This window comes from Dendrobates tinctorius, unplaced genomic scaffold (assembly GCF_039654945.1).
Source record: "Dendrobates tinctorius isolate UK_male_01 unplaced genomic scaffold, ASM3965494v1 ptg000177l, whole genome shotgun sequence".
Taxonomy (NCBI): domain Eukaryota; kingdom Metazoa; phylum Chordata; class Amphibia; order Anura; family Dendrobatidae; genus Dendrobates; species Dendrobates tinctorius.
The window spans coordinates 731,901-803,989 of NW_027361844.1; the positions used below are offsets into that span (position 1 = coordinate 731,901).

Genomic DNA, 72,089 nt, shown 5'->3' on the forward strand with positions numbered 1-72,089 from the left:
GGAAAGCTGAGAGACGGTGGATCATTACGCTCCTAGATGGGATTCACCCATGCTAACGCCTCCCCCTCTAATTTGGAAACAATAAAGGCTATTTTAGTGCGCTCGGTGGGATAATGCTGCAGCAAAAGATCAAAATGTAACCGGCATTGGTTCAAAAATCCTCGAGAAAACTTAGGGTCACCACTATACTGGGGTGGCTTGCATAAGCGCAGCAGCGGGTGCGGGGCTGAGGCTTGGGCAGAAACGGATTGTATGGAAAGGAGCCCATTATCTACCGACACCATATAGTTGAGGATATGGGCCTGGGTGTCACGTTGCTGCATGAGTTCTTGCTGGAGGCTGGCCAACTGGGGAGCATTCCCAGGGTCAGAGGACTGTAAGGCAGATAAACGGGACTCCATGGACTTTAGAAAAGACATAATCCTAGTCTGGTTTTCCCGGAGGAACACCAGCTCCTTTTGGATGAGAGCCGCGGTATCAGCGGGGTCCAAGGCCTGATTATACTGTGACGACTCCTGGAGTGGACCCTCTGGGTCATGGCACCAACCTTCCCAGGGTGAGCTGACCTAGTGAGGACCATCCCCTATACAGGGAGTGTCATGGGCAAGTTCAAGAGGGTAAGGTACCACGACTGCTGGCACCAGGTGGCCGGCTTGCAGGAGACACGAGTGAGTGTCTGCAGGAACGTGCAAAACGTGGACACAGGGACACGCCGGGTACAGGACGGTACAGGGCGAGTGTACGGAGGCACGGAGAATACTGGAGAACTCAAGGAGTGTACACGGGAGTGCGCTAGATACAGGATAGTGCAAGGCGGGTACACGAGAGCACGTATGAGGTGCACCGACTAGCACGCCCGGGTGCGAGCAAAGCAGGATGTGTGCATAGGAGCACGTCAGAGTACAGAGTTAGGCAACAGGTGTGCCAGGAGGCGCAAGAGTACAGGAGCAAAGTACAGGATCAGAGCGTGTGCCAGGAGGCACATCTGAGCACAAGGCAGAGGACAGGATCAGAGCGTGTGCCAGGAGGCACAGCTGAGCACAAGGACCCGAATACAGCACACAGCCAGGCAAGGACAACAATAATCAGGCACCTCCCATAGGAAGAGGTGATATAACACATGATCACTAGGACTTCCGGGTCAAGTCCTCCAATACCATAGAGAAGACAGGCCCGGAGACAGAGCTGAGAAGAGCGCGGGTTCGCACAAAGAACATGGTGCAAACTTGAACCTAAGTAGGAGAGGTGCGCGTGCACTCCCGACGGGACCCCCGGAGCGGCCGCGGCTCCGGAAGAGTTGATGTCGGGACCGAGGTCCCGCCCCCAGGTGAGAGCGGCGTGACAATCGCTGACTATTCCAATTTTTGTGGAGGCAGAATGAACAAAAACTAGCAATTCAGGAATAGTTTTTTTTTTTCATCGTTCCGCGTGTGTTAAAATTAGTATGGCAGCTTTATTCTTCGGGTCACTACGATTACAGCGATCTCATTTATATCTTTTTTTTATGTTTTGGGGTTTTTTACACAATACAAACTTTTATAGAAAAAATAATTATTTTTGCATCACTTTATTCTGCGAGCTATAACATTATTTTTCTGCTGATGGAGCTGTATGGTGGCTCGTTTTTTGCGGGACAAGATGACGTTTTCAGCGGTACCATGTTTATCTATATCTGTCTTTTTGATCGCGTGTTATTGCACTTTTTCCAAGCGGTATGATGATACCGCTTGGAAAAAGTATAATTTGCTACGGACGACGACCTGAGGCAGAGGGAGCTCCCTACCCTCTGCCTCCCCCCCGAATGCTGCGATTGCGCTCAATCGCAGCACTCAGGGTGTTGACAGCCAGGGGCAGCGGGGGTGCAGCTCCTAGCTGTCAGTGCAGAAGCTCAGCCACTGCAGCGCTGAGCTCCTGCACTGAGATCGGGCAGGAGACGCTGAAATTTCAGCCTCTCCTGCCCGATCGCTGCTGTGTTTGGTCAGTCAGATTGACTGACCAGTCACAGCGCTTGGGGTGCAGGGACCAACTGTAAGGGTCCCTGAACCCCTTGCTGTGCCTCTCAGCTGTCACAGACAGCTGTCGGCACTCAACTGTCACTGCGTGTTTACATGCAGTGACAGTTCAAAGCCATGATGCGCACAGACCGTCCTGGTGCGGTAAGTTACAACCGCCCATGACGGACTGTGCACGTCCTTGGACATTAAGGGGTTAATACAAAAAAAGGAAAAATAAAGAAGTTCAAATATGAAGGAGCAAAGTTCTATGCCCCTATCGTGAGTTAAACAATGGGATACCCTCACTGAAAACAGTGTCTGGTATTGTTGTCGATTGGGATGCTAGTGGAAAGAGCTCCATTCTTAAACCTAGTAGGAGAATTCCAAGTGACCGCACACATATCAGGAGCTCTTTACATGGGATCCCATGTGGGACCGTAGCCACTCAGATGCCTCTGCCGAATCTGTAAAAAATACGGAAGAACCTTCATGGACAATTCGGAGTCAGGCTGGATAAATCATGGAGTATAGAACATTCTTTTCTCTGAGCTGCCTCTTGATCTCTGTGAACTGTGCCCTTTGCTTCTGGAGTACCATAGAAAAAATCAGGGAGTATCGAAATCGTGGCGTTGTTAAGTTTGATGGGACATTTTTGCCGTGCCAAGCGCAGTATAGCATTGCTGTCCTTGCAATTAAGGAGCCTTGCCAGAAAGGGTCTAGGGGGACCGCCCAGAGTGGTTTTGTAGGTGCCCTATGAGCCTTCTCCACAGAAAATGTAGTGGAAAATTCATCTCCTAGACTAAAGTGTCTTTAAGCCAGCTTTCAAGGAATTGCTCAGAGTGCTTGCCTTCTGAGCGCTCCGGCAACCCAATGATTCGGATGTTGTTTCGGCGCAGTCTATTTTCTAGATCATCCGCCTTCTTTTTCCACATTTATAGAGCCAGACACTTTTGCTAGCTTGGCCTCCATAGGTGTAAGGTTATCCTCCAGGTGGGATATCATTGTTTCCACCTCTGTAATGCGCCCCCTCATGGCCTGCATGTCCTGCCAGAGACGCCCCACCTCAGAGTGTACATTTTTGATTTTCCCAGTCAGAGATGTTCTAGTCAGGGAAATGGCCTGCATTAATTGCTCGGATGCCTGTCTAAGAGTTAAATATCTGTTCTCACCGCCCTCCTCACTATCAGAGGTACGGTTTTTACGTTGATCCCCAGTCTTAGGCTGGTTTCACATTCGCGCTTTTTAAGCGCACGCACGGCCGGGGGTAGCTCCGCCCCCGAGCCGGCTCTCTGCCCGGCGTGCCCGCCCCTTCCTTGTAGCGCCGCCTTCTAGCGCACAGCGGCGCCTGCGATCGGCGCACCCTATCTTTAGCATAGGGTGCGCAGATCGTGCGCAGGCCGTGCGCTAGTTGCGCTTTGACCTGCGCTGCGCACTTTTGACGGTGCGCCGTGCGCGCCAAAATCAAACTCTTCGGATTTTGGCACGCACGGCGCACCGTCAAAAGTGCGCAGCGCAGGTCAAAGCGCAACTAGCGCACGGCCTGCGCACGATCTGCGCACCCTATGCTAAAGATAGGGTGCGCCGATCGCAGGCGCCGCTGTGCGCTAGGAGGCGGCGCTACAAGGATGGGGCGGGCACGCCGGGCAGAGAGCCGGCTCGGGGGCGGAGCTACCCCCGGCCGTGCGTGCGCTTAAAAAGCGCGAATGTGAAACCAGCCTTAGAATTATTCCTAAGAGGTTGTGCGCTATCAGATGGATCAATCCTTGCAAATTCTTTTAGCTTGTCTGCCACTCCTGACCCCCTGGAGCGATTCATAGTTAACAATGATGAAGTATGGCAAGTTTAATGACCATATAATGATAGAGTCCCCTCTTCCAGGAGCAGCAGCACTGTTGCAAAAGGGTGTATATATGTATACATATATATATATATATATATATTTGCTCGACTCCGTAGTTTGCCGGAATATAGATGGCTACAGATAACTTAATGAAATGAAGTATTAGATGCTGCAGCAGGTAAAAAGTATCATATAAGTCCTGTGAGTCAGGCCAGGTTGTTGTGACACAGTGCCTGCAGGGGCAGTGGTAAAAGATCATAGATCCTTGAGAAGGCAGGGGGGGCACAAGCACTGCGGGCAGCTAAAATGTCAGTGAGGGAGCGCGGGGCTCATTTTTCAGAGCTCACACCGCGTCTCCCCTTCCTGTACCTCCAGTGAATTAGTCGCGCTGCTCCAGCGGCTCCACCAAGACCGAGTTCCTCAGCCCTTTGCTTCCTTCCCATCGGAGCACACAGCAAATGATGGCCGGCGCCTTCCTCAAGCCCCCTAGTTCCCGCTGGTGTCTCGTCAGCGTTCCACTCACAGGAGCCGCAGATCATGTCTCCCGGGCACCGGACGACTCCTGGGGTCCTGCAGAGTATGTTATGTGTGGGTAAATGCCGGTTAAGGTGGAAGGGAGTCAGGATAAATGTCAGGATGAGAGGAGCTCTCTCTCTCAGCGCGTCTCTCCGGTTCCACTACATCGCCATGCCCCCCATCTTTATTACATTCTTAGTAGCTAGTCTACTACATTGTGTACTAAACATTCAGTATTCTATCATCTTAGGGTGAACAATCAAAAAACACCAACTCAGCTCCGTTGACAATCTTAACAACAGTTACATTATCTATTTTTATTTTTGCTCTCTGTGTAAGGTATACAATTTTGGGATTTCTTAGCATATTGACATTTTTCTATGTTTTTTCAGATATGCCTCGTTCTTGCATTAACAAAGTGGATAAATTTTGCTACATCTGTGAAGCCACTCTTGCGTTACAAAGGCAAAAAATTACTACAATGATAAGGAAAGCCTACAGTCTGTATTTTGGCTGCAGAATAGGAGATCAGAACAAGAGTTGGGCTCTACGAATATGCTGCAATAGATGTATATCACATCTTACCCAGTGGTTGCATGGGAAGAGGCAATCTATACATTTTGTAGTACCAATGATCTAGAGATTGCCAGCCGATCGCACTATCAATTGTGATGTCTGCATGGCACCCCTCTATAAGGAAAGGAGTTTCAAGGAAGAAGTGGTCTTTACAATATTGAAGCATTCCATCTGCAAAATGCCCAGTAATACATACACAAGACTTGCCGGTTCCAAAAGCACCAGCAACATTTTCAGTCAAGTGAGGAAGAAGATGGAGCTTTGTGTCGTGAAACATCTTCCTCTCGCAATCAATTCAAGTGAGGAAGAAGATGGCGCTTGGTGTCATGAAACATCTTCCTCTCACAAACCAGACTGTCTGTCAGTTTGAGCAACCTCAACTGAACCACAAAGTGAACTGATTTTGTTAGAGATTTGGGATCTGCCCAAGAGCAAGGCTAAGCTCTTAGGTTCCAGGCTACAGCAGTGGAATCTCCTAGTGGGCGATGTTCGGAATTCTTTGTTCCACAACCGTGATAAAATATCTTGTCCCAATACTTCTTCATAGTGGGTAAACTTGTGGCATGCAACAACATCAACAGTTTAATGAAAGCTCAGAAGATAAGTCATAATCCAGAGCATTCTTCCAAAATAAGCATAAAAGTCGTCTTGCTGCATAATAGCAATGCACTACCTTTGATTCCAGTTGGTTATGCAGTCCTTAAAAAGTGGTTGCCCTCTCACTTGGTCTCCAGGGTGGATACACAAGTACTGCAGCTTTCTGTGCCTGTGGGATAGTCGTGCAATAGAATAGCACTACAATAAAATAAACTGGCCCCTCCGACATTCACTTCAGCCAGGGATTAAGAAAAGTCCTGCATCTAGCATTTATTGACCCACATAAGATTTTGTTACCACCATTGCATGTGATGTTGGGCCTAATAAAGAACTTTAAGGTAATTGATAAAAATGCAAAAACATTCAAGTATTTCATTGATAAATGTCCAAGGTTGAGTGAAGCAAAGATAACGGAAGGAGTCTTTAATGGACCTCAGATTCATAAGCTTCTTCAAGATGAAGAGTTACTCAGTGTGTAGCAGTGTGAGGGCTCATACTCACTTGCGAGAGACTCGCACGATTCTCGTGCGAGTTTCCCGCATGAAAACGGAACGGAGCGTGTGGCTACATGTATTTCTATGCAGCTGCACGCTCCGGTCTGAGTGCCGTAGGCAGTGCCGGGTATTCATGTGAGAAACTCGCACGAGAGTCAAGAAAGTCTCTCGCAAGTGAGTATGAGCCCTAAAGGAAGAGGCTGCATGGGTAGCATTCGTATTAGTGGGAACTAGGAAGAGGCTGCATAGGTAGCATTCGTATTAGTGGGAACTACAGTAACTCTTGGGGAAACTCAAGAGGGAAGCAGTGAGCAAATGGCACGTTAAGAAATTTCACCAATACTGCACTTAGGGAGAAAAGATATTAAGGAAAGTGGAACTTATCAATGCTTGTCGATTACAGTTGGAAAATTGTAAGAGATGATACAATGCAGGAATATAAGCGATACAATGCAGGAATATAAGCGACAAGAAAAAAAAAAGTTGTCACTGAATTAGGACTGACAGAGAGGAGACGACCCAGTGCACAGTCCGGCCCCTGTGCACCAAAATTTAGTTAGCACTAAACTTCAAATTCTGATTAAAGAAGAACCATAAAGCGGATTTTTTCACTAAAGGTATCAATGCAATCAGTATTACATCACCATTATAGCCATGTCTTTACTTTACAAAACTGTGTTGACAGGTTCTTTCAATAAAACAGAGGAGGTCCACGCCCCCCATAAAAGACCATAGCATTTTAGGAGGGACAGTCCATTACTAAAGCAGCATTCACACGTCCGTTATACACATCCATTTGCGGTCGCATTTTTTTCCACAGACAGCACACTGACCCACAGAGTTTCATTGATCAATTTTAAAAATGTGTCTGTGTCTCCGGTCTGTAAAGCCCCCTTCACACATAGCGAGATTGCTAGCGATATCGCAAAAGCGTCACCGATTTTGTGACACAACAGCGATATCGCTAGCGATCTCGCTACATGTGAAACTTGCCTCCGACCCGGCTCCCCGCTGGATATCGCTGATCGCACGAGAACGGGATGGTCCATTTCTCGTCGTCGGCTTCCTGCTGGCGCCGACGAGCGACTCCATGGACACGGGCGGAAGACGTCTCCCTCGCTCCGTGTGACAGGTAAGTACCGACCGCCGACCGCTCCTGCATCGCTGATGAGATCTGCCTGTTTGGCAGCTCACCAGCGACCATTTAGCAATGCACCAGCGATCCTGACCGGGTCGTATCGTTGTCGGATCGCTGGTACATCGCTAAATGTAACGGGACCTTAATACTCTGAACGGCTCCTATTCTCACTCATTCTCCAAATCAGTCAGCTATTAAAGTCTACTGGGATCGGATGACCTACCGCACTTTGTACTTCAGAGTTTTTTCAGAGTCTCAGTTTTAATTGATTCATTGCCACAAGACTATAGATTAAACAAAGTTCAAACACGCGCGCGGCGTCGCTGTGCTAATCGCTGGGGAAGCTGTCTGTTTGACAGCTCACCAGCGATCACATAGCGACTTACCAGCGATCCTGACACGTTGATATCGTTGACGGGATCGCTGGTAAATCGCTATGTGTGACTCCAGCTTTAGGCTATGTGCACACGTTGCGGAATTCTATTCTGCTGGAAAATCACATTTTAAATTCCTGCGATTTTCACGTGGAAAAACTAGTGATTTGCAAGCGTAATTAGCTTGCAGAATGCTAGCGTTTTCCAAGCGATATGTAGCATCGCTTGGAGAACTGATTGACAGGTGGGTCACACTCGTCAAACATAGTGTTTCACGAGTGTGACCAACTTTTTACTATTGAGGTTGCCTATGCGCCATCAGTAGTAAAAGATATAAAGTTAAAAATAATTAAAAAAATAAAAAATCGTGTTATATTCACCTTCCGGCGTCCCTCGCAGCCTTCCCGGGCCTCAGCGATGCTCCCGTTCCCAGTAATGCCTTGTAGTGATCTTGCGAGGAATAGGGACCGCTACAGTATCGCGAGACCGCAACGTCATCAAAGGTCTCGCAAGGCATTACTGGGAACGGGAGCATCGCTGAGGCCCGGGAAGGCTGCGCGGGATGCCGGAAGGTGAATATAACCCGATTTTTAATTTTTTTTATTATTTTTAACTTTAGATCTTTTTACTACTGATGCTGCATAGGCAGCCTCAATAGTAAAAAGTTGGTCAAACTCGTCAAACACTATGTTTGACGAATGTGACCAACATGTCAATCAGTTTTCTGTAGCATCGCTTGGAAAACGCTAGCATTCTGCAAGCTAATTACGCTTGCAAATCACTAGTTTTTCCATGGGAAAATCGTGGGAATTTAAAATGCGATTTTCCCGCGGAATCGAATTCCGGAATTCCCGCGGGAATTCCGCAACGTGTGCACATAGCCTAGCACATGTATGTACGTACCTAAGAAGGGTACTCCTTAGGTACACAGAACAGAACAGTTCAGTTTACTCAGCTCCAGGCTGATTCGAATTAAAATGCCGTGGTTTTTTTTTAGTCTCTTTGAAGCGACGGATACACTTTAAATACACGTTTTTGGCACAACAGATGATTTCTCTCAGTATTACAGGATGCAGAATTTAATTTGATATTACCAGAGTAAACGCAAAATTAGTTGAGATTCTCTTCTCTGGGAGATAGTATTTGGATAAGGGGTGGATAAGGGGCAGATAGCGTAGAGTTTAATCTATCCAGCATCTTAATGGTTAATGAAGCCTTGCACTTAGATCTGGAGAGGACTCGCCCCCCCCCCGCCCCCACAGTCACTGCTCCTTAAAATATAATGAGAGAATCGATCCTGCTGTTTTACTCCTAAATCTTCAAACGTTAACTACAAATGTGGTGATCACATGTAGAACAGCAGTGAATCAGCAACACACACAAATCAGGCAAACTTTTCCTCAGTCAGCTCGACAGGCGCCAAAACGTAAATAACAATATTCTGTACGAAGTTATCAGCCAATTAATAAGAATACCCTGTGTATTATACAGCCCACGTAAAGAAGGTAGAGAGAGCTGCTTATAAAGGTGTTATCTGCAAGAGGAGGGCAAGGCTGCTTCTAAAGGGTTATTCTGCTACAAGAGGAAATAGCTGAAGGACTAATGTGGAAACATAGCAGTTTCTAAAGGGTAAATCAGAATCTCTTTAGAGTCCATCGTTGACACATGAAAATCTGTGACCGAATTCCCCTCCGCAGCGTAACACAGAGGAGTCCATCTTATATTTCTTCATATATCACTACATCCAGGAAAGAAGAAATCTACACAGAATTCCAGTATGTTAGACACAACACACCATCTCTTCTCACACAGTGGTATCCTCCTAGCTCAAAAGCAGGAAGTCTCACTTGTCTGTCAAGATAGCGAGACAATGGAGAATCTTCTTGCCTTCCTCTCTCAAAATGGACAGAGCTTTTATACTAAATTGGTGAGAACTAGAGTTGAGCGAAATGGGTCCAAAAAATTCAAAAGTCGCCGACTTTCGCCAAAGTCGGGTTTCATGAAGCGAAACCCGACCTTAGCATGAGGTCGGCCACGAGGTCGGCGACCATAGCGCCAAAGTCGCGTTTCAAAAGATGCATTTGCACCCTTTTTCAGCCAATCAGGAAGAACGGACACTGTGCGCAACGTGATGACATAGGCAGCGGTTACCACCATGTTTGTGAAGGGCATACAAGTGATTGGCTTGCTTTGTGTGGCGTCACAGGGGGTATAAAAGGGTGTGCACGCCGACCGCCATGTTACTTATGCTGATCTCAGAACAGGGAGAGCTGCTGCTGCTTCTGTAGGGAGAGCGTTAGGCAGGGAAGAAGATACCAAAAACTACTTCTGCTGCTAGCGATTTTGCCTGTACAACACACCAGTTACTGTGCAGTGCAAGGGGAGGCTATATTTCGGTGCATCAGCTCTGTTAGTTATTAGGCTGCCTTTTAAGGCTCCCTGATAGCTGCATTGCTGTTTTCACACTGCTGAGCAAACTGCTTTTTTCAAAGCAATCCAAATTTTATTGTTTTGTCCTGGTGAGTTACCGAGCGTTCATTTTTTCACACACTGTACAGCGGTGTATGCTCCTCACACAGTACCTTATACCGGCTGTTATCACGGCCAAATTGAAGCTATCTACGTGTGACTCTGTAAGGAAAAGTCGAGGAGTTTGTCCGTTCTTACAGACCTACACCTTATAGTTTTGTCCGTTTTTCAAACAGTTTAGTATATTTGCTGTTTGGTTACATTCAAAACTAGAGAGAGACAGTGTGTCAGTCCGTATACAAAAACACGGAGCTTGACAATTTTACATACACCGTACAGCGGTGTACGTGCACGCTCCTCTCTCAGTACCGTGTGACGGCTGTTATCACGGCCAAATTGAAGCTATCTACGTGTGTGACTCTGTAAGGAACAGTCGAGGAGTTTGTCCGTTCTTACAGACCTACACTCTACGGAGATTCCAATTCTGCCCAATTCTATATGCACCTTGTAGTTAGTCATACACTAGGCAATTTCTGCCTGTCACATTGCGGTGTAATCTGTCCTGGGCCAGAGACAATAGTTCAGCGTCCTCCAATCTACATTGAGATTCAAATTCTCACCAATACTATATACAGCTTTTGCCTTCTCATACACCAGCCAATTTCTGCCTGTCACATTGCGGTGTAATCTATACTGGGCCTGAGACAATAGTTCAGCATCCTCCAATCTACATTGAGATTCAAATTCTCACCAATACTGTATACAGCTTTTGCCTTCTCATACACCAGCCAATTTCTGCCTGTCACATTGCGGTGTAATCTATACTGGGCCTGAGACAATAGTTCAGCATCCTCCAATCTACATTGCGATTCAAATTCTCACCAATACTCTATACAGCTTTTGCCTTCTCATATGCCAGCCAATTTCTGCCTGTCACATTGCGGTGTAATCTATACTGGGCCTGAGACAATAGTTCAGCGTCCTCCAATCTACAGTGAGATTAAAATTCTCACCCATACTCTATACAGCTTCTGCCTTCTCATACACCAGCCAATTTCTGCCTGTCACATTGCAGTGTAATCTATACTGGGCCTGAGACAATAGTTCAGCGTCCTCCAATCTACCGTGAGATTCAAATTCTCACCAATACTCTATAGACCCTTTACCTTGTTTTACAGTACCATATAGCTGTGGTTATTTTGGGTACCTTTTTCAAAAAAATGAAGAAGTATGGTGGAAGAGGCCGTGGAAGTGGGCGGGGGTTGCCAGCTGGTCCTGATGGTGGTGCTTCTGCTGGTTGTGGCAAAAGCACAATAGCACCTAAGGCAGGAGGTGGTGAGCCAGCGTCATTGTCTAGCTCCACAAGGCCTCGTAGGCTCCCTTTTCTGGGAGTAGGTAAACCGCTTTTAAAGCCGGAGCTTCAGGAACAAGTTTTGGCTTACATTGCTGACACAGCCTCCAGCTCTATCGCCTCCTCTTCTGAAGTTTCAAAAAATAAAACCACTGCGTCGTCAGTGGAAGCTCCTGGTCAGAAACAACACCTTTCCTTGTGTCCTTCGCCCCTACCAAAAGTGAAGGATGCGACAGGCCACACTACAGATTACTCCATGGAGCTCTTTTCTCATACCATGCCTGGGTTATCAAGTCAAATTGTGAATTCCCCAGTCCAAGATTAATCTGACATGGAGTGCACTGATGCACAGCCACTGCTAGATTTATCTGCTGGTACATTCACTCAGAGCACTACATTGTCCTCGCAGTGTACTGAGCCAGAATCTGACCCTGATGAAACTCAGGTGCCCCTTCCCGCATACTATACCACCATACACGGTGACACAGAGGAAGGTGCACATGACATTGAAGAGGAGGTGATGAATAACCCAGTTGTTGATCCAGATTGGCATCCATTGGGGGAAGAGGGTGCCGCTGCCAATAGCTCAGAAGAGGAGGAGCATTCGCAGCAGGCATCGACATCGCAACAGCTGTTATCTGGCAGGCGCGGAGCAGTCCAAAAACGGGTTACAAAAAGCAAAAGAGTTGCAGGACAGCTTGGCCAGACGGTCAAAATAGCACAGCGTGCAAGGCCTCAAAATGTCTTCCATAGTAGGAAGAGTGCAGTGTGGCACTTTTTTGAACAAAATCCTAATGATCAGGCAAAGGTTATCTGTAAGAAGTGCGCAAAGACCTTTAGCCGAGGGAAAAATCTGAGGAATTTGAATATTGGTTGCATGATTAGACATTTAACCACCATGCACTTGCAAGCGTGGACGGACTACCAAACCTCACGTACCACAAGTGCAACTGCTCCCAAAGAAGGTAGTCAGCAATGCTACATTGTTTCCCCCACTGTAAGCCCACCATTTAGCACACCACCAGCAGCAAATGTTGAGGTGTCGTCGCAAAGCTAAAGCAGTCAGAGAATCACAATGTTATATCAACGAAAGACTGAATCTAGGCCATCAGAAAGAACACCAACTCCATCGCCATCATCAACCCTCTCTCAGTCCGCCATGTCCACCGCTAGTTCTACCATATGCAGCTCTCAAGTCCAGCTCACCTTACCAGAGATTATGAGTGCGAACATATAAATCCACTAAAACAAATTTTTATTTAGTACATTAAAAACACCTATCCCAGTGAAAAAACGGTCAATGCCAAAAATAACCAGACCTAAACTGGGATGCTAGATAGCCCTACAATAGGCTCACTGATACCTTCCTAACCGTGGAGGTTGGCACCCTACAAACGAGAATTGGCGCCCCCACTCAACGAGGACTGTCCCTCACTCCCCTACCAGTCCCTGTTCAGACAGGAGGGAAAACAATAATCCGATAGTGCAGTAATGAAACTTCAGAATGCCCTAAGCTCAAGCAGAACCTAAAACAAATAGTATTAACCTCATAGGACCCCCACACAGGGGTATGTTAACCAATGGATAGCTTGTCAAATATAGGTATGCCCCTCTGATATTGTAGCAGTAGACATTCAAATTGCCTTAGGCTATAATAGGACCCCAGGATAATAATCAAGATAAAAAATCTATTATCTCCACATCATGATCAAATGTGACAGACTAATATGTCAGACAGACAGATAATACAGATTCACCCCTCTCAGGGGTATATTATGAATCATGATATAATAAAATAAAGTCACTTATCATGTGCAGGTCAACCCCGACGCGTTTCCCCGCCTATAGCGGTTCATCAGGAGGATCAATCAATAAAAGTTGAATCTCTATACGATACCCAGATGATGCATGATGGCACCGGTGGTCAGAAAAGGGTGGATTTAAATAACCCCCATGATGCAAAGCCAAAAGTCAGCCCCACCTACTATCAGGTGGGCACATCACATCAGAGACGGTAGTGATAGCCCCAATACATCCACATGATACCGTAATCAATAGCCGCCCTCTGCATCAGCGTTGGCGTCCCACGTCATAACAGCCGCCCTAGATACATGGCGGGCGGATAGAGCCCCGGCGTGCGCTCCAACAGTGGAGCGCATCCAAGATGGCGCTGGGACTTCCGGTTTCAGCAGACCAAGTAAGGCTCCAATACCAGCATTCATTTTGCATAGGAGGAGTAAAGAGTCAATACATCATAGCGGGGCGCACCAAAGATGGCGTCGGACCTTCCGGCCCTAGTACTTAACCCCGCCTCCTTGTTTAGCATGGGGAAGAAAGACGCTGAACTAAAAGCAGGGTGTAAAATATTCAAAAGTATAAAATTTATATCATTATATTATTATCATATGAAGCAGGTATATATAAGAATAAAAATTTCCCTGCTTCATATGATGGAATAAGAATTTCCCTGATATGGCGACTGTTCCCTAATATTTGGATTAATGGGGGTTTTTTATCTGAAGGGCATATCTGAGGATGCCTTTAGGCATAGGCTGCATTGAAAAGACGGCATGTATTTAATATATTGGTTTGCTGATTTCCATCTAGATATAGAATCTTTTGTCCCCAATATTCTCTCCATTAACAGTCAGCTGGTGGAATATTAGTATAAATGAGCAAAATAATTATAAATTTTATACTTTTGAATATTTTACACCCTGCGTTTAGTTCAGCGTCTTTCTTCCCCATGCTAAACAAGGAGGCGGGGTTAAGTACTAGGGCCGGAAGGTCCGACGCCATCTTTGGTGCGCCCCGCTATGATGTATTGACTCTTCTCTCCTCCTATGCAAAATGAATGCTGGTATTGGAGCCTTACTTGGTCTGCTGAAACCGGAAGTCCCAGCGCCATCTTGGATGCGCTCCACTGTTGGAGCGCACGCCGGGGCTCTATCCGCCCGCCATGTATCTGGGGCGGCTGTTATGACGTGGGACACCAACGCTGACACAGAGGGCGGCTATTGATTACGGTATCATGTGGATGTATTGGGGCTATCACTACCGTCTCTGATGTGATGTGCCCACCTGATAGTAGGTGGGGCTGACTTTTGGCTTTGCATCATGGGGGTTATTTAAATCCACCCTTTTCTGACCACCGGTGCCATCATGCATCATCTGGGTATCGTATAGAGATTCAACATTTATTGATTGATCCTCCTGATGAACCGCTATAGGCGGGGAAACGCGTCGGGGTTGACCTGCACATGATAAGTGACTTTATTTTATTATATCATGATTCATAATATACCCCTGAGAGGAGTGAATCTGTATTATCTGTCTGTCTGACATATTAGTCTGTCACATTTGATCATGATGTGGAGATAATAGATTTTTTATCTTGATTATTATCCTGGGGTCCTATTATAGCCAAAGGCAATTTGAATGTCTACTGCTACAATATCAGAGGGGCATACCTATATTTGACAAGCTATCCATTGGTTAACATACCCCTATGTGGGGGTCCTATGAGGTTAATACTATTTGTTTTAGGTTCTGCTTGAGCTTAGGGCATTCTGAAGTTTCATTACTGCACTATCGGATTATTGTTTTCCCTCCTGTCTGAACAGGGACTGGTAGGGGAGTGAGGGACAGTCCTCGTTGAGTGGGGGCGCCAATTCTCGTTTGTAGGGTGCCAACCTCCACGGTTAGGAAGGTATCAGTGAGCCTATTGTAGGGCTATCTAGCATCCCAGTTTAGGTCTGGTTATTTTTGGCATTGACCATTTTTTCACTGGGATAGGTGTTTTTAATGTACTAAATAAAAATTTGTTTTAGGGGATTTATATGTTCGCACTACTTCTGATTCCCATGAGATATACATTTCATACGTTCGACAGAGACTATGAGTAGGACAAGAAAGTACTCATCCTCTCATCCGCGTACACTGGGTTTGAACGCCCACATTGCCAAACTAATCTCGTTAGAGATGATGCCCTACTGGTTGGTTGAAAGCGCAGCTTTCCGCGAACTCATGGCCTACGCAGTACCACGCTATGACCTACCCAGTCGCCACTTCTTTTCTCGCAAAGCCATCCCAGCCCTCCACCTTCATGTGAAAGACCGCATTGCCCATGCACTCAAGCAATCAGTGAGTGGAAAGGTGCACCTCACAACTGATGCATGGTCCAGTAGGCATGGCCAGGGCTGTTACGTGTCCATCACTGCGCACTGGGTTAATGTGGTGGATGCAGGGTCCACAGGGGACAGCGGTGGTGGGACAGTGCTGCCTAGCCCACGGTATAGGAAACAGTTGGCTGTAGGCGTTCGACCTTCCTCCTCCAGAAGCGAAAGCTCATCCACAGAGCGCAGTCGCACGAGCACTCCATCCGCAGCTGCCAGTGTTGCACACGAGGTGTTCCCCTATCGATTAGCTAGTGGACAGCGTCAGCAGGTTGTGTTGCAGATGATGTGTTTGGGCGACAGACACACCGCTGAGGTACTGGCCGACTACTTTCAGCGACAAACGGAGTCATGGCTGGGCAGTCTACATCTTGAGGCAGGCAAGGTAGTTAGTGATAACGGCCGGAATTTTGTGGCAGCCATAGCCCTTTCAAAACTTAGACACATGCCTTGCTTGGCTCACACCTTGAACCTGGTGGTGCAGTGTTTCCTCAATAATTATCCGGAGTTAACAGGCCTGCTCCATAAGGTTCGAAGGCTGTGCTCGCACATCCTCTGGTTGCCGGTACACTCCAGTCGTATGCAGAAGCTGCAGCGATTGCTCCACCTTCCCAAGCACCGCCTAATTATCGACGTTGCAACAAGGTGGAACTCCACCCTGCACATGGTTGAACGGCTGTGCAAACAGAGGCAGGCCGTAATACATTTGTAGGAGGATACACGGGCAGGCACTTTGAGGGCAGACATGGAGTTGACAGGTGTGCAGTGGTCGAAGCTGAAAGACCTCTGTAAAGTCCTTCAGTGTTTTGAGGAATGCACATGGCTGGTAAGTGCAGACGATGCCATCATAAGCATGAGCATCCCACTTATGCATCTGCTCATGCAAACTTTGACGCACATTAAGGAGCAGGCGTCTGCAGCCGAGGTAGATGAGTAGGAAGAGCAGAGGAGGAGGGAAGCCTTGATGACAGTCAGCCATTGTCTGCTCCGGGACCTCTCCTGGACGAGGTGGAGGAAGAGGAGGAGGAGGATGGGGATGATTATTTAGGGGAGGAGGATGCTTCTCGTGGGGCAAGAGAAAATGTTGGCGTGGCAAGGTCTGGTACAGGGTTTGTGCGTGACTGGAGGGATGTGGATTTGCCAGAAAGTGCTCCTCCACCCAGCACTCGCAGTGCATCATTGACACCGGGAACATTGGCCCACATGTAAGAATATGCCTTGCAGATCCTAAAAAGGGACCCCCGCATTGCTAAAATGATGAACGATGATGACTACTGGTTGGCCAGCATCCTGGATCCACGCTATAAAGGCAAATTCCAAAACATAATGCCACAGGAGAACCTTGACCTAATATTGGCTAACAAGCAAGCAACTCTGGTAAACCGGTTGGTTGAGGCATTCCCAGCACACAGCAGCGGTGATGGTTCTCACACAAGCCGTAGGGGCCGGGGGCAGCTTGGAAGACGTGTTCGTGGTGCACACATCAGAAGTGGCATTGGAGACAGGGGTTTCATGACCATGTTGTGGAATGATTTTTCAAGTCCCGCTCACACGACTGGTAATACTGCATCGATTGAAAGTGACAGGAGACAGCAGTTGTCAACTATGGTTACAAACTACTTCTCATCCCATATCGATGTTCTCTCGCACAGTTCATTCCCATTTTACTATTGGGCCGCTTAACTGGACACCTGGCCTGAATTGGCACAATATGCCTTACAGGAGCTCGCTTGCCCAGCTGCAAGTGTGCTATCAGAGTCTTCAGTGCAGCTGGATCAATCCTGACAGAAAAAGGACCCGTCTGTCACCCCAAAATGTGGATGATCTAACCTTCATTAAAATGAACCATGCATGGGTTTCCAAGGATTTTGTCCCACCTTCCCCTGATGACACCTAGGTTGCCAGAAAAATGACTTGCTTTGGTCCTCCTCTTCCTCGCACTTGCCCAATTTCGCCTTTTGCAGCAGCTGAATGTCCAACATCAACATATGCCATTTTGTAAACCTCACTAACTGGGCTGCCCCCCCCCCATGGCCGGGGTCACCACCTAGCGCACCCAACCGTCCGAGTGCTGTTGCCCTGGACAGGTGGGTGGGCCGACTCTTGGGCGCGGGCACTGACACAGGGTCCCTCATAGTGCAATCAAGTGTCTCTGACGGTGGGGGTGCACACCCGCCGTCAGACACACCGCCGTACTATGAGGGGCCCAGTGCCAGTACCGACACCCATGAGTGTGCCCCCTTGCTTGGGCAGGGCCACAGCATTTGCAATGTTTACCTCTCCCTGCTCCTCCGCTGTGTAGTTTGGGCTGTCAAATCCTTCAGTGGGACTGCCACTACAAATTTGTTGAACTGATAGATGATGGTTAAGACGTAGCTATGCCCTGTCCCGCTGGCCGGGCTCTAGCTTCAGATGATCAGTGGCTTCCATTTCTTATGGACCTCGACTCACAATGACATGCAGTGGTGGTTTATCATCAGCTTTCAGTTTTCCTACTCACAGACGCATGACATTCCGGCGCACATTTTTAAATGTGTCCTCTCATGCCAATCCCATAGAATCGCCTACGGCCTGTGGCTTCTGTCTTTTGCACTCCAAAGTTACGTGACAGATCATGATAGGCAGTGAGCAACATGTTTACATCTATCCCTGTGATTAAAGTTTGATGGAGATGAGTAACGCTGATGGGATCAACGGTACTGCGATACAGCAACACTTTCTTCACAAAGTTATGTTTTCGCTGTCTCCACACACAAATTAATTGAGGGTCAGCATCGCCTCAGAGAATTGTGACGGGTTTTTCCCGTGATTGTTAATTCCTAGATTTCTACAATCACTAGATTTTATGTCAGTAATTGTATGCATCTCATTTCCTATGTCGGAGAGGCTGGACTGTCTGAGACAGAAATATATATGAAGATTTAAAAATACCACCAAAAGTGTATACTGGTGTACGCTTCAAAAACATTTCCTTTTTTCTACTTTTTAGATTGCTGTCTAATCCATACTGAGAACACGGAGATTTTAAATGTTTAAACTATGCTATATATACCTGCTATCCAGTGATAATGTACCATTTCTCACCTTTGTCCAATCACGTCTAATCCATACTGGGCCTGAGACCGTCTGAGCCTGCCTCCTGATCTATAGACATAGGTTTTTAATGTGTAAACTATGCTATATATACCGGTTAGACCTAATTCCGTAATTGCGGTTGACCTGCACTTACTGGGAAATCATCGTTCGCGGGGAATCATTGGAATCCCAGATCCGCATAACTAACGGTGTTCAGCAGGTTATCAGCACCTGTAAGCGACAAAAGCTGGTCCTTTCAGTGTAGCGCGCATGCAGCCCCGGACATGTAAGGGCATGATAGACCTGTTATTGCTCGATCTCCCGTGCCAGAGCCTCTCGTATCCCTCTAGTAAGCTTGACGCGTACCGCGGGGGCATGCCGGAGTCTCGGTCGCTAACGGAATAAAGCTGAGAAATCGCTAGCACAACTACAAACGGACATACCACACCACACACAGAAATGACAAAGCTTGCAATCTATCCATCTTTTCTGTAGCTTGTATGGCTGTGGTTTCCCGGGTGTAGTCCAATTAAGTCACAGGCTCCACTCCTGGTGGTGCCCTTTTGGACATTCCTTTAAGGTTCAGCTTTGCAATCATACAGCCCCTGAAAACAAAACACTTTGCCTTCATGGACGCAGTTTGGAGGTTCGTCGGAATAACGCCGCCCCATCGGCAGTTGCCATAATTTATTGGTGGGCAGTCCGACGGTATATGATCATGTTCGATTTCAGAATTTTTTTAGGTTTTTTGGTTTGTATTTTACATTTTTATTCCAGCCTTTCTTGACTTCATAAGGGCATGACAAGCCTATATCTGTCTCCTCCACCTCCTCCTTTTACTCCTCTTTTCTAAATGTAGTTGCCCTTTTCCATATGTTATTTTTGTCTTCTGAGCATTTTGTCTGCTTTGGGACACCTTTAAAGGTGTTTTGTAATTGTTTTCTATGTGTTTGTATGTGTTTGCCTGCCATTGTTTTGAATGGGGTTCGACGGTGTTCTTCGAACGTTCGACAAACTTGTTACATTGGTCCCAGCTCTCTGCAGTTCATTCACTAGGTCCCCCCGCGTGGTTCTGGGATTTTTGCTCACCGTTCTTGTGATCATTCTGACCCCACGGGGTGGGATTTTGCGTGGAGCACCAGATCGAGGAAGATTATCAGTGGTCTTGTATGTCTTCCATTTTCTAATTATTGCTCCCACAGTTGATTTCTTCACTCCAAGCTGGTTGGCTATTGCAGATTCAGTCTTCCCAGCCTGGTGCAGGGCTACAATTTTGTTTCTGGTGTCCTTTGACAGCTCTTTGGTCTTCACCATAGTGGAGTTTGGAGTCAGACTGTTTGAGGGTGTGCACAGGTGATAACAAGTTTAAACAGGTGCCATTACTACAGGTAATGAGTGGAGGAAAGAGGAGACTCTTAAAGAAGAAGTTACAGGTCTGTGAGAGCCAGAAATCTTGATTGCTTGTTTCTGACCAAATACTTATTTTCCACCATAATATGCAAATAAAATGAAAAAAAAACAGACAATGTGATTTTCTGGATTTTTTGTTCTGTTTGTCTCCCATAGTTGAGGTCTACCTATGATGTAAATTACAGACGTCTCTCATCTTTTTAAGTGGTGGAACTTGCACTATTGCTGACTGACTAAATACTTTTTTGCCCCACTGTACATTGTTAATGCTATATATACCTGGTATCTGGTGATACTGTACCCTTTCTGCCAGGAAGTCCTCTTCCAACTAGCACTCTAAGTGTATCATTGACAACTGGAACATTGTCCCACGTGTGATTATTTCTTGCGGATCTTCTTGTTATATTGTGGTGTGATCCATCCTGAGCGTGTGAGTGTCTATGGGTTACTCCTGCAATTTAGATGTATATTTAAAAATTACCCCAACACTGTATACAGCGCTATGCTTGGGATACATTTACTGCTTGTTATATTCTGGTCTAATCCAAACTGACCAAGTGAGAATTATTTTCTGACTGTGGAAATAAATACTGAAATTGACAACAATGACACCTACACTGTGTACAGCTGTACTCTTGAGATCCATTACCGTTTTACGGCTTTTTAGATTGTGTTGTAATCCAATACTGAGCCTGAGTGTCTGTGTGTGCCTCCTCAAATATCTACGGAGATTTAGAATGTTTAAACTATACTATATATACCTGCTATCTGATGATACTGTACACTTTGTCTAATTTTTATATTCTTGTCTAATCCATACTGAGCCTGTGAGCATCTCTGTGTGACTGATGGAATATATAGGGAGATTGACAATTATCCTTTGACTGAATAGAGCTGTACGCTTCTGATACAGTGCCATATATCTGATGTTATTTTGGGTTTATTTTCTGCAATATTTTGAAGTTTGGTGGAAGAGGCCGCGGACGTGGGCATGGGGGGGCCAGCTGGTGCTGATGGTGGTGGTGCATCTGCTGGTAGTGGCAGAAGCACAATAGCAGCTAAGGCAGGAGGTGCTGACCCTGCGTCATGGTCTGGCTCCGGAACGCCTGGAAGGCTACCTTTTCTGGGAGTAGGTTAACCGCTTTTAAAGGCGGAGCATGAGGAACTGGTTTTGGCTTACATTGCCGAAACAGACTCCAGAAAATATGCCCTCCTCTTCTGAAGTTTCAAAAAATGCAAGCACTGAGTCGTCAAGTGCTGGCTCCTGGTCAGGAAGAACCCCTTTCCTTGTGTCCTTCACCCCCACCAAAAGTGAATGATGCAGCAGGCCACACTTCACATTAGTCCATGTAGCTCTTTCTATCATACCATGCCTGGGTTATCAAGTCAAATCATGAATTCCCAAGTCCAAAATGAATCAGACATGGAGTGTGGGTGGCCAGCCAGGGCAGTGGGGTTAATTGGTACCGGGCCGGTGTCTCACAGGGATGTGTCACGGTGGTGGTGACCCGTTCCGTGGCCCTGGGCGTCCATGCAAAGGGGTGAATTACGTTTATAGGTGAATGATACATGACGCCACCTGTCGTTTCTGATTAGATTGACCAGCGCTGCAGTGTCGCTTCTCTTGGACAGATGTTGTGGTGCAGCTAAGATGTAGAAGCCCTGCACAGGTAGGGCTGTAGTCGCAGGGCAGATGAAAGAGTTGGTAGATGGTGTGCAGTGCAGGATGTAGCAGAGCCGTGCGCCAGGTGCAGGAGAAAGATGACACAGTCATGCAGTTCCTTTACCTGTACTTGGTAAGTGCCGTCCAGGACCCAGAGTACAGATGGAGGAGTTGGTCAGCCTGGAAGCCAATTTGAAATTCTCTCTCTGCAGATAGGTAGTGTGGCCTCCGTTCTAGCGCTTATCTGAGGTATTCGCAGTGCTGAGTTCAATGAAGTTCCCCGTTGACTCTCTTTTGGAACTTTCTCATATGGCAGGCAGCCGTAGCCTTTTCCTTCTGGCTCCCACACGTCGATGCTGGGGCCTCCGAGCCTTAGTTGGGTACAGAGCATTTACAACTGCTACTTCCTCCGGTTTCGGCTGCAGGAACGTCAATGTCCCTACAAACTCGGAGACCGGAATCCAGACTATGCGCTCCAGCTAGGAGTGAGCCTTAACTCTGCTCATCCTCCAGCTCCCCTTCTCACGGCCACACACTTCCCCTTCCCTGCACAGAATGGCCTATCTTACCTCCTCCCGACCACTGAGAGCAGCTCCTCAGCAGTCATGTTCAGAGGTCTCCCTGCTAGCCTGGAGTGGGAAATGTGTTGTGTGTTGGTTGAACTGCTAGAGAGATCCTTCGTTGCTCCCAAGCATGACATCACACACCCTAGGAGGAAGGTAATGCCACTGTGGCAACCGTACTCCTGGGGACGCCACAAGTGCACTGATGCCCAGCCACTGCTAGATCGTTCTGCTGGTACATTGACCCAGACCACTACATTCCCCTCACACTCTACACAGCCAGAATCTGACCCTGAGGAAACTCAGGTTCCCCTTCCCGCATTCTATACCACCTTACAAGGTGACAAAGAGGAAGGTGCAGATGAAAGTGCAGGTTCCTTGAGCAGGTGGGGGCATACTCATGGGCGATGGCACTGGCACAGGGCCCCTCATAGTACGCAAAAGTGTCTCTGGCGGTGGGAGGGAGGGCCCGCCCGGGAGGGCCCGCCCCCGCCCACCTGTCAGACACACCGCCGTACTATGAGGGGCCCTGTGCCAGTGCCAACGAGTGGGCCCCCCCTGCTTGCTCCGGATCACAGCACTTGCAACGTTGAAATACTTACCTCTCCCTACTCCACCGCCATGACGTCTTCCGCGTGTCCTGACAGTGATATTCTGATCAGAGAGTGCAATGACATCACGTCTGTACGCCCTCTGCTTAAACAGCCAAGTGCAGTGAGATGGACGATGGGGACGACGAGGAGTCCAGACTAGTACAGGGATTCCCTAGCGAGGAGACTTATTTAATTGTTTTCAATGTTGGGACAGCAATTTTTGGGGAGCACTATACTCTGGAGAATGATATATGGGGCCCACCAAACACTGGAGCATTCCAAAGGTGGACATCAGACACTGGAGCAGCATTTACAGGGCCCATTATACACTGGAGCATTAGAAATGGGGCCCATTATATATGGAGCATTATTTGGGCCCATAAGACAGTGGAGCTTCATCCATGGGGACCAACATATACTGTAGCATTATGTGGAGCTCATCATATACTGTTTCAAACATTATATGGGACCAATGATTCTGTATGGAGAAATATATGGGCCTCATTTCTCTGTATAGCGCACTATGCAGTGCCCATAATACAGTATGGAGTAAGATACTGTCCGTTTTTGGAGCTATTGGAGAATTTAAAATCGATATCAGTCATGAGATGTAAAAAGTGAAGTATTTTTCATTGTACTATACCGCTATTTCTCTACCGTATCGGAGCATCATGAGTTGTGGTATGTGTTAAAACGGCGCTCTTTGGCCCAGAGCACATGAAAACCTGGAGCCAGCCCTACCCCTCCACAACTTTAGCCAAATAACCCCCAGTTTTCAGTGCGTAACTATTATGAAGTAAATTAAGGTTGACAAGCTTCTGTAATAAAAATTGATGTTTTTGCCATTCAAATGGGCACTGTAGGTGTGTTTAATGTCCTCCACTCCCTGCCGACTTTGCTTCCCCATTGACTTGCATTGGGTTTTGTGTTTCAGTCGGCCTTCGACTTTTCACGATAATTGGCAGATTTCTTTCGACCCGACTTTTGAGAAAGTCGGGCTTCATGAAACCCGACTCGACCCGAAAAAAGGCAAAGTCGCTCATCTCTAGTGAGAACAGTTTTTACTTTTGCTAATGTGTGTAGTATATATATATATATATATATATATACACATACACACACACACACACACACATACACTGTATATATATATATAAAGCTCAAAGTGTGTATGTGTGTGTATGTCCGGGATAGGCATCTGCACCGTCGCAGCTACAGCCACAAAATTTGACACAGTCACACGTCTGGACCCCGAGAGCGTCCTAAGCTATGTTGTGAGGCGAAATTTTAACCCCGCACGTTCCAATTCACCACACAATTTTGCCCCTATCTACATAATGGGGAAAAAGTGTGTGCGTATCAAGCCCTGCCACTCATTATGATGTCATAATGGTTGCCATGGCGACGCTGATGTTATCATAGGTTGCAAGCCCCGCCGCTCATTATGATGTCATAATGGTTGACTATGGGATGGAGGATATGTATGACGGGCATATGGGCACGGGACTATGGGATGGCGGATGTGTGATGGGTATATGGGCACTGGACTATGGGATGGAGGATATGTATGACGGGTATATGGGCACGGGACTATGGGATGGCGGATATGTATAATGGGTATATGGGCATGGGACTATGAGATGAAGGATGTGTGATGGGTATATGGGCACTCGACTATGGGATGGCGAATATGTATGATGGGTATATGGGCATGGGACGAAGAATATATATGATGGGTATATGGGCATGGGACAATGGGATGGAGGATATGTATGATGGGTATATGGGCACGGGCCTATGGGATGGTGGATATGTATGATGGGTATATGGGCACGGGACTATGGGAAGGAGGATAATCATAATTTGTTATAACTAACCACAGTTAGTTACTATGCTCGGGCAGCGCCGATGGTGGATATGCATGATGGGCACGGGACTATGGGATGGCGGATATGTATGATGGGTATATGGGCACGGGACTACGGGATGGAGGATATGTATGATGGGTATATGGGCATGGGACTATGGGATGTGTGATGGGTATATAGGCACTCGACTATGGGATGGAGGATATGCATGACGGGTATATGGGCACAGGACTATGGGATGGAGGATATGTATGATGGGTATATGGGCATGGGACTGAGATGAAGGATGTGTGATGGGTATATGGGCACTCGACTATGGGATGGCGATTATGTATGATGGGTATATGGGCACGGGCCTATGGGATGGTGGATATGTATGATGCGTATATGGGCACGGGACTAAGGGATTGGAGGATATGTATTATGGGTATATGGCCAAAGTTAGTTACTATGCCCGGGCAGCGCCAGGCTCTTCAGCTAATTATATATATATATATATATATATATATATATATATATATATATATATATATATATATATATACACACACCATACATACACACACACTAGCTGAAGAGCCCGGCGCTGCCCGGGCATAGTAACTAACTGTGGTTAGTTATAACAAATTATAATTATCCTCCATCCCATAGTCCCGTGCCCATACACCCATCATACATATCCTCCATCCCAAAGTCGGGTGCCCATATACCCATCCTCCATCCCATAGTCCAGTGCCCATATACCCATCATACATATTCTCCATCCCATAGTCCCATGCCCATCATACATATTCGCCATCCCATAGTCGAGTGCCCATATACCCATCACACATCCTTCATCTCATAGTCCCATGCCCATATACCCATCATACATATCGTCCATCCCATAGTCCCATGCCCATATACCCATCATACATATCTGCCTCCCATAGTGCCGTGCCCATATACCCATCATACATATCCTCCATCCCATAGTCGGGTGCCCATATACCCATCACACATCCTCCATCCCATAGTCCCATGCCCATATACCCATCATACATATCCTCCATCCCATAGTCCAGTGCCCATATACCCATCACACATCCTCCATCCCATAGTCCAGTGCCCATATACCCATCACACATGCTCCATCCCATAGTCCCGTGCCCATATACCAGTCATACATATCCACCATCCCATAGGCCCCTGCCCATATACCCGTCATACATATCCTCCATACCATAGTTCAGTGCCCATATACCCATCACACATCCTCCATTCCATAGTCAACCATTATGACATCATAATGAGTGGCGGCAGGGCTTGCAACCTATGATGACATCAGCGTCGCCATGGCAACCACTGTGACATCATAATGAGGGGCAGGGCTTGACACGCGCACACCTTTTCCCCAGTATGTAGATAGGGGCATTATGACATCGTAATGAGGGGCGGGGCTTGACACGCACACACTTTTTTCCCAGTATGTAGACAGGGGCAAAATTGTTTGGTGAATTGGAACATGCGTGGTAAAAATTTTGCCTCACAACATAGCCTAGGACGCTCTCGGGGTCCAGACGTGTGACTGTGTCAAATTTTGTGGCTGTAGCTGCGACGGTGCAGATGCCTATCCCGGACATACACACACACACATACATACACTTTGAGATATATATATATATATATATATATATATACACACACACACACACAGTGCCTACAAGTAGTATTCAACCCCCTGCAGATTTAGCAGGTTTACACATTCGGAATTAACTTGGCATTGTGACATTTGGACTGTGCCAAATTTTATGGCTGTAGCTGCGACGGTGCGGATGCCAATCCCGGACATACACATACACACACACACACACTTTGAGCTTTATATATACAGTGGGGAAAAAAAGTATTTAGTCAGTCAGCAATAGTGCAAGTTCCACCACTTAAAAAGATGAGAGGCGTCTGTAATTTACATCATAGGTAGACCTCAACTATGGGAGACAAACTGAGAAAAAAAAATCCAGAAAATCACATTGTCTGTTTTTTTTTCATTTTATTTGCATATTATGGTGGAAAATAAGTATTTGGTCAGAAACAAAATTTCATCTCAATACTTTGTGATATATCCTTTGTTGGCAATGACAGTGGTCAAACGTTTTCTGTAAGTCTTCACAAGGTTGCCACACACTGTTGTTGGTATGTTGGCCCATTCCTCCATGCAGATCTCCTCTAGAGCAGTGATGTTTTTGGCTTTTCGCTTGGCAACACGGACTTTCAACTCCCTCCAAAGGTTTTCTACAGGGTTGAGATCTGGAGACTGGCTAGGCCACTCCAGGACCTTGAAATGCTTCTTACGAAGCCACTCCTTCGTTGCCCTGGCGGTGTGCTTTGGATCATTGTCATGTTGAAAGACCCAGCCACGTTTCATCTTCAATGCCCTTGCTGATGGAAGGTTTGCACTCAAAATCTCACGATACATGGCCTCATTCATTCTTTCATGTACCCGGATCAGTCGTCCTGGCCCCTTTGCAGAGAAACAGCCCCAAAGCATGATGTTTCCACCACCATGCTTTACAGTAGGTATGGTGTTTGATGGATGCAACTCAGTATTCTTTTTCCTCCAAACACGACAAGTTGTGTTTCTACCAAACAGTTCCAGTTTGGTTTCATCAGACCATAGGACATTCTCCCAAAACTCCTCTGGATCATCCAAATGCTCTCTAGCAAACTTCAGACGGGCCCGGACATGTACAGGCTTAAGCAGTGGGACACGTCTGGCACTGCAGGATCTGAGTCCATGGTGGCGTAGTGTGTTACTTATGGTAGGCCTTGTTACATTGGTCCCAGCTCTCTGCAGTTCATTCACTAGGTCCCCCCGCGTGGTTCTGGGATTTTTGCTCACCGTTCTTGTGATCATTCTGACCCCACGGGGTGGGATTTTGCGTGGAGCACCAGATCGAGGGAGATTATCAGTGGTCTTGTATGTCTTCCATTTTCTAATTATTGCTCCCACAGTTGATTTCTTCACTCCAAGCTGGTTGGCTATTGCAGATTCAGTCTTCCCAGCCTGGTGCAGGGCTACAATTTTGTTTCTGGTGTCCTTTGCCAGCTCTTTGGTCTTCACCATAGTGGAGTTTGGAGTCAGACTGTTTGAGGGTGTGCACAGGTGTCTTTTTATACTGATAACAAGTTTAAACAGGTGCCATTACTACAGGTAATGAGTGGAGGAAAGAGGAGACTCTTAAAGAAGAAGTTACAGGTCTGTGAGAGCCAGAAATCTTGATTGCTTGTTTCTGACCAAATACTTATTTTCCACCATAATATGCAAATAAAATGAAAAAAAAACAGACAATGTGATTTTCTGGATTTTTTTTTCTCAGTTTGTCTCCCATAGTTGAGGTCTACCTATGATGTAAATTACAGACGCCTCTCATCTTTTTAAGTGGTGGAACTTGCACTATTGCTGACTGACTAAATACTTTTTTTCCCCACTGTGTGTGTGTGTATATATATATATATATATATATATATATATATATATATATATATATATATATATATATATATATATTTTTTTTTTTAAACCTGAAAAATGGTGATCTGTGCACTGGTGGGAACCAAGCCAGAGACTAGGATTGCATCAGAATAGGCTTCTTATTTTGAAAAATGTTCTTTTGTAAAACCGAATAAAGAGATAAAAAAAAATCTGAATAAATATCTTTAACATTATAATTGCAAAATATCATTAAGCTCGTAATTGTAAACAAAGCAAGAGTAGAATGTATCATTTTAATACTCAGAATAGTTACTCAGGTTAAAAGGAAAAAATGGATGACATGAGCAGGGTGATGCCAACTGTCTGTTTACGTCATTCTAACAATTTTGAATGTTCAATGCGTGTGATGATCCAGTCTGGTTTTACACCTTGGGTAAATTCTCTGCGGAACCTGGAATGAGAACAAAAAATTGTCATACAGAACTGATCAGCCAAGTTGGCATTTACACAAGCAGAATAATGCCTAGAGCAACAACCTTCTATTCACTGCAACTTCTGTCTCATGTATACACCAATAAAGAATAGATTGGCCAAGGTGGCAATGGTGTCAGAGACGTCAGAAATAAAACGATCATTTCTGCACTGACAGAACAAAGTCAGAGAGGTGACTTATAAAGGAATGCTAGAACTTAAGATTCTCGACACATGAACACTGAATATAATTTCATTAGGGAGAGAGGAGGAAGATGCCGCTAGACACCACTATTGTTATAGTGGTGTCTAGCGGCATCTTCCTCCTCTCTCCCTCTATTAAAAGCAAATGGATCAGAAGTTGAAATTCCAAATGACTGATCCTTCTTTACCTGGCCTCCTCTTTTAGGGGAGTTGTGAGGCCGCTCAATATTTCCACTGTTTATCAATACCCCAAATGTATGTACAGTATGTTTATTGCTTTTTGAAGTACCATAAGTTGTCTCCTAAAGACCCCATTCTATAAGAATTGAGGAATAGAACAAATCTTGAGGAATCGAACAGTGCATTATAAAATAACCTTAGAAGACTTCTTACTCATAGTTTGCAGTGAGCATACGCTTCGTGTCCTTTACATTTTCTTTCCCCATTACAACTTGAAATACTTTTGTTCCTTCTAGCTCTTCATCAGGAATATTTGCATATGACATATACCAAAACCGCATGAGTATACGGACAAATTTCCTACCTATAAAGAAAGGAAAGAAACAAACTGCTTATTTTCCGTTCCAGTGAACAGTAAACATAGTGACTTGCATGAAAGGGAAATGCATTTTATGTTCACCTGCTGGACCCCAGTATGATCCCTCCCCATCCTAGCCAATTTTATTTTTGTCTCTTCTATTCTTTCAACCCCTTCCTCCAAGAATCATAGTTTTATTATTTTTTTGGCAACATAGCCATATTGGAACTTTATTTTTCAACAGTATGAGAAATCTTCTTGAATCACCATTCATTTCATCCTATAATGTCCTGGAAAACAGGGGAAAAATTCCATCTGCAGTAAAACGGCAAACCCTCCCCCCCCAAAAAAAAAACCAAAAAAAAAACAAAAAAAACACAGCAATTCCACCACTATTTTTTTTTTTGTTCTTACAGTTTTTAGTGTTTGGTATAAATAGCATGCAACATGACTCTTCAGGTTAATAGGATGACTGACACACCAAAAATGCACAGTTTATTTTTAAGTAGTCAAAAATAAAAAGAATTGGAAAAAATTAAATAATTTATATATAGCGATGGGGCTCACAATCTAAATTCCCTATCAGTATGTCTTTGGAGTATGGGCGGAAACCGGAGAACCCAGAGTAAACCCACACAAACACGGGGAGAACATACAAACTCCTTGCAGATGTTGTCCTTGGTGAGATTTGAACCCAAGGCTGCAGTGCTAACCACTGAGCCACCATGCCGCCCTAATAAAAAATGGTTTGTTGTGCCATTTGCCAACATGCACCGTTTTATTTAGTTTTTGTTGCATTTTTGGGGCGAGTTAAGTTTATATTTTAATAGACTGGACTGTTAACCCCTTTGAGACGAAGCCTGTTTTCACTTTAATGATCGGGCCAATTTTTACAATTCTGACCACTGTCATTTTATGAGGTAATAACTCTGGAACGCTTCAATGGATCCCACTGATTCGGAGATTGCTTTCTCGTGACATATTGTACTTTATGATAGTGGTAATATTTTTTCAATATACAGTAACTTGTGTTTATTTGTGAAAAAAACAGAAATTTGGGGAACTTTCGCAATTTTCAAACTTTTAATTTTTATGCCCTTAAATCAGTATTGTCACAAAATACCGTAGTTAATAACATTTCCCACATATCTACTTTACATCAGCACAATTTTGGAACCAAATTATTTTTTTTTGTTAGGATGTTATAAGGGTTAAAAGTTAACCAGCGATTTCTCATTTTTACAACAAAATTTGCAAAACCATTTATTTTTTAGGTACCACTTCACATTTGAAGTGACTTTGGAAGGCCTATATGATAAAAAAAAATACCCAAACGTGACACCATTCTAAAAGCTGCATCCCTCAAGGTACCCAAGAATTTGTTTAAATACTTCAGGTGCTTCATAGGAATTTTTGGAATGTGGAAGGCAAAAATAAACAATTACTATTCTATCCCAAAAATTTTCCTTTAGACCCAATTTTTTTTTTTTTTTTTTTTTTTTTTTAACTTTTGCAAGGGTAAAAAGAGAAAATGGACAATACATTTTGTTGTGCAATTTCTCCTGAGCATGCAGACACCCCATATGTGGGGGAACTCTACCGTTTGGGTACACGGCAGGGGTTGGAAGGGAAGGAGCGCCATTTGATTTTTTTTAAAGTAAAATATGCTGGAAAAATTTGCGGTTGCCATATCGCGTTTGGAGAGCCCCTGATGTGCCTAGACAGTGGAAACTCCCAACAAGTGGCACCATTTCGGAAACTAGACCCCTTAGGGAACTTATTTAGATAAGTATTGAGCACCTTAAACCCACAGGTGCTTTATAGAAGTTTATAACGTAGAGCCGTGAAAATAAAATCACATTTTTCCCAAATAAATCTTTTTAGCTCCAAATTTTGCATTTACATAAAGGTAAAAGGATAAATTGTGCCATAGAATTTGTTGTGCAATTTCTCCTGAGTACGCCGATACGCAATATGTGGAGGAAAACAACTGTTTGGGTGCACGGCAGGGCTTGGAAGGGAAGGAGCCACCATTTCACTTTTGGAATGCAAAATTTGATGGAATAATTGGCGGATGCCATGTCACGTTTGAAGAGCTCCTGATGTGCTTAAACAGTGGAAACCCCCCACAAGTGACACCATTTTGGAAACTAGACCCCTTATGGAACTTATCTAGATGTGTATTGAGCACCTTGAACCCACAGGTGCTTCACAGAAGTTTATAACGTTAAGCCATGGGGAAAAAAAAAAACAAACATTTTTCCCACAAAAAATTTTTTTTAGCTACAAATTTTATATATTCAGAAGGGCAAAGGGAGAGAATTGACACCAAAGTTGGTTGTGCAATTTCTCCTGAGTTCATAAATACTACTACTCGAAAACTACTTTTGAGGCACAGTGCAAAGCAATTTGTCCCACAATTTCTGCTGAATGTAGAAATACCTCATATGTGGCTGTAGAGTACTACTTTGCCATAAGGAGTGACTCAGGAGGGACCGAGCGCTATTTGCCTCCTGAAACGCAGATTTTCCTAGAATAGTTTGCAGATTCCATATAAGGAGCCCCTATGTACTAGAATAGCAGAATCCCCCCTCAAGTGACCTCATTTTGGAAATTATAACCCTTTGGGAACTTATCTACAGATAGTGATGATTTTGACTTCATGGCATGGGTGTTTTCCAGAAACAGGTAGCAGTGAAAGTTGGCGAGGGAAAATTGCAAACTGAAGTAGTGACAGTATGCTTTAGTGACCAGCATGTTGCAGTCACCAGTACATTCTGCCCAGCTCACTTACAGGTGCGTGTCTCCAGAAGAATCAGGCGGGCTCTCATCACTACAGAAATGCCAAACATGTTGGCGCTATATGTGGTTTAGGCACACTGGGGCTCAGAAGGGAGGGGATGGGCATTTGGATTTGGGAGCGGAGAATTTGCTGAATTTCTTTTGGCAGCTGAGGAGCCATTTTACTTTTCCAGAGCCTTTGTGCTACCAGTAACGTGGAAACCCCCTATATTTCCATTAACAGATGACAGACCTGAGTGGAGACTTGCTTTTTTTCTGGATTGAGTGGAAACTTTTATTGGGAACATTTTACATAACGTTTGGTATCACAGTTATACGGTGCTCTACGCTGAGCACTTACTTTTGGGTTGCCATCAATCTTTGAGTGACGTGATTCAGATGAAACCCCTGATGGATTCATTCACTATAATGAGGCAGCAGAGCTACTCTGGACTCCGTCTGGCCTCTGTTCCACAGTGTCCTTCTTTTCAGAAGTGCACAAAACTGTGGCTGACGCCACTTTTATGCAATCCTTAAAAGACGAACGCCGCCGGATCACATGTCCTATGGCATCCACAGTGCCTCCATCTACCTCATTATAGGGAATCTTCAGCCAGAGGTTCTGTCTGAATCACGTATTTCAGAGATTTACATGGACACCCCAATGTAAGCGCTCAGCGAAGAGCGCAGGATAAATGTGCGCAGAGCCTTCTTGCGATCTTTGGGAGGCAGAATGAAAAAAAAAAAAATCAACAGCATGTGAAGAATTGGTTTTATATATTTTTTATGCCGTTCCTCGTGCAGTATAAGTGATTAGGTGACTTTATTCTTCAGGTCGGTGCGATTACAGCGATATGACATTTATATCGGGTTTTTTGTTTTCCTGCTGTCACATCACACACTAAAAGACGCTTTTTATTGTGAAAACTAGTTTATGCATCACTATATTTTGAGAGCTATAATTTTTTTATATTTTGGCCGACAGTCATGTGAGGTCTTGTTTTTTGCAGGACGAGCTGACGTTTTTACTGGTATCATTTTTGGGCACATGACATTTTTTGATCGCTTTCTATTCCAATTTTTGGGAGACATAATGAACAAAAATCAACAATTCAGGAATTGCTTTTTTTTTTTTTTTTAACTGTTCCGTGTGTGGTAAAATTGGTAAGGCAGCTTTATTGTTCGGGTCAGTACGGTTACAGTTTTGACGCTTTTTACACAGCAAAATCTATTTTATAGAAAACTAATTATTTTTGCATCACTTAAGTCTGAGAGTTACTGTATAACTTTTTATTTTTCTTCTGATGGAGCTGTATGACGGCTTGTTTTTACGGGACAAGATGACGTTTTCAGCTGTACCATTTTTATTTACATCTGTCTTTTTGACCGCGTTTTATTGCACTTTTTGTTTGCCGGTATGATAAAGCATTGTTTTTTTGCCTTGATTTTTTTTTCTACGATGTTCACTGAAGGGGTTAACTAGCGGGACAGTTTTATAGAGCGGGTCGTTACGGACGCGGTGATTCCAAATATGTGTATTTTATGTTTTTTTTATTTAGATAAATAAATTTATTGGTTATTTTTTTCTTTAATTTTTTTTTTTTACTACACATAGTATTTATTTTTGTTTACTTTTTTCCATTGTCCCAGTATGGATCATTACTATATTACATCAGATCAGGATCTCACAGGCAGGTAAGAAGGCACGTCGGCGCCTACTCTCAGCAGGCGCACACAAGCCAGCTTACCTGCAGGACCCTGAAGGACCCCGCAGCTATCTTGGTGCCGGGGTCTCCATGGACACCTTCAGCACATCGCGATGCCAATGTGATGTGCTGATGGAAGAGTGCAGGGAGCCCGCTCCCTGCACAATGCTTCTCTATGCTGCTATCACTACTGCCAGTGGCATCAGAGGGGTTAAATGCACACGATCAGTGCTAGCTCCGATCGTGGGCGTTGCTGCAGGGGTGTCAGCTGTCACATACAGCTGACACCCGCAGGCGATTGCCGCAGAGCTCAGCGTAAGGCCGCGCGATTGTGCCACTGTACTAGTACTGCTCTGGGCACAAACGCACCTCCTGCAGAGCAGAACTAGTATGGCGAAGGTCGCAAAGGGGTTAGTCCATTCTAAAGCCTCAAGTCTTGTGACTGTAAACTTGTGAATCCTCGCAGTACACACACTGCACGCAGCAAGGATTCTCCGGTGTCAGCGGCAGAAACCGCGGTCATGTGATCACAAGTATGCAATATTCATACTCCATGAAGTGACTGCAGACTTGTCGTTTTAGACCTCAATCTCTTTAAAAGAAGAGGCAATACTGAATATGTTTATGTCTTTTTTTGTTAATTTTCAAACTTTTAAAGAGGGAGAATATGAGGGCAATTACATATTCTATTCTTTTTAAAAAGATTTTTTACTTCATTTTTTTTTTTGAATACCACTATGATGCAGTATATAGCTAAAATCATGGTCTCCAATTATGCCAATGTCTTGGCTTTACAGCTGTCCCATCATGGCAGCTATGGGTGCATAAAGCTGCTTTTACAGGCAGATCCAACAATCTGCAGTGTATGGTGCAGTTTCAGCTCCTGAGCCTGCTCTATACACACCACGGATATACAATGTACTGTACATGGATGGAGGATGTCGAAAGAAGTTCAAATGCAGTGACAGGAGGAGAAAATTGGTTTTAGGAATTTTAAGGACCGACCTGTTTGAGATGCATCCATAATCTGTCAACTGATATTTCCTATTTCAGCCTTTCTTGGCTGACAGGCGATAACTGCGTCCAAGCAATGGTCACAGGACGTGGAGGTGTGGAAACATAGCTGCGCTGCGTATGTAAATCACAATGTACTAAGGTCTTTCATTTCTAAAGAGTTACAAAAACAGCGATGCACAAACATACTGAAATGCCTGTGTAAGTCATTCTCGTGACCAGTCATGTGACCATACTCCTAGGATTTACTTCTTTCCGGTAGTACTGGAGGTGACAGATCACATGGCCTTTACCTCCTCTACTGTCACCGATGTCTCTGAAGGGGGCACATCTCTTATGTTGGAAGCACAGTGTGCATTCCACATAATGTCATATATATATATATATATATATATATATATATATATATATATATATATATATATATATATATATATATATATATATATATAACACGTGGTTAGTGGGTTACATTCATATTTTATTTTGTAATCTGTTTTTATTAGCCAAATCAGAACTTACCCTATGATCAGATATGATAGAAAACCGATAGGGGGTGAGTAAAATGGTTTGGTTTTTTTTTAAGACAAAATGCAGCAAGGGACGAATTTGAAAACGATTAACCCATTTAACGACCAGTGACGAACATAGCACGTCATGAGCGACTGTCAGTTCCCACACCATGATGTGCTATGTCTGTCATGCATTTACACTGTCACTGCATGTTAACAGGCAGTGACAGTTTTGTGCCGACAGCTGAGAGGCACGGGAAGAGGTGCGAAGAGCCATGCTAGCGGTCCCCACATTCAGGGCTCTGATCAGTTAATCTGACTGACCGATCATAGCAGGATCGCACAGGACCTGCTGAAATATCAGCATCTCCCGCTCGATTACAGCAGGAGCTCGGCACTGCTAGAGGCCAAGGTCGTGCACTAACAGCCACGGACGGTGCCAGCACAGCACCTGGCCATTTAACCCCCTGAAAGCTGCGATCGAGAGCGACAACATTTAAGAGGCAGGCAGAGGGAGGCAGCCTTCAGATCGGTACCTGATTGTCATGGTGACCTGGGGTCATCAAGCTATGTAAAGCTTCTTAGATCATGCTCAAAACATTGCAATGCATTATACTTGTGATCAAAGTAAAAAAGTGAAGATCTCATAGGGGTACTAAGTAAAAATAAATAAGTAAGCCGGATTACTTATCGGTAATGCTCTTTTAATGAGTCCACGACAGCACCCACTTGGAGAGAGGGATCCGCCCATAGGAACAGGAAACCTACAGAGATAAAAGAGGGCGGTCCACCTCTCCTCCTCAGTTGGATTACAGAGTACCCGGGGGACCACCAATTATTAGGCCATTATATTATTCAATATTCAAATTTTATTTATTTTACATCTAAGAAGGTGTATATACACTATGTTAACTTCTAGGGAGGGTAGTGAACGGGTGCTGTCGTGGACTCATTAAAAGAGCATTACCGGTAAGTAATCCGGCTTTTTACACTTCACCACGACAGCACCCACTTGGAGAGACTTTCAGAGACCTTCACCTGGGAGGGACCACCATGCCGAGGACCGCTCTACCAAAGGCTAGGTCAGATGAGCATGATAAATCAAGCCTATAGTGGTTATAAAAAGTAGAAGGCGTTGACCAAGTTGCGGCCTTACATATAGACTCGATTGCGACGTCTCCCCTCTCTGCCCATGAGGAAGCCATAGCTCTGGCGGAATGTGCTCTGATACCATCCGGAGGATTTTCATTGCTCACGGAGTATGCCAGACTGATCGCGTCGCTGATCCATCGAGACAGGGTACCCCTTGTGACCTCATATCCCTACTCTAGAGCCCTACTCTTCCTCCAGCTGCTAGACCTCTCGATGTATTGTAATACTGCTCTAACGTCTAGTGTATGAAACTTTTCTTCTTCTGGAGTAGAAGGGTTACTAAAAAATGAGGGGAGGTGAATCTCTTGTGACCTATGAAACTTCCCTGCTACTTTTGGTAAGTATGAAGGGTCTGGTTTTAATATTAGCTGATCCTGGAATGTTAACAGGAAAGGGGGATCTATTGAGAGTGCTTGTATGTCGCTAACTCTTCTAGCTGAGGTTAGTGCAACTAGTAGTACTGTCTTGAGAGATAGGTGCTTAAGGGATATCGAGTCTAATGGCTCAAAGGGGGAACGTGTAAGGCTGGTTTCACATTTGCGTTTTTTAGCGCTGGAAAAAAACGCACACCTGCGCATGCGTTTTTTCCCCTATATTTAACATGGGTGCGCATACCTGCGCGCTGGTAAGCGCATGTATGCGATTTTCATGCGCTGCGTTTTTTTGGGGTGTGCGTTGGGATTTTCCAGACGCAGCATGTTGCATTTTTTGGCCCTGCAAAAAAGCGCATGCGCACATATGCGCACGTTTTGCGCTAAAAATGGCCATTATAGCCTATGGATGCGCATATGTGCGCACTGGCATGCTCATGTATGCGTTTTTTTGCATATGCGTTTTTTTTTTTAAACCATGGAATTTAGGGGTTTGGGTTAGAGTTAGGGTTAGTTAAGGGGGTTTAGGGTTAGGGTTATGGTCAGGGTCAGGGTTAGGGTTGGGGTTTGGGTCAGGGTTAAGTATGGTTTTGTTAAGGATTAGGGTCATGGTTAGGGTCAGGATTAGGGTTAAGTATGGTTTTGTTAAGGGTTAGGGTCAGGGTTAGGGTTAGGGTTAGGGTCAGGGTTAGGGTCAGGGTTAGGGTTAGTTAGGGTTTAGGGTTTGGGTTAGGGTTAAGTATGATTTGGTTAAGGGTTAGGGTCAGGGTTAGGGTTAGGGTCAGGGTTAGGGTTAGTTAGGGTTTAGGGTTTGGGTTAAGTATGATTTGGTTAAGGGTTAGGGTCAGGGTTAGGGTTAGGGTTAGGGTCAGGGTTAGGGTCAGGGTTAGGGTTAGGGTTAGTTAGGGTTTAGGGTTTGGGTTAGGGTTAAGTATGATTTGGTTAAGGGTTAGGGTCAGGGTTAGGGTTAGGGTCAGGGTTAGGGTTAGTTAGGGTTTAGGGTTTGGGTTAAGTATGATTTGGTTAAGGGTTAGGGTCAGGGTTAGGGTCAGGGTTAGGGTTAGTAAAGTCATGGTTTGGGTAGTGTGAGGGGCCACCTAAAAATGTTGGAAAAAAACGCAAACGCGGTAAAAACGAGCTAAAAACGCATACAAACGCTGCGTTTTTTTCATGCATGCTCATAAAAATGCTTGAAAAAAACGCAGCAGTTGTATGCTTATGTATGCGTTTTTTCAATGCGTTTTTTTGCGGGAAAAACGCGCTGCAAAAAAAAGCAAGTGTGAAACTAGCCTAAGACTGTGATCACACGTGGCGTTTTTTTTCGCGTTTCCGCGGCGGTTTTAACCGCGCGATTTTGCCGCGAAAACGCGAAAAATAAGCATCCCATGCATTCCTATGGGATTCCGCAATGCTGTGCTAATGCTGCGGTTTTTACCGCGGCGGAATCGCTTTGCGGTAAAAAACGCAGCATGCTCATTAATTTGCGGAATCGCGGCGATCCCGCACCCATAGGAATGCATTGTTCCGCTTACTTCCCGCATGTGGCTGTGCACACCATGCGGAAAGTAAGCAGAACAATTGCGGATGGTACCCACGGTCCGGAGGAAGGAGACTGTCCTCCGGGCTTTGGGTACCATATCCCTGTAAAAAATAGAATTTAAAATAAAAAATATTGTTATTCTTACTTTCCGGCGTCCCGCGCAGCATTCCCGCCTCTCTCCATGCTCTCGTTCCCAGTAATCCTTTGCGAAAATGCCCGCGATGACGTCCGTTCTCGCGGGATCGCGAAGTCTCGCGGTCATTCGCGCGACGTCATCGCGATCCCGCGAGAACGGACGTCATCGCGGGCATTTTCGCAAAGGATTACTGGGAACGGATGCGCGGGACGTCAGAAGGTGAGAATAACACCATTTTTTATTTTTTTTTTTACATTCTATCTTTTACTACTGATGCCGCATAGGCGGCCTCAGTAGTAAAAAGTTGGTCACACTCGTCAAACACTATGTTTGACGAGTGTGACCAACCTGTCAATCAGTTCTCCAAGCGATGCTACAGATCGCTTGGAAAACGCTAGCATTTTGCAAGCTAATTATGCTTGCAAAATGCTAGTTTTTCCGCGGGAAAATCGCAGGAATTTAAAATGCGATTTTCCCGCGGAATGGAATTCCGGAATTCTTGCGGTAATTTCCGCGAGAGTTCCGGTACGTGTGCACTTAGCCTAAGGGCCTCTAGTACGAGATTCAAGTCCCAAGGAGGAACTCTGGGTATGTGTACCGATTCGCTCCGCTCACAGGCCGAGATGAATCTGGCTACCCATCTATTGCCTGCCACATTATAACTATAGAGGGCTCCTAGAGCAGACACCTGGACTTCAGTGTGTTAACAGATAGTCCCAACTCTTTCCCTTTTTGTAGAAATTCTAGGATCGATGTTATCAGAATTTCTCTAGAGTCGGGAGCTGTGTGGAACTCTAGGAATTTCCTCCATACCCTGGTGTAAATTTTTGTCGTTGCCAATTTTCGACTCTGTAGGAGAGTATTTACTAACCCTTCTGTGAATCCTCTTGCTCTCAACATTTCCCTTTCAAGTTCCAAGCCGTCAAGTGGAGGTTGTCCACTTGAGGATGGAAGAATGGCCCCTGTGAGAGGAGCTTGGGGATCAAAGGAAGTACCCAAGGGTCTGTCACTGACATTGTCTGGAGGCAAGAGAACCATGGCCTCCTGGGCCAGAATGGCGCTATCAAGATTATTCGTGCCTTTTCTGCCCTGATCTTCCTGATCACCTGCGGCAATAGTATGATTGGGGGAAATGCATATGCTAGTTTGAACTGCCATGGGGCTTGGAGGGCATCCAGAATTTCCGGACTGTCTGTCATGTTCAAAGAGGCGAATCTTCGCACCTGCCTGTTTTTCCTGGTGGCGAAGAGATCTATCTGGGGAAGACCCCATAGTGACACGATGCGTGTGAATATCTGCTAGCTCAGGCACCACTCTCCTTGCCGTAGTGTATGGCGGCTTAGAAAGTCTGCTTCCGAATTGTCTCTCCCTCTTATATGGAGGGCCGAGAGAGACAAAAAATGTTTTTCGGCGAAGGACAAGATCTTTCTTGCGGAAGACATTAAGGCGACTGATTGAGTCCCACCTTGCCTGTTCAGATATGCGACCACTGTGGTGTTGTCTGAAAGGATTCTCACGTTTTCCCCTCGTAACTGTGGAAGAAAATGATATAATGCATGACTAACCGCCTTTAGCTCTTTCAAGTTTGAAGAATCCTGATCCTCACTTATATCCCATAGGCCCTGGGTGAAGGTGCTTCCCATATGAGCCCCCCATCCTCTGGGGCTGGCATCGGTAGTAATTATACGGGAGGGTGTTATCACCCATGGTACTCCTCCCGATAAATTATCATCCTCTAGCCACCATGCTAGGGAGGTTAGGACCGTCTGGGATAAAGTAATTTTCTTTGTCAAATTCCCACGGTCATGGGTCTCTTCTAAGAGGATTTGATACTATAATTCCCTCATGTGGAACTGTGACCATCGAACTGCCGGAATGCAGGAAGTCAGGGACCCCAGGAGGGACATTGCATCCCTTAAGGATATGTGTGGACTGTCTATTGCTGACCTGACCTTTATTTTAATCGCTGAAATTTTTACCTGTGGCAGCAGACATTTTTGATTTATGGAGTCTAGTTGGAGACCCAGGAAGGACTGAATGGATTGCGGCTCGATTCTGGACTTCTTGAAGTTTATTATCCAACCTAGAGCCTGTAGGGATAAGATTGCATCAGCAACTCGATTATTACATTGCCAAGTTGAGTTTCCTATTATCAAAAAGTCATCCAGATAGGGTACTATCAGTGTGTCCTTTTGGCGTAAGAAAGCCATCACCTCCAGCATCACCTTTGTAAAGACTCGCGGTGCGATGGAAAGGCCGAATGGCATGCCTGTGAACTGGAGATGTTGTATGGTGCCATCGAGGAATACCGCCACTCTGAGGTATTTCTGATATCTGTAATGGATGGGAAGATGATAATAAGCATCTTTCAGATCCAAGCCTGCCATCATACAATTGGGGAAGAGGAGCTTAATTGTAGATCTTATGGATTCCATCTTAAATTTATGGTTTATTATAAATGAATTTAGCTTCCTCGGGTTGATTATTGTCCTGAATGAGCCATCTGGTTTAGGTATCAGAAAGAGAGGGGAGTAAAATCCTCTCCCTTCCTGTCCTTTAGGCACATGGACCAAAACTTTTTTGTCCAACAGACTCAAAATCTCAGCCTCCAGGGCCCGCTGTTGGATTTGCAAGCTGAAAGATGTTATGATAACTGAGTTAAAGGGTACGTGATGGAACTCTCTCTTTAACCCTTCTCTAACAATGCCCAGAACCCAAGGGCTGGCCGTAACTTTCTCCCATTCCTTAAGAAAAATTTTTAGTCTCTCCCCTACTGGAGGGCCGGGCTCCTTAGCTCCTGTCCCTGCGGAAGGAGGATCCTCTAAACATGGCACCTTTGCCTTTTTCTTCCTTCGTGGCCCAGCAATTTTGATTTTCTGCTGGTCTCCCTCTGCCAAATGGTCGTCTCCTAAACGCCCTCCTATAAAATGGGAGAGAGGGGTTAGGGAACCTTTTTTTCCTTTCCTTTGCCTTAGTCAAGATTTCATCTAAGGCTTTCCCAAACAAGAACTCACCCTCACAAGGAATGGCACAAAGCTTTGCCTTGGATTGGGTGTCACCGCTCCAGCTTTTAAGCCATAGGCTACGTCTGGCGTTATTAAGTAAGCCTGATGATCTGGCTGCCATGCTTAATGAATCAGCAGAAGCATCTGCTATACAGTATATGCAGCTGCGCCACGGATCAGTGGTATGGCGGTTCGTAGCTGGTCTCTGGAGATTTTTTTGGTCTATTTGCTGGTCTAGTTGATCAATCCAGACAAGCATAGAACGAGCTGTGCAAGTAGTAGCTATTGCCGGTTTAAACATGCCGGTAGCCGCCTCCCATGCCCTTTTTAATGAGCCATCAGCTTTTCGGTCAAGTGGGTCTTTTAGAACCCCAGCGTCCTCCACTGGTAAGGCCGATTGTTTTGAGGCGGAGGCGACTGCTGCGTCCACTTTCGGGACCTTAGACCATGATGACAATTCTTCGTCGCTGAAGGGGTACCTTCTTTTTGAGGCCGAGGGAAGATAACCTCTCTGGTCCTGCTTCTCCCATTCCTTCTTAACCAGAGCTTTTATAGCTGGTATAACAGGAAAAACTCTCCTTATTCTGTTAGCCCTGCAAACATAATTTCTTGTGTCGTTTGCGGCTCCTTTGTCTCTGTGAACCCCATGGTGTTCCTCATGGATTTAACCAAGTTGTCCATGTTATCTAAAGGAAAACACGAACGCCCTTCCATATCTGAGGAAGATGATGATGTGGATGCATTGGAACTATCAGAGAGTATCGCTTCGTCCTCATCAGTCTCTATGCTAACCGTAACTGGCTTGTTAGCCTTAGAATTTATAGGCATGCTAGACTGGGTTAGGGCCTGTAATTCTTCTCTTATTATAGCCCTTATGTCTGTGGTTGATGTTGATGCCTGTTTTGCTGTTTCATTAATGCATTTTTTGCATAGCCTTTTTGTGTACGAGTCTGGTAGGGGACGCGTACAAAGGGCACATTCTTTTTTTGATTTTTCCTTTCTCTTAACCTGAGGTGGAGACGAAGCGAGGGAGATATATATATATATATATATATATATATATATATATATATATATATATATATATATCAGCTTAATAGGCAGAGAGTCGTCCACTCACCCAGAAAAGCTGTAGGTACCGGCTCAGGAGGTTGAGAAGGAGGCTTGTTGGCGTGGCTTCTGTGGCTTCTATCCGAGGAACCTCGGCGTGTGTGATCCTTGGCTGACGCTGTATCGCCTGCCTGGGGATGCGTGTCCTGTCTTCGTGAAGATATGATTGCACGCCGTACCCATATCCCCCCGGTCTTTTGTAAGCCCCTTCATTATACTGGTACGTCCCCCTCCAGGTGCGCCTGCCTGCGGCCAATTAGTATGCGCCCGGCCTGGAATACAACCGCCGGCGCTCTGTAAATTAAATCGTCTCTCTCTTTTTTTTTTTTTTCTCCTTCTTGGAGGGGGCGGGGAGCGCTCCTACATGCCTGTGCGCTCGCGATATTTCCTCTGAAGCCGCGCGTGCGCCCTGAGCTGAGGAACCTCCGGTAACCCGGAAGTTCCTCCTTACCCCTTCCTGTTGGCGCTGCATGTGCGTCCTCCTGAACGCTGAAGCCTTAGGAACGCCGGAGGCTACCGTCCTCCCCTCCAGTTCCGCGCTCCCACACGGACCGGGATGGATCCTCCCGCAATCCCGGTGGCGTGTAACACTGCAGGGGAACCCCCGGTCGGCCTCACCCGGCACCGGCGTTTCTGCTCTCACTGCTGCTGTGTCAGACGAGGAGTGAGCCGAATGCCAGCACTCCCCCGTCGCTGCTTCCAGACCGGAACCCCTGCCGTTCCCGCAGATACTGCACAGGCGGTTCCATGGTCCAGGTAAGACTGTAGCGAATCCTGTGGTTCCCATAGGAACAGGAAACCAACTGAGGAGGAGAGGTGGACCGCCCTCTTTTATCTCTGTAGGTTTCCTGTTCCTATGGGCGGATCCCTCTCTCCAAGTGGGTGCTGTCGTGGCGAAGAGTAAAATATATATTGTAAGGTAGCACTTGTTATTCAGGTAGGAGAAACTCGCTAGGCAGCCAAATAACCAGGTCCGGCACGGGTTTCTCATATAACTCCAACAGTCCATGCGGTTTATTAGGCATCATAAACCATGAACAGCAACAGAAAGTTCATATACAACAGCATAGCGTCCATGACAGAGCTTCACTTGGTTAATCCTGTGGTAACACAGGTTGTGCAATGTCCAGCAATCAGGCTCCCTAGCCTCACAGTTACATCCCTTGTTCGGGTTACCTCATGGCTGCTTCTCCGTGCAGACGTTCATTCCCTCTCCCTGGGAAATCTTAGACATATGCAGCCATTATACACAGCCTCTCCACCTGCTGTCAGGAAGGCAGCCACGTCAGCCAGACGAGACCTTCCATACGGACCAATCGGGTCCAAGCATTCACTCATGTAACCTACCCTGGTCACCTTATATGGTCCATAGCCATGCCCACCGGATCACATGGCTATGACCTCATCACAGGTCCTTCACACACATCCACTTTACTATGGCATTCTAGACACCGCCCCTAGGTGGGTTTGTAGGTAGCTGGTCCCACCCATTCACCAGCTACCTGGAAAGCTCTCCCTGACACAGTGTAACGAAAGCTCAGCAGTACCTCTGCTGATCAACACACATATTCAAGCTTCCATCCCAAGGCCACCTACCTTGGGATACATAACGATCATTCAGCATCCTACCACTCATCCTCTCTCCTGGGACACCCACACAGCGCCCCCTAGCGGACACAGTGGTCACTACACCAATATATTAAATAAATCATATTAATGAAAGAAGTTACACTAAAATAGATTATGTAGAAAAAGAAAAAAAGTACACATTTTTGGTATTGCCACGTCCAGAACGAGCTGATCTTTAAGTGTTACACTAGTTAACCCCTTCAGTGAAAGTTGTAAAAACAAAATAAATAAAAAAAGTGGCACACAATGCTTTTTCATCATATTGCTGGAGACAAAGTGGAAAAAGTGGAAAAAAAGCTATCAAAAAGACAAATGCCGTAAAGCTCCATTAGCGGAAAAATTAAAAAAAGTTATAGCTCTCAGAATATAGCAATGTAAAACTAATTATTTTTTCTATAAAAGTTTTTATTGTGTAGAAGCGCCAAGACATAAAAAGTTATCTAAATGTGGTATCTCTGTAATTGTACTGACCCGAAGAATAAAGCTGCCTTATCAATTTTACCACATGCGGAACGGAATAAAAAAAAAACCAATTACTCAATTTCTGGATTTTGTTCAATCTGCCTCCCAAAAAATCAGAAAAGAAAGCGATTAAAAAAAGTCATGTGCCTGAAAATGGTATCAATAAAAATGTTAACATGTCCAGCAAAAAACAAGACATCACATGACTCTGTCGGATGAAATATGGAGAAATTAGAGCTATCTAAACATGTGATATAAAAACTTGTCTTTGCAAAAAAAAAGTGATTTATTCATTCTGCCTCCCAAAGATCTCAGTAGGGTTTGGCTCCTATTTATTCTGCGGCAAATGCTTACACCCAGGGTTTCCATGTAAACACGTGATTCAGATGGAACCTCCAGTGGAAGACTTTTCTATAATGAGGCAGATGGAGATGCTGTCTCGCCTATGATCCGGCAATATCCGTCTTTTAAGGCATACATAAAAGTGCCGTAGGCCACAGTTTTGTGCACTTCTAAAAAGAAGGACAATGCTAAGCAAAGGCCAGACCGTGTCCAGAGTAACTCTGCTGCCTCATTATAGTGAATGGATACATCGGAGGTTTCATCTGAATCACGTCACGTTATGTAAAAGTTCCTAACAAAAGCTTCAAATCAATCCACAAAAAAAGCAACTCCCCAGGTCCGTCATCTGTTAACGGAAACATCAGGGCCTTCCATGTTACTGGTAGTACAAAGACTCTGGAAAAGAGATATGCCCCTCCCACCACACCCAAAAGAAATCCAGTGTCTTCTGTGCTCTCAAATCCAAATGCAACCTTCCCTTCTGAGCCCCAGGGTGCCTAAACCACATTTAGCGCCCACTTGTTTGGCAGGGGTATAATTTTCAAAATGGGGTCACCTGAATGAAGGATTCTGCTCTTCTAGTACTTAGGGGCTCTGTATATGGAGTCTGCAAATTGTTCTAGGAAAATCTTTGCTCCAGAAGGAAAATATCGCTCCGTCCCTCCCGAATCTCTCCATATGGCTAAGTATAACTGTACAGCCACATATGAGGTATTGCCACATTCAGGAGAAATTGTCAGACAAATGTTTGTGGCATTTTTACCCATTTTTCCACGTGAAAATGTAAAATCTGGTGCTAAAACAAAATTTTTGTGGTAAAAATTTTATTATTTTTTCTTCACTGTCCAATGGTATAAAATCCTGTGACACACCTGTGGTGTCAATATGATCATTACACCCCTAGATGAATTCATTGAGAGGTGTAGTTTGTAAAATGGGGTCACTTATAGGGGTTTCTGCTGTTCTGGCACCTCAGGGGCTCTCTTAGTTGGTCATGGCACCCACAAACCATAACAGCAAAATCTGCACTATAGTATGGCGCTCCTTGCATTCTGAGCTTTGCACTGTGCCTGAAAAGTATTTTATAAATATGTATAGGGTACTGGCGCACTCGGTAGAAATTGCACAACAAACAGAGGTCCATTTTTTCCTATTAACCCATATAAAAATAAAAATTTGCGACTAAAACAACATTTTAGTGGTAAAAATGTAATTATTCTTTCTTCACCACCCAATGGTATGAATTTTTGTGAGGCACATGTGGTGTCAACATACTCACTGCAACCCTAAACGAATTCACTGAGATGTGTAGTTTGTAAAATAGGGGAATTTATGGTGGGGTGGGTTCTGCTGTTTTGCCACCTCAGGGGCTCTCTCACTGTGACATGGCATCCACAAACCATTCCAGGAAAATCTGAACTCCAATTTGCGGCTTCTTCCCTTCTGAGCTGTGCACTGTGCCTGAAAAGTAGATTTCAACCACATATGGGGTATTGGCGCACTGAGGACAAATTGCATGGTGCCACTTGTCCTGTTACCCTTGTGAAAATAAAAAAAATTGGGTCTAAAAGAACATTTTTATGGGAAAAATGTGATTTTATATTTTCACAGCTCTACTTATAAACTTTTGTGAAGCCCCTGGGAGTTCAAGGCACTCAGCACACATCTAGTTACATTCCTTGAGGGGTCTAGTTTAAAAAAAAAAAAAATGGGGTCACTTGTGGGAGTTGGGGACTTCCACTATTTAGGCACATCAGGGGCTCTCCAAACGTGGCAAGGCGTCCATTCTCGATTCCAGCTATTATATATCAAAAAGTCAAATGGTGCTTTTGCCCTTTCAAGCTCTGCTGTGCGCCCAAACAGTAGTTTTCCCCTACAAACAGGGTATAGGGGTACTCAGAACTAATTGCACAACAAATTGTATGGTTCAATTTCTCCTTTTACCATTTTGAAAATAAAAAATTTGGGGCTAAAATAATTTTTTGTGAAAAAAAGTAAATTGTTCATTTCTTTCTTACTTATTGCAATAATTCCTGTGAAGCACCTCAAGGGTTAATACAGTTCTTGAATGTGGTTTTGAGCACTTTAAGGGGTGCAGTTCTTAGAATTGTGTCACTTTGCGGTGTTTTATGTCATACAGGCCTCTCAAAATCACCTAAAATGTAATGCAGTCCCTAAAAGAATGGTTTTGTAAATTTTGTTGGAAAAATTAGAAATCGCTGGTCAACTTTTAACCCTTTAACATCCTAACCAAAAAAAATAAGTTTCAAAAATTGTGCTGATGTAAAGTAGACATGTGGGAAATGTTTTTTATTAATTATTGTGTGTGACATATCTTTTCGATTTAGGGGCATAAGAAGTAAAAGTTTGAAAATTGTGAAGTTTTTGAATTTTTTGGCCATATTTCCGATATTTTCACAAATAAACACAAATCATATTGAACACATATTACCACCATTATAAATAACAATATGTCACAAAATCTCAGAAATAGTGGGATCCGTTGAGGCATTCTAGAGTTAGAACCTCATAAAATGACAGATTTAAAAAATGAATGAGGTCCGGTCATTAAGCTACAAAGTGGCTCTGTCCTTAAGGGGTTAAACGTTTGTTCCTCACACTTACCATTATCATCATAATAAATAGCTACATCTCCAGGAAATGAGTACATAATCTCATCATTCTCTGCCGCCAGGGCATTTCTGTAGTTGTCAGAAAGCATTGAACATTTTTCCTTCACATCTTTCAGGATCTGCAACATGAAAAAGTACTGGTTACTTTTTAGATATTACAAGTGTAATATCTGACCTTTCCCGGCGCCTGCGCACTGCAGTACTCTGCTCTGCCCTCAACAGGGCAGAGCAGTGCGCTTGCGCCAGAGCCACGAAGGGAAGCAAAGAAGAGGACGTCATCGCTAGAAGGGAGGAGCTGGACCGCGACACCCATTGGACACAGACCGGATCGCCCCCCTGGGTGAGTATAATATAACTCGTTTTTCTTATCTTTCAGGTTACATCGGGGGCTTATCTACAGCATTACAGGATGCTGTAGATAAGCCCCTGATGGCGGTGGCCGCATCTTATATGCGAAAAAATAGGTGACAGATTCCCTTTAAGTTTATCCTCTAAGCCTCTGTCCCCCCAAAAATGTAAATGTGATGACAGCAAATAAAGATGAAAACACAATTCACAAATATATGTACGAATAGATCTGTCTTTAGCAAGTTTTTTTTTTTTTCGGAGGAGGGGATAAATATCTGAGATAGTGGAGACGGGCGGAGCCACAGAGGATCAATATTAATTAAATTAATATAATTAATATGAATTATCAGCTGGCACCTTCAATGTATTAATGCTTTATCAAATCATTATATTACGTATAAGACATAACAACTAAAGACAAATAAAACCACTTAAGAGGTATAGTCTGAAGACTCCCTACATGAAAGTATAATTATTCCTCCCAACTACACTGATGTGTCCAAATGGAGAAATCAAATACCATCCAATGAAAAGAAACAGGATAAATGCATCAATAGCAGGCAGGCACAAATCTATAGAGGCTATGGTAGAGTAATGCAGTATCAAAAACCAGGACAATGTATTTATAGAGAATAGGTCACCTGGTTTTCCCTTGTCATCTGAGAGCAGCATAATAAAAGGGCAGAGACCCTGATTTCAGCGTTGTATCACTTACTGGGCTGCTTGCTGCAGTTCTGATACGATCCCATTTCTCTCTGTTGCAGATGTAGCAGCTCTCTGGATGCTGAGCTCTGTATAACACGCACACCATTCACTGGCAGATTTCTCTGGGCATTGTGCAAAGCTCAAGAATATGAAGGACTACATGGCAGCAGGCATACTAATCATCTGCTGATTAATCACCTACTGACAAAATTGTGGTTTTACCAAAACTACAGTGAGAAGCTCAGCAAGTGACACATCACTGGAATCTCAGTCTCTAGATTAGGTGGCAAAAACCTGGCGACAATTCCTGATATCTCCAAAGCTTACAGGGAATCTAAGTGTATACATTCATATCATGATATCCACAGAGAAAGAACTCATTCCACGTGGTTGGGGGTCCCCACACGTATCTCTAAACTGCTACTTTTGTTGTTTACGCCAGTCCCAGCCTGTCTCCGCCAACATCTTGAAAAGAAAGTGAGGATTATGCAGGAGCAAGCACTGCTGACAAATTTAGTCATAATTTATGCCATAAAGGTGGTTTACATTATGACAGAAGTGTACTTTAACCTTTCCAACCCAATAGATCTCTTACCTCTGGAGCCAGCTAAAATGTGTCATAATTATTAAAAGGAGCAAGCCTCTTTATTAAAATGGGGCATTCAATACCAGCGATTCCTTCATTATGACTGGTATAAAATATGTCAGGGCCCAAAAGTACAGCACTGTCATTTGTCCAGTTTACAGTGGTAGATATATTATGTGTGCACTGCAAATCTGGATTTGAGCAACATATTTTTATTTTTCTTTATTGTAAACAAACAGACTGCTTCCGTTTTTTTCTTTGTGTCTGTGTTTTTGACCTGAAGAGGTGAGCTTGCTTCCAAGATCCAAATAAAGGGATCCTTGGAAGTTCACGATTTTATTCAAATTTATCAGTAAGAAACAGTTCGGTGAGACTCAGATGCAAAACAGAAGCTAATGAGAAGCTTTTAAATTTGCATCTATGTTTCACATAACCCCTTTGACTTGTACAGCCAAGTCTGATTCACAAGCTCAGACTACAACAGGCCTTCCTCTGAATCTCATGGATCCCAAAGTCCTGTGATCTTTACAGATGTGGTAATAGATCCTTTCTATGGGTCTGAGTACTGTTTGAGGAAGAGTTGCACAGTACAAATACTGATGTGAGAAAGTCACCTGAAAGTTGTGTACCAACGATGAGTTTTTGATGTTGCACATTTTCGCTGTGTAAAAAATGCTGCGTCTTACAGTTCCAGCAAAGTGGATGAAACTTATAGAAATATCATGTCTGCAGTGTGTTTATTTTTTATTTCAGTGTAAGCTTAACTGCTGATGTTTTTTTCAATCTACAACACATTAAATTCTCCTGCGGGTTCGAAGAGTTTTATGTGCAGATTTTTCCCATAGACATACATTAGATGTGGAGAATTTTAGGCTATATGCACACGTATGCAGAAAATTCCTGACTGAAAACCGGATTCCTTCCCAGAAAACGCACGTTTTTTGCCATGCGTTTCCGTGCGATTTTTAGGCGTTTTTTTTCCGGCGCAGCCCCAGTCTCATAGAAAATAGCTAGAAATGCGGATTTTTCTGCAAAATTAATGAGCATGCTGCGTTTTTTACCGCGATGCGTTTTTTTTGGTGGAAAAAAAGCATCAATATGCACAAAAAGTGCAGAATTCATTAAAATGAATGGGATGCTTCTTTTAAGCATTTTTTTAAGCACTTTTGCAGGTAAAATGCTTAAAAAACGCTTGCGTGGGTACACAGCCTTAAGGTTTAACGAGAAAAAAATATCACATGAGTTTTTAGTGCAATTCCACAGGAGAAATGCAATGAAAATTCATGGAATCAGCACATGAGTGCATCAATAAAGTTTTATCAAAGCCAAACATCAGGAAGCAAAACAGCTTTATTTATAACATTGCTTAACAAAAAAGCCAAGAAGCCAGCGCTGCCTATGGTCAGCACACAATGCATGGCATTGGCGGGGTGGCTCAAGGAATTGAACAATTGTTTACTAAATGTCTCATTTTAAAGTTCAGTTAGAAACTAATATGTGCATTTGCACCTTATGCATTGTGTGCTGACCAGTAGCGTAGCTACCGGGGGGGCAGAGGGGGCGGTCGCCCCGGGCCCCGAGCTTTGAAGGGGCCCACCGAGCTACGCTACTCTAACTGTATCTGCGTGCACAGCGCGCCCATACAGTTACATTCTGCGGCATAGCAGGGAGAATCGAGCCGCTATGGGCCCCTGAGAAGGCGGTGGGGGGGCCTGTGCCAGCAGTGGGCCCACCACCTCACAGCCAGCAATGTCGTCCTGGACTCCTGGGCTTTAATTTCTGCGCACAGGACCTGTGATGAGGTCATGGGAGGGGCGGAGTCAGGGGTCACATGATCAGGGGCTTCAGCTGCTGCAGGGCTCTGCTGTGCTGGTTGTCATGGTGCTGGATGAGGTGAAGTAAGTTTCTGTATGGGGTCAGGATTGGTTTACAGGGTGGATGTAGCAGAGCTGTGTGTGTATGAGGTGTACAGAGCGGAGCCGTGTGTGTAGGTGTACGGAGCAGAGATATGCATGTATGAGGTGTACAGAGGAGCGGAGCCGTGTGTATGGGGTGAGCGGAGCCGTTTGTGTACGAAGCGGAGCCGTTTGTGTACGAAGCGGAGCCAAGTGTGAACGGGGTGTACAGAGCAGAGCTGTGGGTGTACGGGGTGTACAGAGCAGAGCCGTGGGTGTGCGGCGTGTACGGATTTGAGCCGTATGTGTACGAGGTGTATGGTGCGGAGCCACATGTGTACAGCGTGTACGGAGCAGAGCCGTGTGTGTATAAGGGGTATCAGGTGCAGTAATAGGGACACATACGGCAGCAGCGGCTCAGTATTGGGGTATCAGGTGCAGTAATAGGAACACATACGGCAGCAACGGCTCAGTATTGGGGTATCAGGTGCAGTAATAGGGACACATACAGCAGCAGCGGCTCAGTATTAGGGTATCAGGTGCCGTAATAGGGACACATACGGCAGCAGCAGTGGCTCAGCATTGGGGTATCAGGTGCAGTAATAGGGACACATACGGCAGCAGCGGCTCAGCATTGGGGTATCAGGTGCAGTAATAGGGACACATACGGCAGCAGCGGCTCAGCATTGGGGTATCAGCAGGATGAGGAGTTTGTACAGGTTGGGAATACATGGTGATGGGGCTGGAATATGAGAAGTGAAACGTGTCGTTGTTGTATTCTCTGTAGCCGAGTCCTGGTTGGAGGAGTTGTCATGTCGGTCTGGGCCAGATGGAAAAGAAGTGAAAAGTGACCCATTCCATCAGAAAGAACGTCAGCAGTAAGACACCAACTATACCTGTGCAGTAATCACATATGTTTTGTAGGACTGGTATTTACCACTGACCATATTGCGGTAATATCAATGTTGGTCTTTATATAGGGATTATTTTCAGTAACAGCGCAGTCATCTCTTACATCCACTATTAGGGTGCGTCACCGAGTTGTAATCAAAGTTACCTAGTTAGGGGCCCACTCAGAAGTTTCGCCCCCCCCTGAACCGAAACCCTAGCTACGCCTCTGGTGCTGACCATAGGCAGCGCTGGCTTCTTGGCTTTTTTGTATGGCATAACAAAAAGAGACAAAAACAGTAGTGTCAAAAATGTGATAAAAAAAATATAAAAAAAAACACAAGTAACCTAATAGATTCAGAAATAGTGCAGAAGATCTGCAACATCATAAACTCAGCAAAAGCTCATTGTGGGAACGCAGCCTAATAGGAATTGCACTTACCTCACTAGACACAAGATTTTCTAATGCGTCAAAGTTGCACTGAGACAGCAGTCTGGATACAAAGGAAAAGGCCTAAAAAGAGAAAAATACAAAACAATCAAAACATAGTTTAAGACAAAAAAAAAATCTCAAAATAATCCAGTAGATCTATAACCAAAATAAATCAATAGTAATAGCTACAGTAATTTTGTTAAAAAAAAAAAAAAAAAAAAATCACCCTTTGTAGTGTTCTTTTTTATATGCAAAGTTCAACATGCAGCAAATAAAAGAAGTCTGGTCCACTGTGTAACCGGCAGCGCAGTATGTGAGAGTCATGCTCCACGGGAGACCAGAGAAGATCCTGACTATTCTGCGGAGGTCCTAGGAGAACATTATGTTGCACCGAGATGACAGGATGGATTCAATACTATCAAGACAAATATATCTGTTTAAAAGTCCCAAAATAAAAAAGTACATGTATTTTAAAATGTATAAAAAGTGTGTCTGAAGGAGCCCTAATGGCCTCTACATCATCAAGGTCTGATTTTCTAGGACCAGAGCACTTTTATCCTAATGAGGTCTATAACAGAAGATGCGGCTCTGCGATCAGTCTCACGGGTTAAGGTTTCATACACACATAGTTTTATGTGTATAGTAGAAATATATGCTGGAAGGATCTCCTGCCTCCCATAGCATAAAAAAATAACAAAAACCCTTGTTTTCCAATGTAGTATAAACGTATGGGTGACTCTCTGTTCGTAGTGTTATGGCTGACATCGTATAAGTGGATCCTTCTATAAAAGTCAACCCTAGAAGATTTACATAGAACAATGACACTCCTGTTTTGAATCCACTCCTTTATTTGCTGAAAATCTTCAGGTGATTCCAGGCCTAAGAATGAATTAAAGGGAATTTCCTCCAATTAGATTGTGCCATTTATATTATCGATGGAAAATGTCCGATAGCTTTGTCAAAATCTGGGAAGCCTTTGGGAACATCTGTGACCTTCATCCAGTTGCCCAGAAACATTGGAAAAGTAGATTTGCAGCCCTGGAAGGTTGGCGATAGCAGACCGCGGGGATCCAGAGTGAGCGGTGGCCTGAGGCGACCGATCATCATGATGAGCAAATGTCACACAGAAGGATTACGGCGTGGGACACTCTGGATTAGAATCATAGAATCATAGAATCGTAGAGTTGGAAGGGACCTCCTGGGCCATCTGGTCCAACCCCCTGCTCAAAGCAGGATTCGCTAAATCATCCCAGTTAGATGTCTGTCCAGCCTCTGTTTGAAGACTTCCATTGAAGGAGAACTCACCACTTCTCGTGGCAGCCTGTTCCACTCATTGATCACTCTAACTGTCAAAAAGTTTTTTCTAATATCTAATCTGTGTCTCCTCCCATTCAGCTTCATCCCATTGCTTCTAGTCTTTCCTTGTGCAAATGAGAATAAAGTTGATCCTTCTACAATGTGACAGCCCTTTAGATATTTGTAGACAGCTATTAAGTCTCCTCTCAGTCTTCTCTTTTGCAAACTAAACATTCCCAAATCCTGTAACCTTTCCTCATAAGACAGGGTTTGCAGACCGGTCACCATTCTGGTCGCTCTTTTCTGAACTTGCTCCAGTTTGTTGATGTCTTTTTTAAAATGTGGTGCCCAAAATTGGACACAATATTCCAGATGAGGTCTGACCAAAGAGGAGTAGAGGGAAATAATTACTTCACGTGATCTAGACTGTATGCTTCTGTTAATACATCCTAGAATTGCATTTGCCTTTTTTGCTGCTGCATCACACTGTTGACTCATATTCAGTCTGTTATCTATTAGTATACCCAAGTCTTTTTCACATGTGCTGTCACTTAGCCCTATTCCTCCCATTCTATATATGCTTTTTTCATTTTTATTGCCCAGATGTAGTACTTTGCATTTCTCCCTGTTAAAAACCATTCTGTTAGTTGCTGCCCACTTCTCCAGTTTATTTAAATCTTTTTGAATCCTCTCTCTCTCTTCTCTAGTATTAGCTATCCCTCCTAGCTTTGTGTCATCAGCAAATTTAATCAGTTTACCCTCAATTCCTTCATCTAAATCGTTGATAAAGATGTTGAACAATACAGGGCCCAGGACAGAGCCCTGTGGTACCCCACTTGAGACATTCTTCCAACTGGATGTGCAGCCATTTACGACCACTCTTTGGGTCCGATCACTAAGCCAGTTATGAATCCACCTAACAGTTGCCTTGTCCATTCCATACTTAGTCATTTTTTCAATAAGGATTGTATGAGAGACTTTGTCAAATGCTTTGCTGAAGTCAAGATATACTATATCTACAGCATTTCCTTGATCCACCCAATCAGTGATACCGTCATAGAAGGAAATTAAATTAGTCTGACATGACTTATTAGTTACAAACCCATGCTGACTCTGTTTAATCACTTCATTCTTATCCAGGTATTGACATACATGTTGTTTAATAATTTGTTCAAAGATCTTTCCTGGTATAGAAGTCAGACTCACCGGCCTATAGTTGCCTGGGTCCACCTTCTTCCCCTTTTTGAAGATAGGAACAACATTTGCTCTTCTCCAGTCTTCTGGCACTTCTCCTGTTCTCCAAGAATTTTCAAAGATTATGGAGAGGGGTTCAAAAATTTCTTCTGCTATCTCCTTCAGTACTCTGGGGTGTAATTCATCTGGACCTGGAGACTTGAATACATTTAGGTTAGCTAAGTGTTTCCTCACTATCTTTCTGTTTATAGATATCCTGGATTCTTCTATTCCCTTAATAGGACAGTGAATAACAGTTGATGTTACATTTCCTTTCTGAGAGAAAACAGATGCAAAATAGGAATTTAAAAGTTCAGCCTTCTCAACATCCTGTCTTACCATTTCATCATTTTCATCCTGTAAAAATCCTATAGCATCTTTGACTTTTCTTTTACTTTTGACATATCCCCAAAATCCTTTATTATTGCTTTTGACATCTCTTGCAAGCCTCAATTCATTTTCAGCTTTAGCTAATCTGATTTGTGCCTTGCAGGTTCTGCAGACAGCATTATATTCTTCTTTAGATATGCCTCCTTCTTTCCATTTTATAAACATTTTTTGCTTCCTTTTTAGCATATGCTTAAGTTCTGTGTTCATCCATCCTGGTTTCCTTAAATGCTTCCTATTCTTCCCTCTTTTTGGAATTGTTAACAATTGTGCTTTGAGAATTTCATTTTTCAAGATTTCCCATCCTTCCTGGACATTTTTGTCTTTAAGGATATCCAGCCATTGGATCCCTCCAATTCTCTTTCTGAATCCCTTAAAATCTGCCTTTCTGAAATCTAACCTTGACGTCTGAGTCTTCACAGGTCTTCCGCCTCTAGTTATCCAAAATTCTAAAATAGCATGGTCGCTACCTCCTAGGGTCCCAGCCACTTTTACCTCCTCAACCATTTCCTCCCTGTTTATAAGGATTAGATCCAAGGTAGCAGTTCCCCTTGTTTTCTCCTTTACCTTTTGGAAGATAAAGTTGTCAGCAAGAGAGGATAAGAATTTCCTTGACCTGTTAGTTTTGCCTGAGAGAGATTCCCAACAAATGTCTGGATAGTTGAAATCTCCCATGACAACTATGTCATATTTTTTGGAGAACTTGGCCATTTGATGCATAAAGAGTTCATCCATATCTTCAGCTTGCACAGGCGGCCTGTAGTAAATGCCTACAATGGTGTCCTTTCCATTGTTCTGTCCTTGTATTCTTACCCAAACAGTTTCCACAGAACTCCCAGTCTCTGAAGCTTCAATCTCTGTGCAGATATACGCATTTCTAACATACAATGCGACACCCCCTCCTCGTTTATCAAGTCTGTTTCTTGCAAATAAGTTGTATCCTTCTAGTCTTGTATTCCAATCATGTGTATTGTCCCACCAAGTTTCAGTGATTCCAATGACATCATATTTCTTTTCCTGTGTTAGTAGTTCCAATTCTCCTTGTTTGTTGCCCATGCTTTGTGCATTAGTATAGAAACATTTCAGTTTGTGATTGGTTTCTCTTTCTCCAATATTTTTTTTAATTAGATTCTTTCGTCTTTGTTCTTCCTTTCCACTTCTAATAGCAGAGTTCTCAGTAGCATTTGTCAGGTGTATGGCTTTTTCTGGTCTTTTGCTTCCCTTCCCATGTTGTTCTAGTTTAAAGCTCTCCTTACAAGTGTAGCAAGGCGACTTCCAAATACCTGCTTTCCAGTCTTCGTAAGGTGCACCCCATCTCTAGCAAGTAGTCCATCTTTCAACCTCAGACTGGTGAGGGATAGTTTGTTTTTTTTTTTCCTTTTTGTCTTATTACAGGAGACAAATGCTTTGGGGATTAGGTGTTAAAGTGAATATAATGTGGTTTTTTTCTTAATTTTACACTTGATGGAGACAGCAGATGCTGACTACAACTCCTCATTTCTCCCCTGCTGGGCTGATCTCAGGCAGAGCAGGGGACAATGATGAGAGTGGTCTTCAGCACCTGGAGCTGGGCAACAGCGAACAGTACAGCTGATGCCCAGGCGCCGGTACAGGTCATACTGATGACACACTGTTATAATCCATGTGTCATCAGCGTGCACGTGTGGGGGATGTTTTGCGGCCCATGCTGCTACTAAATATCAGACATATTAGTGTGTTTTGCCCACGGACACACGGTCTGTGGAAACACACTGATATGTGAATGGGTCAACCTGTGTAACTGTGTCTCTGGTACAAGTGAAAACCGTCACCACACCTGTCAGAGACACTGACCTGTGAAGGGGGCCTAAGGGGAATAACCCCCCCCAGGAGGCCCCTGTATAAGAAGAGAGGGACATAAGCAGGTAATTGCCACTCCTAACACGGCCACTAGGCGGCAGAAGAGAGCCAAGAGCACAATGATGATGTAGAGCGGTGCCCCCACTGCCCTGTCCCCAGCGGCCTCTCACTTGCTTCGCCCCATCAGTGAATTCTTCCACGGTGAAGTCCCGGTCCAGGTAGGCTCTGATGAGGAAGAAGTAGATTTTGGTTCGAAACCAGATGATGGGATTGGGGACACCGACAACCACTACCCGGCTGGAGTCCGGGCTCTGACTGCTGAGCCCGCGGGACACGCTGAGGAGACCCGAGCACTGCGGAAGCATCGACGGCCTCAGCAAGGGAACACGTGATAGTGGACATGTCAGTGACCTGACACATAACCGAGGCAACCGGAACACCGAGCGCAACATGGTGCAGTCACTAATGTGTCCCCCGGAAGCACACGCAACACAACACAGGCCCGGGCTAGAACTGGCCCTAGTAGATCACGTGAGATAAGGGCACATGACCGGACGGGAAGCGGAGGGGGCGTCCAAGGGGCTCGTCTAAAATGTATGTGCGTGATGAGGGGAAAAGATGCTTGTTGTGGTGGCAGGTGACACTGACGAGAGACCGAGAGGAGAGCGGTCTGTGAGGGGGAGAAGGGGCCACGGGGAGCGGTCTGTGAGGGGGAGAAGGGGCCACGGGGAGCGGTCTGTGAGAGGGGGAGAAGGGGGCACGGGGAGAGGTCTGAGAGGGGGAAAAGGGGCCGGCCACGGGGAGCGGTCTGAGAGGGGGAGAAGGGGGCACGGGGAGAGGTCTGTGAGGGGGAGAAGGGGCCGGCCACAGGGAGCGGTCTGTGAGGGGGAGAAGGGGCCGGCCACGGGGAGCGGTCTGTGAGAGGGGGAGAAGGGGCCGGCCACGGGGAGCGGTCTGTGAGAGGGGGAGAAGGGGGCACGGGGAGAGGTCTGAGAGGGGGAGAAGGGGACACGGGGAGCGGTCTGTGAGGGGGAGAAGGGGCCGGCCACAGGGAGCGGTCTGTGAGGGGGAGAAGGGGCCGGCCACAGGGAGCGGTCTGTGAGGGGGAGAAGGGGCCACGGGGAGCGGTCTGTGAGGGGGAGAAGGGGCCGGCCACGGGGAGCGGTCTGTGAGAGGGGGAGAAGGGGGTGGCACGGGGAGAGGTCTGAGAGGGGGAGAAGGGGCCGGCCACGGGGAGCGGTCTGTGAGAGGGGGAGAAGGGGGCACGGGGAGAGGTCTGAGAGGGGGAGAAGGGGACACGGGGAGCGGTCTGTGAGGGGGAGAAGGGGCCGGCCACGGGGAGCGGTCTGTGAGGGGGAGAAGGGGCCGGCCACGGGGAGCGGTCTGTGAGAGGAGGAAGAAGGGGGCACGGGGAGATGTCTGAGAGGGGGAGAAGGGGCCGGCCACGGGGAGCGGTCTGTGAGAGGGGGAGAAGGGGGCACGGGGAGAGGTCTGAGAGGGGGAGAAGGGGCCGGCCACGGGGAGCGGTCTGTGAGAGGGGGAGAAGGGGGCACGGGGAGAAGTCTGAGAGGGGGAGAAGGGGACACGGGGAGCGGTCTGTGAGGGGGAGAAGGGGCCGGCCACGGGGAGCGGTCTGTGAGAGGAGGAAGAAGGGGGCACGGGGAGCGGTCTGTGAGGGGGAGAAGGGGCCGGCCACGGGGAGCGGTCTGTGAGAGGAGGAAGAAGGGGGCACGGGGAGAGGTCTGTGAGGGGGAGAAGGGGCCGGCCACAGGGAGCGGTCTGTGAGGGGGAGAAGGGGCCACGGGGAGCGGTCTGTGAGAGGAGGAAGAAGGGGGCACGGGGAGAGGTCTGTGAGGGGGAGAAGGGGCCGGCCACGGGGAGCGGTCTGTGAGAGGGGGAGAAGGGGGCACGGGGAGAGGTCTGAGAGGGGGAGAAGGGGGCACGGGGAGCGGTCTGTGAGGGGGAGAAGGGGCCGGCCACGGGGAGCGGTCTGTGAGAGGAGGAAGAAGGGGGCACGGGGAGAGGTCTGTGAGGGGGAGAAGGGGCCGGCCACAGGGAGCGGTCTGTGAGGGGGAGAAGGGGGCACGGAGAGCGGTCTGTGAGGGGGAGAAGGGGGCACGGGGAGAGGTCTGTGAGGGGGAGAAGGGGGCACGGGGAGCGGTCTGTGAGGGGGAGAAGGGGCCGGCCACGGGGAGCGGTCTGTGCGAGGGGGAGAAGGGGGGCACGGGGAGAGGTCTGAGAGGGGGAGAAGGGGCCGGCCACGGGGAGCGGTCTGTAAGAGGAGGAAGAAGGGGGCACGGAGAGCGGTCTGTGAGGGGGAGAGGGGGGCACGGGGAGCGGTCTGTGAGAGGGGGAGAAGGGGGCACGGGGAGAGGTCTGAGAGGGGGAGAAGGGGCCGGCCACGGGGAGCGGTCTGTGAGAGGAGGAAGAAGGGGGCACGGAGAGCGCTCTGTGAGGGGGAGAGGGGGGCACGGGGAGCGGTCTGTGAGGGGGAGAAGGGGGCACGGAGAGCGGTCTGTGAGGGGGAGAAGGGGCCGGCCACGGGGAGCGGTCTGTGAGAGGGGGAGAAGGGGGCATGGGGAGAGGTCTGAGAGGGGGAGAAGGGGCCGGCCACGGGGAGCGGTCTGTGAGAGGAGGAAGAAGGGGGCACGGAGAGCGGTCTGTGAGGGGGAGAGGGGGGCACGGGGAGCGGTCTGTGAGGGGGAGAAGGGGCCGGCCACGGGGAGCGGTCTGTGAGAGGGGGAGAAGGGGGCACGGGGAGAGGTCTGAGAGGGGGAGAAGGGGCCGGCCACGGGGAGCGGTCTGTGAGAGGAGGAAGAAGGGGGCACGGAGAGCGCTCTGTGAGGGGGAGAGGGGGGCACGGGGAGCGATCTGTGAGGGGGAGAAGGGGGCACGGAGAGCGGTCTGTGAGGGGGAGAAGGGGCCGGCCACGGGGAGCGGTCTGTGAGAGGGGGAGAAGGGGGCATGGGGAGAGGGGGAGAAGGGGCCGGCCACGGGGAGCGGTCTGTGAGAGGAGGAAGAAGGGGGCACGGAGAGCGCTCTGTGAGGGGGAGAGGGGGGCACGGGGAGCGGTCTGTGAGGGGGAGAAGGGGGCACGGGGAGAGGGGGGAGAAGGGGGCACGGGGAGAGGTCTGAGAGGGGGAGAAGGGGGCACGGGGTAGAGGTCTGAGAGGGGGAGAAGGGGCCGGCCACAGGGAGCGGTCTGTGAGGGGGAGAAGAAGGGGGCACGGGGAGCGGTCTGTGAGGGGGAGAAGAAGGGGGCACGGGGAGCGGTCTGTGAGGGGGAGAAGAAGGGGGCACGGGGAGCGGTCTGTGAGGGGGAGAAGAAGGGGGCACGGGGAGCGGTCTGTGAGGGGGAGAAGAAGGGGGCACGGGGAGCGGTCTGTGAGAGGAGGAAGAAGGGGGCACGGGGAGCAGTCTGTGAGAGGAGGAAGGAGGCGGAAATGCAAAATGCTAGTTTTTCCGCGGGAAAATCGCGGGAATTTAAAATGCGATTTTCCCGCGGAATGGAATTCCGGAATTCTCGCGGTAATTTCCGCGAGAGTTCCGGTACGTGTGCACTTAGCCTAAAAATCTGCAACTCGTCCCACAAAAAAAAGCCTTCATGTACCTCTGTTTGCAAAAAAAAAAAGTTAGAGCTCTCAGAATATGGCGACGAAAAAAATACTTTTTATAAAAAAAACCCTTTTTTTTAGCAAAACCTAAAAGAACGTAAATGTGATATTGCTGTAATCGCACCGACCTAAATAATCAATTCGCCTTATCACTTATACCGAACGGTGAACCGCACAAAAATAAAAACAAGGACCATTCTCGTACTGCTGTCCATTCTACCTCCCAAAAACCGGAATAAGGCTTGGTGCACATACGAAGGCGTGTTCATTCGAAGGCGTGTTCATTAAAGATTTCCCGTGACCCACTTCATGTGGACTGAGAGCAATGAAACTTGGTACAGTTATTAGTCCTCTACATAGGTGCCACATAGGGACACGCACGTCTCCCATCTCTTTAAGCAACTGTAAACATCTCGCTTGTAGAAGTCGACAGGTTGCTCTAAAATCCATGTTGTGACTTCGGAACTCTGAGTCTCACCATCTGGAAAATGCTTGCCATTCAAAAATAACTTCATTGTTGAAAATAGGTGTAAGGCCGGGGTCACACTAACCAACGCAAAATACGGTCAGTATTTTACATGCGTAATACGGATGACAGACCCCTAAATAGTGCTCAGTATGTCATCCGTAATCAAGGTGTGGTCGTGTATTTTGCGCATGTCAGCATCCGTATGTAATCCGTATGGCATCCGTATGGCGAGATTTTCTCGCAGGCTTGCAAAATGGACATATAATGGAGCCCTATGACAGTTTTAATAAAGAAATGAAAGAATAGATATATACTCATAGAATGCGCATATATATATATATATATATATATATATATATATATGTATTCTATGTGTATATATCCTTTCGTTTCTTTATTAAACCTGTCAGTGTGAGTTTACTGTATCGCGCACTGAATTGCCGGCTTTGCTAAAAGACACCTGGTGCGTATTTCTCGCAAGTCACGTGTGGTCCGTGTGTAATCCGTATTTTTTGCGCACCCATAGACTTGCATTGGCGTACTACGGCCGTAGTACGCTGACAATCGCAGCATGCTGCGATTGGCACGGACCGTAGAATACGGATGAGAAATATACGGCTGGTGCGAGGGACCCCATAGAGAATCATTGGTCCGTGTCTAATGCGTGCTTTTAGCGCCTCTCACTTGTCCGTATTCCTCGCCAGTGTGACCCCGGCCTTAGTCTGATGGTGTGAGGTCGGTGAATATGGGGTGCGGTAGAATTTCAAAGCCACAAGAGCATGCTTCCATTTGGGCAACATGTGAGTTGTGAACTGTTGCATTGTCTTACAGAAGGCGGACACCTTTGGTGAGCATGCCAGATCTCTTGGTTTTGATGGCCTCCAGCAATTTCTGCAGCAGTGAAGCATAGTATACCCCAGTGATCATGGTACCCTTTGCTAGGAAATCCATCAATACTAATCCGTGCTGGTCCCAAAATACTGTAAGCATGACCTTGCCTGTTGAGGGTTGGGCATGTGCTTTCTTTGGTGGCGGTGAGTCATGACGCTTCCATTGCATCGACTGGACTTTAGTCTCAGGATCAAAGTGATCGATCCAGCTTTCATCCTGTGTGATCAGTCTGTTGAAAAAGTCCTCTTGGGTTTCCATGGCACTTCATTAATAGAGCCTGAGAGCACTCAACTTGTTCCTGCTTTTGGAAAGGTGAGCAGCCGGGGAACCCAGCGAGCAGATACCTTATGCATGAGAAGATGGTCTTGGATGAGGGCTAGTTGGGCGAATGCTTATGTGGCGATTTTCCAAATTGGCGACCTTCACTTGCTGGATGGTGTGTTCATCAATAGCAGAGTGGGGTCTCCTTGGAATTGGAGCTGTTTTCACCGAAGTCCGACCACATTTTAATTGACAATGCTAGGTCTTGACTACATGATATGATGGGGAATCATCACCATAAATCTCTCTCATCTCATCGACCGTCTCCTTTTGTGTGCGGCCTTTCAAGCAAAGAAACTTGATGACAGCTCTGTATTCCACTGGGTCCATTATCAAACTTCACACCACTTCAGCACCTGTAAAATTAAGACCGTTGTCAGTTCTGCGTTGCAAATTGACATGTAACCTACAGAGACTTATATCATTACCCATGTGCAGTTTCAGCGTCCTGTGATAAATAGAAGTGGGTCAGTAGAAATCTTTAATGAACGCCCTTCATATATCCTGTGCTCTCCGCTGCACGCTTATGTCCGGTTTCCGTGTAAATTCACCAAAACCCAAAAAATTCAGACAAATTCCCCCCCCCCCCCCCCCCCCCCCCCAGCGGAAGCACTCACTTATGTGGCAGATGGAGTCACTTTGGACTGGTCTGTGTACCGGCGGTGTCCCATCATTTTAGGCGCTTTTATAGCGCATAAGTGTGGGTGACCACAGATCTGTGCATGCATAAAAAGATGGATACCACCTGAGCAGAAATTGACTCCAAAGTGTCTCCATCTGCCTCATGGTGGGTGGTTCCGTTGGAGGTTTTGTCCGAGTCACATTTTTGTGGGATTTACACGAAAAACCCCGATGTAAGTGCGCAGCGTAGAACACAAGAATTGAGCCCTGCCTTACTCTGGAAATGATTGAAAATATTATGTAGCCCAGATTTTACAAATAAAGCCAATTTATCGTGCACAAAAACACCCCCCCCCTCTCAGGTCCGTCATCTGGAACGATAAGGCGGTTCCCACGTTACTGGTAGAACAAAGACACTGGAGAAACGACATGGCTCCCATCCCCTCAAATAAAATCTTGTGAATTCTGTGCCCCCAAATCCTAATCACCCTCCTCCTGAGCCCCACTGTGCCTAAACCACAGCAACCTCATGTTTGGCCTTTTTGAGAAGAGAAAGCACTTAATTTTTACGAGGTGCATATCACCACAGTGTATGGGGGTGCTACAATATATGATGGCTCTACACTGTATAGGGGCACAATATATGGGGCCTCCACACTATATGGGGGCACAATGTATAGGCACTAAACTGGCATATTTGCAATTTTCCAGAAAAAAGCCTACATGGATGTTACAAAACAGTCACTGCAGCCGTAGATTAATTCATTGAGAGGTGCTCTTTCTGCAATTGGGTCACTTTTGGGGTTTTTCTTCTGTTCTGGCACCTTTGGAGTTGCGCAAATGTCACCTTCAGACTGTACTAGCAAAATCTGTGCTCCAAATGCCAAATAGTGCTTTTTCCTTCTGAGCTCTAACATGTGGCCTAACGGTAATTTCTGACAACATATGGAGCAGCACTGCGTTTGGGAGAAATTGCGCAATAAATTGTGGGGTCTAGTTTCACCTACTAACCCTTGTGTACCTGACAAATTTGCAGCAAATACAAACATTTTGTTTTTACCACTAAAATGTCATATTTCCACATCTCAATGTTATAAAAGGCAGCTATGGGTTCAAAATACTACACCCCTAGGTGAATTCTTTAGGCAGTGAAGTTCACAATATGGGGTCACCTGGGGGGTTTCTGATGTTTTGACGCCTTAGGAGCTCAGCTACTGGAGTTCACAATCTATTTGAACGAAATCTGCATTCTAAAAGCAAAGTATTGCTCCTTCCCATCCGATCTCTGCCATGTCCGCAAACAGTAGTGTACAACCACATACAGTGGGGGAAAAAAGTATTTAGTCAGCCACCAATTGTGCAAGTTTTCCCACTTAATAAGATGAGAGGCCTGTAATTGACATCATAGGTAGACAACAACTATGAGAGTCAAAATGAGAAAACAAATCCAGAAAATCAATTTGTCTGATTTGGCAAGATTTATTTTGCAAATTATGGTGGAAAATAAATATTTGGTCATTAAAAAGTTCATCTCAATATTTTGTTATATATTCTTTGGCAATGACAGAGGTAAAACGTTTTCTGTTAGTCTTCACAAAGTTGGCACACACTGTTGGTGGTATGTTGGCCCATTCCTGCATGCAGATCTCCTCTAGCGCAGTGATGTTTTGGGCCTGTCACTGTGCAACACGGACTTTCAAATCCCTTGAAATATTTTCTATGGGGTTGAGATCTGGAGACTGGCTAGGCCACTACAGGACCTACATATTCTTCTTAGGAAGCCGCTCCTTCGTTGCCCTGGCGGTGTGGTTGGGATCATCATCATGCTGAAAGACCCATCCATGTTTCATCTTTCTTTCAATGTTCTTTTTATTGAACAAATTAAAATGAAACAAACAATGAAGTGAGATATGACAATTGTTGAGTAGAAGTATAATTGAGTCCTAAAGTGGATCCAGTGTTTCCAAATGTCTTTAAAGTTATTAGTATTGTGATTTACCTTTGCCGCTAATTCTTCTGTGTGGAAAATTTTGTCTATTTTAGTATAGAGTTGCTGAGAAGAGGGTAGAGTTGATGAACCTCCTTGAACCTAGTAGATCTGTGGCGATACATGCACCCAACCAAACGGGATTATACATACTACTCGCGCCCGCATGGTTCATACCACCGAATTGATTATCTGTTTGCCCACAGATCATTACTGCCTAATATTCAAAAAACAGAAATTGTCCCATCCCTCTTTTCTGACCATTCCCTTGTACTAGCCAAATTAGTTCTTTCCAGGGCTGTGGAGTCGGAGTCAGTTTTGGTTGGAGTCGGTAGAAATGTACCGACTCCAGCTTTAAAAAAAAATGTATTAATATTTCATAATTGAACTTTCATATGAATTTTATAAATGTTACTCAAATATATATGTTCTATCAAACTATGAACAACAGTGATAAGCAGTTCTGCTGGAGATAGAGACATTTCTTACTTCTTGTGTGTCACTGTTCTCCACTGCCCTTATCTAATCATTTACTTGGTTTACCTCATGCTGCCCCAACCCCCCTACTTACAATGTATGAAAGTGAAAATGTGTTGCAAATTCTTAGTAGTAAAGCTCCTCCTCTAGACTAGATCATACTAGGTGTGCGTCTTCCAAGCATCTCACAGCTGCCTGCTACTCAGAAGAGGAAGACTGTAAGGCTGGAGTCACACTAACCTGCGCAAAATACGCTCCGTATTTTACATGCGTAATACGGATCAATGACCACTAAATAGTGGTCCGTAGGTCATCCGTAAGCAAGGTGAGGTCGCGTATTTTGCGCATGTGTGTCTCCGTATGCAATCCGTATGGCGAGATTTTCTCGCAGCCTTGCAAAATGGACATTTAACGGTTTTGAGACCTGCAAACAATTTAAATCATTCGCCTGCACCCTATTTAGACACTCAGAAACAGGTGGCTGCCTACATTCTGTACATTTCTCACCTTGCTTTCACGAGGTGTGTTGGTGTTCTTTGTGCAGCATGTCAGAGGGTCTGACATTCAATACAACCGAGCAGGTTCTCTTTACCTGGCTTTTGTCACGGCGCTTTGGCCAACCATATCTTGTGATAGTGGATCCGCGGAGGAGGAGACGCATGTGGGTCCATCCACTTTTGAGGCAACGACTCACAAGAGGGCATTTTCACCGCCTCTATTCGTTTCTGCGGGAGCATCCGGACAAATTTTACCAGTACTGTCGAATGAGCATTTCCACATTTGATCGCCTTTTGGAGACAGTGCGCCCTGGGATCACATTTCAGGACACTAGGATGCGCCAAGCCATATCTGCAGAGGAGCGACTTCTACTCACAATACGGTATGTACTCCACAACCACATTCTCTATGTTCATAATGTGTGTGTTAATTTATGTTTTTTGGCCTTCTTGGACAATGTTTAATACCCTCATCTTACTCAAAATATGTTTCACCTGACACAGCACAATGTTACATCTAATATGTACTGCATATCACTTATTCATTGTGCCACCAAATATGTGTGTGTTGTTCTCTCTCATTTCCTACCAAGTTTGGTCGGCATGTAACTGATTTTTTACTTTAGCCATTCTAACCTGGACTATTTCTGTTGTTCTACAGCTTCCTGTCCACTGGCCTGTCTTATGCCGCCCTCCATGAGTTTCTCATTGGAAAGTCCACCATTTCAGGCATAGTGAGGTCTACATGTGCACAAATCTGGACAAGACTCCATCAGGTGTTCCTACCCGAGCCCAGGATGGAAGACTGGTTAAGGATTTCAAGGGACTTTGAGGAGGACTGCCAGTTTCCAAATTGTATTGGGGCCCTGGATGGCAAACATATCAGGGTGCGTAAGCCGCCGAACTCAGGGTCCCAATTCTTCAATTATAAGCAATACTTTTCTGTTGTATTGTTGGCTCTGGTAGACCCTCAATACAAGTTTATAATTGTTGACATTGGGGCCTATGGAAGGACGGGAGACTCTAGAGTCTTCAATACTTCCATAATGGGTCGGCGGCTACGCACCAACCAGTTGGATCTACCACCACCACGCCAGCTACCAGGCTCCCCCGAACAATCAGTCCCTTATGTCCTTGTGGCAGATGAGGCCTTTCAGTTATCACGTAATGTCATGAGGCCATATCCCCGGCGCAACCTTGACCACAGGCGCAGAATTTTTAACTTGCGCCTATCACGTGCTAGGCGACTGGTGGAGTGTTCCTTTGGGATTCTTTGTGCCAAATGGCGGGTACTCCAGTCTGCCATTCAGTTGAGTGAGCAAAATGTGAATGAAGTTGTGAAAGCCTGTGTTGTTCTGCATAACTTCACCAGGATACATGATTGCTCCTCCTCTGATGGTGTTGTGCGTAGGCCGGACAATGTGCGCAGGGTGAGACCACCTATCATCCCTCAACGTAGACCGCTCTCTGGCCTCAAAGTGCGTGATATATTCACTAATTAATTTATCTCACCTGAGGGGGCTACTTCTTGGCAAGAGAATGCTGTGTCTATGTTCTAATTTTTTTTTGGTCAAAGTGTGTCTAAATATATATTACTCAAGCCTTTTTATGATTCTATGAGTGTTTCTTTGCATTGGTTGGTGTCTGTTAGTATGTTGTGAGGGATAGTGAGAAATCACACAGACGTTAACTAGAGTAGACAAATGTTTAGTTTTGCCTTTTTTTTTGGGGTTTTGCTTAAAGGCAAACATAATTTTGCCATAACACAAATTTGGCAATGGCCAAAATGACCCTTTGGGCCTTCGTTAACTTGATGTAACATTAACATACCAGAAAAAAACTGCAACAAACATTATGCAATAACAACATTGCTGCATGCCTACATTAACCTGGATTAGGCAACAAAGGGTGAGCTCCATCACCAAAATAAAGTCAATAAGATAACACTCACATTTCCTCATAATGTTTTCCAAACATAGAAAGATTCCACCATGACAGGCAAGGCTACCTCACATCTTTCACACAGATATTACCTGTCTGTAGAACAGACAATATTTAAGCATGCTATACTGGAAAGGATGAAAATACAAAACTCACTTGTTAAGACATAGAGAATGCTGGTCGCATCAAATTGGTTTACTAGAGAATGCTAATAACAAAGCTGACTACTTAACTAAAGGCAAGCACACCTTTCCTATGCATTAACAAGTGATTAGTGTATTTTCATCCTTTCAGGTAACAGTATAGCACATTTAAATATTCTCTTTTATACACACATGTAATATCTGTGTGAAAGGCGTGAGGTAGCGTTGCCTGTCATGATGGATTGTTTCATATGTTTGGAAAACATTGTTTACAAATGTGAGTGTTAAATTATGTTCTAAATGTTGGTGAAGGAGAACACCTGTTTTTTTGTCTAGATTAGAAGCACCAGTTACATGTCACTGGACATCTCCAAAGTTTTGATTCATAAATCCTCATATGTAGGGGAAGGGGAACGGGGAGGAACAGCCTGTGGGTGCTGCTGGACATTGTGGCCAACATTGCCCTGTGTGGGGCCATACTGTTGCCCATGATGCTGTTGTTGTCCAGCCTCCTGGGCCTGTTGGTGATAATGGCCAGAGTAATAATGATGATGGTGAGGGGCTTCTGGTTGGCTCTGGTAGGCCCGTGGCTCATACCCACCAAGATAGCCAGATCGTCCCCAACCAGGTTGGGACCAGCCTCCAACACTGGGTGGGTACAAGTGGCCATATTGGTGGGGTTGGCTTGATGAAGACATTTGGGGCTGCGGAATAGAAGGATGGGTAGGGGGAGGAAGGGGTTGAGGTGTTGGCCCACGTATTAGGGGCTGTTCAGACCCTGCTTGAGCAAGCATCTGTGTGGATGGTCTCATGCGCACTAAATTTCTTGGTGACAGCTGCCACCTCTCCAGAAATTCAAACACCTCATATGGGATATTGGGGGGGGTGCTTGCATCAAGCAGGATCTGAATACACCCCCTAATACGGAGCCTGACCTCACGGGTAAGGGCACGGAGATAAAGGGTGAGGCTACGTGCATAGGCCTCCTCACCATCATCTGTAGTGACTCTGGACAAGTAATTCAGCACCCCAGTGTCCACATTGGTCCTGCTCTCTTGAATGGCGACCTGGCGCCTTCTTCTTATTCGCCGTGTTGCTAGAGCAGCCTGTGGAGAGGGCCTGATCTGGGCAGTTGGGCTGCTGCTCAAGTTGCCCATCTCTTCCAGGATGGGTGAGGTTGCAGCTGCAGACCGTCCTGGTGGTGTGTTGTGTCGGGCAGCCATTGTGTGCTCTTGTGATGCCTCCTCTTCAGACATCCTTCTTGTAGGGGGAGAAGATGGGCCAGCCACCTCATCCCCTACAGGATCAATAACGGGCTCTGCCTCTGAGGCCGTTCCTCGATCCGTAAGGTTGGATTGAGTTCTGTTATGAAATAGAACAGAGGCAAAAATACATCAATATTTTTGTCCCTGTAAAGTATTTGTGTAATGTTTTTGTGTCATGTGGTGTGAGGTATGTACTTACGGTCTCAGAGCCAGAATTGGGGCGAGGAAGTTCAGCCGGTCATAGTAGATATATTTTCTCTTGACATGCCCAGCATCCCCACTCCTGGACCGCTGCTGGCGTTCCCGGCGGTACTGGTCCCGGATGCTTCTCCACCGTTTCATCACATCTTCCACTGCAATGTGACAGGAAAGATTGTCAAAATCACATATTTGAGAGGTCACATTTTCAAACAGTAGTCTAGGCATTGGGCCTTCTGGGGTGTGCGTTCTACCCATGGTGGCATATGTAATTGGGCCGATACCCAGGGTCTCATTAGCTCCCATGAATCTAATTTTTGTGGCTAGGAGGATGAGGAGCTTGTGGCCTAAACCCCTAATTATGGCTGTGTGAAGCCACGTGTCACATCCTAATGTAACGGCCTCATGAGGCTAAAATTACATGCCCAGGAAGGGAGGGGGGGGGCTGATTGTGGAGTCATTTTATAGCGCGCGCTAACGTTAATTACATTTTTATGGGTGCACTTACGAATTTTCTGCTGCTCATCACGTGGTCTGTCACCGAAGTCATGGTACATCTGGCGACAGATGCGCCTTCATGACGCCTCCTTTCTTGTGCGGTTCGCATAGTTTGCGTCGCGTGGGTCCCATATTTCTGGACGCTCCTGCACCAGCACAATTAGCATCTCCACATTTATGTAAGTGGACGCCATGCTGCTGCTGTACTCCGTGGAGGCGTACTTCCTGGATGTCTGGAGCGCTTTTTGAGCTCATTTGCATGTCTACGCTTCCTGATGATGGATTGGCCCATTTCCTGTTCACCAGCCAAAAGACCTGCGTATTGCTCGCAGGTCACACGTGTGTTCAGTGTGTAATCCGTATTTTTTGCGCACCCATAGACTTGCAATGGCGTGCTACGGGCGTAGTACGCTGACAATCGCAGCATGCTGCGAGTGGCACGGAGCGGAAGATACGGAGGAGAAATATACGCCTGGTGCGAGTGACCCCATAGAGAATCATTGGTCCGTGTCTAATGCGTGCTTTTTGCGCCTCTCACGCACCCGTATTCCTCGCCAGTGTGACTCCGGCCTAAGAAGTATTATCCTTTCAACAAACTTTGCATCAGTTAACTGTGAGTACATGAGGAATAATAACAGTATTACTGACCACTATATCAGTTGTACGACCTGGCAATAATTTTGTACAATTGTTTTTAGGAAAAACAATTGTCATTTGGATTGTGAATGCAGAATTAAAAACCTGAGACTGTCAAAGAAGCATCACATTAAATCAGCTGTATTTGAACATTTCACCATCACTCAAGATAGAAAACATTATGTCTGTCAGTGTATGACAAATGATCCAGACAAAAACAAATGCTGTGAAGCCAAGATGAGCGCATATTCAGGCAAAGATAAAAATGCTCCTACCAGAGCTTCTAATCTAAAGAGACATTTACAGCGCTTTCATCCAGAAGTACTGAAAGCAGTGGATGAGAAAGACTGCATCCAAACCAATGAACCAGTGCCCAGCTCTTCCAGCCAAACAAAGGAGCAGAGAACTTTTCAGCCATCAGTTGCAAGATATTTTGTCAGTGACAAAGTTACTGTGACAATGACAGTAGATACATTTAAAAAACATCATAGAGCTTGTTGTAAAGGATAGTGTGCCTATTTCATTATTTTCACGACCAGCTTTTATGTGTCTGAATGGGGAAATGGCCCGCAAGCTTGGCGTTTCTCTGGAGAGAGAGAGTATTAGAAAATTAGTAATCGAAGAAGCTTTTAAACAAAAGGAAGAACTTAAAAAAACTCTCAAGGGACGCTTTCTGTTTCTTAAAATGGATGCCTGCACACGTCACAGAGTGAACTATTTTGCCATCAATGTCCGATTTGTTTGTGACAAAAATGAAATAGTTACCAAGACATTGGCAGTAAAAGACACCAAAGCTCATCACACCAGTGAGTTTCTCCAGGTCTTGGTGGAAAAGGTTCTGCAAGACTATGAACTTAAAAAAGAGCAAGTTCTTTCTGTTGTAACTGACAATGCTTCAAATATGATAAGTACTATTAAGCTAATGAATGAGAGTAATGATGGTGACCAGCAGCTAGAAGAACATTCTGGGTCCACAGACACAGAAATGTTTGAAATAGAGGAACACAGTATTGTAACTAAGGAGCAAACTGAAGTTGCTTTAGATGAACAGCAACATGATAGTTTAGATGATCTTGTTGAAACTGTGTCAATATGTTCTTTCATTCATCACATGCGCTGTGTTGTGCATACGCTACAGCTGGCT

At 45.6% G+C, this 72,089-nt stretch overlaps 1 protein-coding gene across 1 annotated transcript; it reads right to left on the bottom strand.

The window, feature by feature from the left end:
* Positions 1-28,380: 28,380 nt before the first annotated feature.
* MAIP1 (matrix AAA peptidase interacting protein 1) lies at positions 28,381-58,127 on the bottom strand. The gene is made up of 5 exons (XM_073551441.1): positions 57,558-58,127; positions 52,642-52,713; positions 47,770-47,896; positions 29,240-29,390; positions 28,381-28,622 (listed from the first exon to the last, which is right to left on the bottom strand). Exons 1-5 carry the CDS (start codon positions 57,837-57,839, stop codon positions 28,544-28,546), a joined length of 711 nt encoding a protein of 236 aa, XP_073407542.1. The 5' UTR covers positions 57,840-58,127; the 3' UTR covers positions 28,381-28,543.
* Positions 58,128-72,089: the final 13,962 nt, after the last annotated feature.

What these genes read in the sequence shown, in the direction of transcription:
- MAIP1 (XM_073551441.1), bottom strand. Translation starts at nt 57,839, where the DNA reads ATGTTGCGCTCGGTGTTCCGGTTGCCTCGGTTATGTGTCAGGTCACTG. An exon ending in TCACTGATGGGGCGAAGCAA is followed by an intron (nt 52,714 to 57,557) that starts GTGAGAGGCCGC and finishes TTCTCTTTTTAG; the next exon opens with GCCTTTTCCTTTGTATCCAG. An exon ending in TATTTATTATGATGATAATG is followed by an intron (nt 29,391 to 47,769) that starts GTAAGTGTGAGG and finishes CTTTCTTTATAG; the next exon opens with GTAGGAAATTTGTCCGTATA.